Source organism: Anolis sagrei, chromosome 6 (genome assembly GCF_037176765.1).
Source record: "Anolis sagrei isolate rAnoSag1 chromosome 6, rAnoSag1.mat, whole genome shotgun sequence".
NCBI lineage: Eukaryota > Metazoa > Chordata > Lepidosauria > Squamata > Dactyloidae > Anolis > Anolis sagrei.
The window spans coordinates 34,270,190-34,342,278 of NC_090026.1; the positions used below are offsets into that span (position 1 = coordinate 34,270,190).

Sequence of the window (72,089 nt, forward strand, 5' to 3'; positions counted from 1 at the left end):
ATTGTCTTCTCTAAGCTTTCTTGTCTTCTCAGTATGTGGCCAAAGTGTCATAAACTTGGGGTTGTTTATGTTTAACTGCAACCTGGCTTTTGTACTTTCTTTTTTCACCTTGGTTAGAAGGCTCCTCAGCTCCTCCTTGCATTAAGCCATCAAAGTGGTATCATCTGTATATTTAAGGTTGTTATTGTTTCTACCAGCAATTTTAACTCCAACCTTGGATTCGTCAAGCCCTACACATCACATGACGTGTTCTGCATACAAGTTGAATAGGTTGGGTGAGAGTGTGCAACCCTGCTGTACTCCTGACCAAACTGCATTAATTCTACAATTTAGATGTACCCCCTAGCCAAACTGGGACAGTTGGAAAAAGGTTTGAGGATCAGACTTGGTTAGTACATACTTAGATGGGGAGCTTCTGAGAAATACAAAGTGTTGTAGAGGAATGGTGAGGAATCACCTTTGAGTATTCCTTGCTTAAGAAAAATTGTTCTGATTAGGTTCTCAGGTGGCTTGGTATCCATATAAAGGATCAGACACCATGTTTGTCTTGCAGATGATGACTTGCACCAAAACTCCCGAGTGAAACTGTTTTCTATTCAGCCCTTCAGGAGAAAGGATAAAAACATGAGTGAATTGAGACTTGAAGGAGGAGGAAGAGAAGGAAGTATCTTTTGTCTCTAATTATCCTGTGTTTGTGCATCTGACAGAAGGAACCCTTCTAATGACTATGCTTGCCACTGGTGCAAGTCGAGATGTCTGCCTGCCTGCCTGCCTGTTTCTCCACTTGCCAGCCACTTATTTATTAATTCTCTGGTGTGTGTGTTTCTCTGTATGCATGCTGTCTTATCCAGGAGGCCCTCTGCCAAGACACTTGTCCATGCCTGGAAGGGTTAAACTCAGCAGGTAGTGGGTGGTGCTGAGAGGTGGGGCTGGGATCTATCCCTGGCTCCTTCCCTGCTGTCAGGGCTTGAACCAGTCACTCCTGGAGTAGCTCTTCTTGCAAATACTTGCCTAACTTGCCTCTGACACACTCCCTCTCTCAGTGCTCCGCCGGGCACTGCCTTCCCATCATCAGATTCTGGATTTAGCCTTTGGAGCCTTGGACAAAAGTTGCCTGGCAAGCCAATGTGGAAACATCTACTGGAGGATCGCTGCTCTCATCAGCATCGCTAAACAAGTAAGTAACTACATTTCTTTCTCTTTTGGCTACCCCCTCTATTTCAACTCCAATAGATGCTCAAGTCACAGTTGCGGCGGAAAGGGTGCTACATCAACACATCCAAAATTTAGTGATCATCTCTGCCAAAGGTGACAGATAAGCGTGTGAGTGCATGTGTCCGTACATTTTAAAAATTGTCATTCCCATCCCTCCACGAGGAAATGAAAATGATTTGTTATTGTGTTATTATAAGTCTTCCTAGGCAATTTAAACATCACACTTGACTATCCACACTTCATCCCATAATTCTGTGTTATGAAAGTTCCCTCTCCTATGGACCATCCAAAGTGACACGTTTCTTAGCTGTGTTTCTAAAAAGTGAAATAGTATTCAAACAACATACAAACAAAATCAAGGCTGCATTCATATACACTCTTGTTTAGAAATAGGTTCCAGTAAACTGTGCAAAACACCATCCCACACAGGATCAGACTGTGGAAAAGAAAACAATGATTGGGCTTGAATGGACAAATAACAGAGGGAAAGCGGGTTTAGTGCAATTCAATATTATTAGGAAACTGATACTGTATCACCACATTTGTCAGATTTCAAATTTTGTTATACAAAAGTGGATACAATTTATTGTTGAAGGTTTTATTGTGGATACAATTTGTAGCACAGCCCCATATGTGTCTTCATGTGTGTTTTTAATTGATAGTTCATGTTGTATTGTAATAAGTTGCTGTTGCTTGCCACAATTCATGGGGACAGGCAGGTAAGAAATTACTATTACTACTACTGCTACTACACAGAATTATGCCATTTAATTTGGTGGAACTTTGTCCCAGGAAAAATTGATAGTATTATAACTCTACTTGCTTATTGATTGAACATTGATAGAAAAATTCCCAAGATGTTCCATGTGTGCATATTTCTGAAGCAAACATCAAATAGTAATATTATAGGTTAATGTAATATGTATGGTAGACTTGTATTGTTTTCAAAATGTTGTGAGCCACTTTGGGTCCCGTTTATTTATTTTTTTATTTATTTACCTTACTTATATACCGCTGTTCTCTGCCTGACTCACAGCGGTTCAGGGTGAAAAGTGGTATACAAATTAATAATAATAATAATAATATTTATTATTATTATTATTATTATTATTATTATTATTATTTTACTGACACAAAAGCACAGTATATCACAGCAAACGAGATCTATATGCTGGATTTCGTATCAAAAAATCACAAATCGAACACTTCCCAAGCATCTAGGACTGTGTGATGTCTTTTCGAATGATGCGTGCAGATCCAAGTAAGGTGGCCTTTTGCAGTTGACAGATGGTAATTTTGTCAATGTTTATTGGCAAAATCAATAAACATTGACATTGATTTTGTCAATTGATTTTTGTCAATGATTTTGACAATGCCGGCTGATATGATGATGATGATGATGATTATTATTATTATTATTTGAAACACAATAAAATTAGTACACAGAAAACAAGATCACTATGCTGGCTGTTCTATTGGATCACACGTCGGACACTTCCCAAGTATCTCGGACCGTGTGATGTATCAGCGAATAATGAGTGCAGATCCCAGTAGAGTGGCCTTTTGCAGCTGAAAGATGGTAATTTTGTCAGTGTCGATTGTGTTTAAGTGCAGACCAAGGTCTTTAGGCACTGCACCGAGTGTACCGATCACCACTGGGACTACCTTTACTGGCTTGTGCCAGAGTCTTTGAAGTTCGATCTTTAAATCCTCATATCGTGTCAGCTTTTCCATTTGTTTCTCTTCAATCCTGCTGGGATTGCAACATCAACGATTCATACTGTTTTTTAACACGATCATGAGATCAGGATTATTATTATTATTATTATTATTATTATTATTATTATTATCATGTCTACAATTATGCAGCCACACAGTTATCAATCAGATCATGTAGAAAGCTGGGTGGTTGTGGGTGTGTTTTCTTTCTTTCTTTCTTTCTTTTTAAGAAAAAGGGATCTTATTTCAAAAGTTAGATTTCTCGAAAGGTGTGGGTGGTACTGAAGTTAGTTTGATCTGGATATCAAAAGATTATAGTGCTTGCATTTTGAAACCAATCCCATTTTAAAGATTATTGCTCGTATGGAAAAGCAGGAATAACTCAACGGGATGTTTTCCTGAAAAATAAAGCAAAAATTATAGCCTTTGGGGAGAAATAATTGCAAAAAATCAGTTTAGAGGTTTTTTAAAAAAATAAAAAAGATCAGAAATGAACTTAGGGATGTCTCACTGAAGTTGACTAGTTTGACAGAATTAAAAGAAAACAACAGCCAACATTTAAAATTAAGTTTGAATTATAATGTTAAAAAAAATCAAGGCCCAGGTTGTTTGCTGTCTTGATGTCATTTCTTGGCTTCATAAATGAGTAGCGGATGGAGTAATTGTATTTTATTATAGCAAAATTAGTGGGAAATCTTTGTCACCTTAAGGCGAATCATAATGCAATCTAAAGATAAATGATTTGGCAGTGACTTTCTCATAAATGATCAGTCTTTTGTTCAGAGAAAATGATGCCAAGCTGCAGGTGGTTTGCTTCCATTAGGTTAAGCATGGCGACATTCTCTGATGCACCAAACAAAATTAGGCCGGTTCTTCAATTTTGGGGATGTGGAGTATGGAAACAAGTTTCTGAAGGCATGTCTGTGGTTGGACGGGGGAGAAATTATCAAACAGTATGATGAAAACATTTCTGTGACGCTCTCGTTCACTTGCTGTAAAACATCAAGATCTCTTCTATGCCGTTTAAAGGTGTACACTTAGGATTTGTCTCCCACCCGCCATAATGTGTGAACGTGACAGAGAGATCTCATTGGTGTGCAAAGAGTGCTCATCAAAGTTCAAGAAATATCTAAGTTTGCACACACTGGCAAATCATGATTTGTAGTTGCATATTGTGTGAAAACATGTATCATACAGGTACATGCATCAGAATGTGAAGAAGACTGACATTGAGTTGCTGTGAGTTTTCCAGGCTGTATGGCCATGTTCCAGAAGCATTTTCTCCTGATGTTTCACCCACATCTATGACAAGCATCCTCAGGGGTTGTGCAGTCTGTTGGAAACTAAGCAAGTGAGGTTTATATATCTGGAATGCAACCTTCACACTTGCCTCAAACAGACAAGCTTTCTTTCTCCCAACCTTGACATTCCACAGATATATAAAACCCACTTGCCTTGTTTCCAACAGACCTCACAACCTCTGAGGATGCCTGCCATAGATGTGGGCAAAACATCAGGAGAGAATGCTTCTGGAGCATGGCCATACAGTGCAGAAAGCCAGGGGCAGCTCAACCCATTACGCAAAGTAAGCATTTGCAGTATAGTTGGTTTTGCCCAGGGGTGCTCTTGAGGCGCTCTTGGGGGAAAATAGACCTTGACATATGTGAATTGTAGTTACTGGGATGTATAGTTCGCCTACAATCAAAGAGCATTCTGAACTCCACCAATGATGGAATTGAACCAAATATGGCACACAGAACTCCCATGAGAAACAGAAAATATATATCAGTCATTGGTTTGGGGGGGGGGGGCAAAATACAATTTGCTTACTGTTGAAAATTACCTAGGGCCACCTCTGTGGAAAGCTCACAGCAACCCAGTGATTCTGACCATGAATGTCTTTGACAACACAAAGATTGACCTAGGCAAACCCAAGTTTTTTTTTTAGGTGCCTTCAAAGTCAGTATCGACTAATGGCCTCCTCGTAAAGTTTTCTTAGCAAGATGTATTCAGAGGAAGTTTACCATTGCCTTCCTCTCAGAGTGCTTTTTTTGTCCAAGGTCACCCAATGGATTGACAAGGATGAGTGGGGATTCAAACTCTAGGATTCAAACGCCCTAGTCCTACATTCTAGCCTTTATACCACATATGCTCTCTGTTGTATGATCTGAGTTTTCTATGGTATTTCATACAATAGAAAGGGATAAAAAATGCACCAAGCCCTTCTATCACAGCTGTCTTTCTATTGCTTTTGAAATCCTTGTTTTAGATCTAATAACACGCAAGGATTCCATTCTTTCTTATTGTACACCAGGACTAAAAAGGAGGCAGGAATAAGGCTGAGAAATGACGGAAAAGAGATAAATCAGGGAGGTCTTTTTTGATCATTGGACTGGGCCAAACCAACTTGAGAACTGACCTTGCAATCTCAGTGGAAGTTGGATCAAGGTGGATCGATCGGGAATCTAAACATTTTGGCAGTGTCCGAAAGTCAAATATAATTATGAATGACTCTTGGCTTTTGTCTTGACTGTAAGATAAAAGTAGGATACAAATAACAACAGCAACAACAGCTGCATTCTTGTGTAAGTCCTGTTTATATCAACTAGCTATGACTATAGGACCTTCCATTAGATTGTGCTCCACGGGGCCAAATCCAGAACTTGAAAACACTAACTTTTTGGATGACATTTCCCAGAAGTCAACCTATTGCCAATTTGCCATGCATTCTGAGAGCTGTAGTCCCTCAAAAGTTATTTTTCCAATAGTGAGAACTTTCTGTATTTTGTGCCTTAAACCTGAAATTGTTTCTTTATTTTTTCTTTGGGAGCCAGTCCATTTGCAGCAAGTAGACAGGGCAGTTGTGTTGCAAATTAAGAGTTGCTTTGCACATTTTAAAACAGGTGTGTGTAATATGCTTCACATGCTTTATGAACATGAGAAATGTACAAGTTCAACAACATATGATACACTGGTGATGGTTCAGTGTGATAGTTGCCGAATTATTATATATACCGATTGGCAGAGTTGTTTGCTTGTAATGGGCAAAATACACCAGTTGGATTAATTTTGAAAGCTGGCCTATTGATTTTATTCTTCTCCTCCACTTTATAATTTTAAGGACACTTTATTGCACAGCAGACCACAACACATAGACATGTATTTATTTGCCCAGTGCTGTCATGTGTCTTTGATTTGACCCTGACTTATGGTTTTGGTTTGTTTGTTTGTTGTTGTTGTTGTTGTTTGGCATGTCAGGAGTGACTTGAAAAACTGCAAGTCGCTTCTGGTGTAAGAGAATTGGCCATCTGCAAGGACGTTGCCCAGGAGATGTCCAGATGTTTGTGATGTTCTATCATCTTTGTGGGAGTCTTCTCTCATGTCCCCACATGGGAAGCTGGAGCTGACAGAGGGAGCTTATCCACACTCTCCCTGGATTTGAACCTATAACCTGTCGGACTTTGGTCCTGCTGGCACAAGCTTTTGATGTATGGTGACTCTATACAAGGATTTTCTGAACAAAACATGTTCAGAAGACTTTTGCCATTGTCTTCTTCTGAGGCTGAGAGCATGTGTCCTGCCCATGGCTGAGCAAGGATGTGAACCTTGGCTTCCTAAAGTCATTGTTTAAGACACAAGCCATTACACCACACTGGCTGTCACGCTACAGTGGCCTTACTCCAAGGTCAGAGTTCAAAAAATACTATATTTTCTACCAATTTCAATAAATGTCATTTACAACATTTAACATGTAAATAATGTATACTTTAATTACTGTAATAACCTTTGAATATTTTATAGAGCACATATGCTTTGTACACTTTGTACATATCCTCTTTTTGAAATGCACACTAAAGCTGATGGAAGAATGACTTGCCAAAGGCTCATCTGAATTAGGGACTTCTTTACCCGCTGTCCCGGTTCATAAGCCCCAGGTCAATTCACCTCCTTGATGTCTAAAGAGGAACAGAAAAACACATTAAAAACATAAATGAAGATGTATGGATCATATGTGGATGTATATAAATATATACACTTTCCTTTACTTGAGATAGAAAATAATCAGGTTTCTCAACAAGGAGATCAGTCTCCACTTTTCTATATGGCGGAAATACAAGGTGACTTTTAAACTAATTTTAATCCATCAAAAGGAATAAATAAAGTTGAATATTTTTTTAAAAAAAATAGCACTCATTTATTTAAGACCACTTTCTGTTACCAGGTAGTTTGTTACGGATAGTGTACCTGAATAGGACAGTAATGTAAATAGAAATATTTCATGAAGAAGCATAGAGAATTTTATGTTTAGACTGCCACTGCCAGAAGCCCCCATCCAGACCATCTTGTGGCCATGCTTGACTAGAAAAACATCATTTTATGATTTGGAATTTAGGAGGGTTTTTCAATTCATTCATCTTTTTGACAAATGCAACTCCTCCCACTCCATGCCCGGCTGGAAATATTGTCCTAACAAACACCCCTTTCTGAATACAGTAGAGTCTCACTTATGCAACATAAACGGGCCAGTAGAATGTTGGATAAGCAAAAATGTTGCATAATAATGAGGGATTAAGGAAAAGCCTATTAAACAACAAATTACGTTATGATATTACAAATTATCATAACTAAAAAATTATCAAATTATCATAACTAAAACATCATGTTTTACAACAAATCGCCAGAAAAGGCAGTTCAATACGCCATAACATTATGTAGTAATTACGACTTTAACACCAAAATATCGCAATGTACATATTGTAACAGCTGTGGGTCCAGGCGGGAGGCAGACTGTGTTGTATAATACAGAACGTTGGATGAGCAAAGGTTGGATGAGCAAGACTCTACTGTATCTAAAAATTGAAACTATCAGCCCAGTTTTCTTTTTTATTATTATTTAAAGTATTTTTTTAATTACATCCCCGTCCACAAGAGATCCTGGGACAATGATCTTTATACCCAGCTGGAATGGATGAATCCCAATCACCTTTCATAAGATTTCATAGAAGCCAGTTTGACTTCTATATAGTCTAATGCTGTAATCTTATTAGAGTGGAGCCCCCGGTGGCACAATGGGTTAAACTCTTGTGCCAGCAGGACTGCTGACCGAAAGGCTGGCAGTTTGAATTTGGGAAGTGGGGTGAGCTCCCGTTGGTCAGCTCCAACTTCTCATGTGAGGACATAAGAGAAGCCTCCCACAGGATGGTAAAACGTCAGAGTGTCCCCTGGGCAACATCCTTGCAGATGGCCAATTCTCTCACACCAGAAGCGACTTGCAGCTTCTTAAGTTGCTCCTGACACACACACACACACACAGAGAGAGAGAGAAATCTTATTCATAATTGAGAGATCATCCAAACTAAAATCAACACATTTAAGACTTTGTTCTGTGAATGGTTTAAGTAGATATTTAGAAAAGGATTCAATCATTTACTTATAAATTACATCCAATCTTTCCCTAAAAGAGGACACAGGGAACATGGCTGAACTTTTACTATGCAGCCTTGGGGATGCTGTATTCTAGAGCCACCTGTAAAACAGGATTAATTGTCATTTCAAGGGGGTAAACACACACACACAGACACACAGACACACAATGAGCAAACTATTCTGCATTTTTTTTAAAAAATTAATCATTAGCATGGAGTCAGAATAGTGTAGTAGTTTGAGCACTGAATCATGATTCTGGAGATCAGGGTTTGAATTCCCACTAGGCCATAGAAACCCACTGGATGATCTTGGCCAAATTACGCTCTTTCAGCCTTGAAAGGAGGCAAACCCAAATCCCTTATGAACCAATCTTGCCAAGAAGATAGGTTTGATAGGTTTGCTTTACTGTTGATATCAGTTGGAAATGACTTGAAGGCACAAAAGAACAATTATTAGCACCACTTTATTCTGTCTTTCAAAAGACAATTGCAGCTTAGGAATAATAATATAACAGGAATTCTGTAATGTGCTTTATATGTTCGCAAAACTTCACCAACAGGATCACAATGTTTTGGCATCAACTCTGCAGGGTAGACAGATATCATTATCCCCATATTGCCGATACAGAGCTAAGGTAAAAGAGTGAAAGTAGTTCGCTTAAAGTTTAACTAGTGAGATTTCCTAATTTCACAATCTTAGCCATTGCATGACACCATCTCAGGATCTTAGTGCCAAGCTATATATGACACAGAAAGCTTGTTCTTATTTTCTGGACTCTATATTTTTGCTTTGTCTTATTTCTTAAAATGCAGCTATAGAAACAAATATGATCAGGATACTGACTTAGAAGAAAGAGACGTGTAAAACCTCTCACCCATGTCATTTGCCCAGTCAAAACAGAAAACCTCAGTACTGGGGTGATGTGTGGTCTCCAGGCTGTATGGTTGTGTTCTAGCAGCATTTCCTTTTGATGTTTCGTAGGCATCAGACCGTGAAAGCTTTTGACAATACAGTTTATTCTTAGGTCCCTTCTGCACTGCCATATAAAATTCAAATTATCTGCTTTGAACTGGATTATATGGCAGTGTTGACTCATATAATCCAATTCAAAGCGGATAATGTGGATTATCTGTTTTGATAATATGGATTATATGGCAGTGTAGAAAGGGCCTCTATACTGTTGGAGACCATTACAGGCCGTTCCACACAGCCCTATATCCCAGTATATCAGGGCAGAAAATTCCACAATATCTGCTTTGAACTGGGTTATCTGAGTCCACACTCAGATAATGTGGGATTTTCTGCCTTGATATTCTGGGATATAGGGCTGTGTGGAAGGGCCCAAAATGTTTACATATTCTGGCCATGGAGGACAAAATGCCATGTGTTGCAAAAGCATCCCGAAATGATATTTTTCTCATGCTATATTGAGCAGAAAAATTATTACTTCTGTCTTTTCCCAATTCACTAAAAGTGTGCACGTACCTGTTGACTTTAAACAATTTCATTAAATTCTCAGGATTTTTTTTTAACATGAAGGATGCTCAGAGATGATTTGCCATTGGCTTCCTCTGAAAATATAATATCTGATCTTCCTTATTGGTCATCAACCCAAATAGTTATCAATGAAAAAAGAGTTGTTAATAATATGAGTCATGCATTCCCCCCTATTCTGTAATATGTTCAAAAGCAAAAACTGAATTGCATGGCTCACTGAAATTCCAGGCATTCCAATCCATAAAATAGAGGGGCCAATTTTCTATAAATATGTTGTCTGCTGGTCTGCTTCCTTAGATCCTGATATATTTACTTGACAGGGCTGGTCCAGGAAGTTTTGCTGCCTGGGGCAAAAGGGAAGGCGAGCTCCCTCCTTGTTTCACCCATAAAAGTGAAATGGATCAGCACCTGAGTTTTACTTCAATGTTGTCAATTGGTCAGTGTCTTCCACCTGAGGCCAAAAGGGCATTTGAAAGGAAACAGGACGAACTGTGCTATGGAGATAACTTTCCCCTGCAACAACTGAAGATGGTCACGGGTTTGGGAGAAACCGCCTGAAGCCTACCACTAGTGCTCCATAGCAACTGCTGCCTGAGGAAATAGTTCACTCTTCCTAATGGTAGAGCCAGTTCTGGTAGTTTTTGTGCCACATCATTCCTGGTAAACATTCCTTTCCCAACCCATCAATGAGCTACAACATACACCAGACCTTTCCAGACATTTCATGTTGATGATACTCATTTTAGACATTCATCATTTCGCAACACAGTAATTCAGTTTGACTAGCAAACCAGAGATTAAGCCAACACCATATAAGAAATACAGACACATACAGAAATTGTGGTAGTAAAATGTATGAGGACATATCGTATCTCATGAAAACCTTCCATTTATATTTTGTAAAATATATGATTCATTGCTTATTTCCCATATACTTAGACTGGATCAACACTGCCATATAATGCAGTTTTGGAATGCAGGTTAACTGTGCTGAACTGGATTATATAGCAGTGTAGACTCATATAATCCAGTTCAATGCAGTTAAACCATATTCTAAAATTGCATTATATGACAGTGTAGCTCCAACAGAGGTTTCTCCTTATATTGTCGAAGGCTTTCATGGCCGGAATCACTGGGTTGCTGTAGGTTTTTTCGGGCTATATGGCCATGGTCTAGAGAGGCATTCTCTCCTGACGTTTCGCCTGCATCTATGGCAAGCATCCTCAGAGGTAGTGAGGTCTGTTGGAACTAGGAAAAGGGTTTATATATCTGTGGAATGATCAGGGTGAGACAAAGGACTCTTGTCTGCTGGAGCTAAGTGTGAATGTTTCAACTGACCACCTTGATTAGCATATAATGGCCTGACAGTTTGCCTGGAGCAAACTTTTGTTGAGAGGTGATTAGATATCCTTTTTTGTTTCCTCTCTGTTGTTGTGCTGTTGCAATTTTAGAGTTTTTTAATGCTGGTAGTTCCAACAGGCCTCACTACCTCTGAGGATGCTTACCATAGATGCAGGCGAAACGTCAGGAGAGAATGCCTGTAGACCATGGCCATATAGCCCGAAAAAAGCCTACAACAACCTAGGTTTCTCCTTAGATTCAGATGACACACCTATACAGTGTTTCCTCACTTATTGCGGGTGTTACATTCCAGGACAACCTGCGAAAAGTGAAAATCCACAAAGTAGGAACGCTATATATGTATATCATATTCTAAGGGTGAGGGAGAAGTGAGAAGAGATTTAAAGGCACTGCGCACCTTTTTATTGGCTAGCTATAAGGAAGGGGCTATAAGGCTGTGATTTACATACTGCTTTGTATCTCTTCTCTCTCTTGATTGGCTGCCTCTCTCTTGAGGGGGAGGATGAAACCCCCTTCCACACTCCATCATTGTCAGGAGGAGGGATTAGAACGCCGCTCTGGGCAATGGCAACCATTCATAAACTGGGAGGCAAAAACCCGTGAAACAGCAAGTCCGCGAAAAGCGAACTGTGAAGTAGCAAGGGAACAATGTACACTGCAGCTGACACACTAATGTGCAACAATACACAGTTTGGAGAGGCTCTGATATATACTTATAACCAGCAAGGAAATAAAATGGGAAGGGTTTTTGGGTTACATCATCCAGAATCCACATGCTGGGTGGGAGATTCTGGGAGAAGTGTAGTCTCCAAGCTATGCAAAGAGAACTCTTGAAAATGCACACCGTGTTGAGTTGATTCATCATGCATAAAACTTGTAATTTTACCCAACTTTATTGGCCAGCCATAAAGTTGCAAAAAAAAAAAACTATTTGAGGAATGAGATAATACCAGGGACACAGACAGATTTTTAAGGCCGATTTTGGCCAAATACTTTGAATGCACACACTCATCTTGCCAATTTAGTCATAGTAATGGCTCTTTGGGTGCATATCACTATTATTTAGAGAACCATGATCAATGTTCATCGTGATTTTGAGGGCAGGGGAACTCAGCAGGATCTTGTCCCAAGAAGCTTACATTCTGGTTTGGGATGATAACACCACAGAAGGGATTCATATGCTTCTGTTTTTGTTTAGTCATTTTATTTCCACCTTGAAATTATTGGTCTTCTCCAAATCAGTTCATGATAAAGGAAAGGAAAAACAGCATGGCTTTCACTTATGTAGATTTGATTTTTCACCCCTTTTTTAGGCTGAAAAAGTCCCTCTCGGCTTATACTTGAGTCAAGATTATTTATTATTGAATTCTGATGTTGTTGTTGTTGTTGTTGTTGTTGTTGTTATATTTATCATTTTACTCTTATTATTATTTCATTTATTATTTTACTTCATTATTGTTATTATTACATTTATTATTTTACAGTTATTACAGTTATTATTACATTTATTATTTAGCTCTCTTTATTATTATTGAAAGGAGACATAAGCACATTTCCATTGGTTAGAATTACGGTTTAATCAGAATTGGACAGTCTTCTCTTAAATTACAGTTTTATGTAAATATTCCAAAACATTTAACATTCTGATGTCCCAATTAATGTAATTGTATTGGTATCTATTTATATTTTGAAACTGACCACATTAGCTGCTACATTTCCCACCCCTCAGCTTATACTTGAGTCAATCCATTTTCCCAGTTTTTTGTGGTAAAATTAGGTGCCGCAGCTTATATTTGGGTCAGCTTATACTCGAGTATATATGGTAGTTTGAAGACACTGAATTGGATCCAGACTAAATTAAATGCGCAAAGGCTGCAATATCATGCCCTTTAATGCAAGAATAAGCCCCATTGAAATAAATGAGTCGTGTGTGTGTATGCAGGCCTGTAGCGAGGGGGTGGTTTTAGGGGTTCAAACCCCCCCCCCCCGAAATGTTTCTGATTTTTTTTTAAAACCTGGTTTACTCATGAATTTTAACTGGTTAACCAAATCCCCATGCTGCTAAGTCTATGAGATGCAAAAAATTAAGAGTCCCTCCAGAACTGCAAGCACTCTCTCAAGCAAATACCGACAATTTATTCACACTGTCATTACTTGCAGCAATAGCCGATGTAGTGAAGCAACCAAGTTGGGTGTGTGTGTGTTGAATGCTCTCATTAAGGAGGCCATACTTGATGGAGGTGGTTGACGGGGGTGGAGCTGCAGGCTATTGAAGGTTGCTCTGCCCCCTGCTGTGCTCTTTGCTTCAGCATGAACTAAGAGGCAGGTTTCAACCCCCCCCCCCAAATTTTCAACCCCGAAATTTTCAAACCCCCCCCCCCCCCCCAATTGTCAACCCTCCCTGAAAATTTTTTCTGGCTACGGCCCTGTGTGTATGTATCTTAGAATCGGAGAAATACAGAAGTTTTTAGGGTGGCATATGACCCCATAAATGCAGTTCATCTGTTCCTGTTCTAGAAGGACAAGCCGGTTCTCAGGCCTTAGGATTGCCTTCTGGATGTAGGGCACCCGGGCCTCTACCTGCAGAGAGTCGCCAATTTTGTGACTGTTATCATACTAAGTGGTCATTACCTATTGTTAACTACTAACTCAAATATATTTTACATAGAAAACCAAGACAAAATGCTTTTGGGATTTACTTGAAGGAATACCTGTACCAAATCTATGAATGAGGTCAAAAGGAGGAAATTGAAAAGCATACTCTCTAATTGTCCCAATTTGGCAAGGACAGTCCCAATTAACTCTCCTTTTGGGTGGCTGTGAGTTTTCCAGGCTGTATGGTAATGTTCCAGAAGCATTCTCTCTTGACGTTTTGCCCAGATCTATGGCAGGCACCCACAGAGGTTGTGAAGTCTCAGAACCTCAGAGGACTTGCAACCTCTGGGGTGCCTGCCATACATGTGGGCGAAACATCAAGAGAGAATGCTTCTGGAACATGGCCATATAGCCTGGAAAACTTACAGCAACCCAGTCATTCTGGCCATGAATTCCTTCAACAACACAGCTCTCCCTTTGTCTGGGTTTCTTTCTTCATCCTGGTCTATTTCAGTCACTGCAAACATTCAAAGTGTAACATTATACTCAGCCCACCTCATTTGCTGGGGTTAGTGGCACTGGACTGGACCCCGTGAAAGTGAAAAACTATTATGAAAGAAATTGCTATTTGTTTAAAATGGGAAAACAAAACACCTATTAAGGGATTTCTAGGTCTCCCAGCATGACACTTTGGTCAATTTCCATTGGATGCTGAACACAGAATCACATTGGAGGGTCAAAAGATTCCTAGGGAGGTATTCTCTCTAGAAATCCCTAGGCGAGTTTTTCTCAACCTTTGGGTCCCCAGGTGTTTTGGCCTACAACTCCCAGAAATCCCAACCAGTTTATCAGCTATTAGGATTTCTGGGAGTTGAAGGCTAAAACATCTGGGGACCCACAGGTTGAGAACCACTGCTCTAGGTCCTCCAGCATCATCAGAGGAAGTTGGCCTTAAAGTCACATTGGAAAACTTAGAATAGGGCTCCCCAAACTAAGGATCAGGGGCTGGATACGGCCCTCCAAGGTCATTTACCAGGCCCTCGCTCAGGGCCAACGTAAGTCTGAAATGACTTGAGAGCACACAACAACAACAACAACAACAACAACAACAATAACAACAACAATCCTAACTCATCAGCCAAAAGCAGGCCCACGCTTCCCATTGAAAAACTAATAAGTTTATATTTGTTAAAATTGTTCATCATTTTAATTATTGTATTTTTAAGCGCTTTTTGCACTACAAATAAGATATGTGCAGTGTGGATAGAAATTCATTCAAGGGTTTGTTTGTTTTTTTCAAATTATAATCCAGCCCTCCAATAGTTTGAGAGGCTGTGATCTGGCCCTCTGTTCAAAAAGTTTGAGGACCCCTGACCTAGAGATTCTTAGAAGATTTTAGTCAAATCTGTGAATAATTGAGTCAGCAAAAATCAAAACCACAAATGTGGAGGGAGATTCGTGGCTTGTATGCTATTAACTCAGCAATGAGGGAAAAGAGAGGAAGGCTCCTTCCCAGTAGGCTCAACAAAGAGCAAAATGCTGCATCCTCTCTCACCTTGTGCATTTTTCATTAATAACATTTCCCATCTTGACCTCAATCTGATGTTGCCAGACCACAAGCGTCTCAATTTTCAACTGACAAATCTTGAAGGCTATGGGAAAGCTTGAAAGATATTTCCATTATCTCTGGGAAATACTTTCTTGTGTTCATGCTCCATCTCCAAACAATTAGAATGCTCTTATACATTCTTTAGCAAGTTTCTCCAGGCAGTTCAGCTCTCAGTTAGTGGTTGTGGTTCAGTTTTTCATTAGAAGACATTTTCAATTAGGGTTGTGAACAGACAGAGAGACTGAGGATTTGTTTTAAAGTTATTAGTGCCAGGCTTTGAAGTGCTTAATTAATTGATGAAACATAAATGTTGCAAAACCTCAGGTACTGGTTGGGAGGATTTTGACAGACAGGGACAATTTCTCTTTTAAGTGTGTAACTGCCACTGCTGTGTGTTGTTGGCTTTATTAATTAACGGGAAAGAAAATTTATTCAAGTTCTAGTCCAGTGGTTCTCAACCTGTGGGTCCCCAGGTGTTTTGGTCTACAACTCCCAGAAATCCCAGCCAGTTTACCAGCTGTTGGGATTTTTTGGGGTTGAAGACCAAAACATCTGGGGACTCACCGGTTTAGAACAACTGTTCTAGTCAGTCTCACAGACTTCTGGTGGTAACATAAGAAACAGGACCTTCTTGGTAGCTACTTCCAGGCTCTGGAACTCATTATTCGATAGGCCTCCTTTTTATCTTTCTGTGGCAAAGTGAAGACCGATTGGTTTTGGCAAGACTTTGATGATAGACTGCTCACGGAAAAGGGCCTATAGTAATGTCCTGGATTGCCTACATGTGGTATTTTTCTTTTTAAAAGGCATGTTTTTCATTGTATTTGAAAAATTTTGTGTTCCTGGTTTGAAAGTGCCATTCTTGTTTAATTGTGTGGTAGTTATTTTGAAGATGGTTGTTTTACTCCAGAAACTTCATTTTTGTGGCTGCCAGAAATTACATTGAATTGGGTTGTTGTGTTGTCCAGCCTATATGGCCATGTTCTAGAAACATTCTCTTTTGACGTTGGGATCCACTGATACAGTGTCACCAGATGTCGGAAATGACTTGAAGGCACAAGACAACCATTTAGTCCAGTCATGGGCAAACTTTGGACTTACTCTAGGTGTTTTGGACTCAAACTCCACAATTCCTAACAGCCTCAGTCCCTTTCCTTTTTCCCCTTAGCTACTTAACCACCCAGAGCAGTGGTTCTCAACCTGTGGGTCCCCAGATGTTTTGGCCTTCAACTCCCAGAAATCCTAACAGCTGGTAAACTGGGTGGGATTTCTGGGAGTTGTAGGTCAAAACACTTGGGGACCCACAGGTTGAAAACCACTGCTATATATGGAAGGATGATTCAGGCTGTAAGTCCATGTTCCAGAAGCATTCTCTCCTGATGTTTCACCCACATCTATGGCAGGCATCCTCAGAGGTTGTGAGGTCTGTTGGAAACTAGCAAAATGAGGTTTAAATATCTGTGGAATGTCCAGGGTGGGAGAAAAAGCTCTTGCCTGTTTGAGATAGATGTGAATGTTTCCATCGGCCACCTTGATTAGCATTGATTAGCCTAGCAGTATGTTGAATTGATTAAGACTCGATGAGATATTCATTGAGAAACTATAGCAAAATATGCTGCAAGATATCCCGCAAGAAAAAGTTTAATAAACTTTTTCTATGTTTTTACGATAGAACTATTAGGAAATGACATTTATAACCCAGGAACAAAAAATGTGTTACATAGTGTATACTTTTATTTTGCTATGAGGTTCACTTTTAGTTGTATCCATTTTAACTATTGTTAAGTCACTTTGAGTTCCAGAGCTGGTGAAAAGGAAGACTATAGTTGTCCCTCCACATTTGCATTTTGACTTTTGAGGATTTGATAATTATTCATGAATTTGATTAAAAGTGCTCACTCTAGGAAATCCTCCACTCTGACTCTTATGGTCACCTTTCTCAAATCATGCAGGGAGACAACGATGTCTAAAGGGAATACCTCTCCATATTCTCTGGGTCCTTCCGTGTAATTTTCTGTTCAGCTTCCAGCAGAAATTGACCACAGAGTCGTACAGGAAGAATTTCAAATTTTGAGGGGGGTATTCTCACAGGTAAAGAATGGCCAGTAATTTCTCCATTTGCAATTTTTCATGTTCATTGGGGTTTTGTGATCCTAACCCTAGTTAACTTGGAGGGCTGAGCTTATATTTATATAAAACAAAATAATCTATGGAGTGCAACCCTAATTTCAGTATAGTCTCCGTCCCTCTCTTTCTCTCTCTCTCTCTTTTACTTACTCACACACATCCCTATGTCTTTAATAGTTCAGCAATAACAAATATGCTGCTTTTAGAGTTCTTCTTTCAGTTGTTCTGTCAGCATGTTTTGGGTTTTTGTGTGTTTCAGGAGTGACTTGAGAAACTGCCAGTTGCTTCTGGTATCAGAGAATTGGCTGTCTGCAAGGATGTTGCCCAGGGCATGGTAGATGTTTGATGTTTTACCATCCTGTGAGAGACTTCTCTCATGTCCCCGCATGGGAAACTAGAGCTGAGACAGGAGCTCACCCCACTCCCTGGATTTGAACCTGTCGGTCAGCAGTTCTGCTGGCACAAGGGGGCTTCTGACAGCATATTAAAGGCTGAAGAATATTTAAGGCTGATCTTACTCATGACAACTATAGTGGACTAGACAAAGGCAAACAAACTGAAGCATCACCCTAACAGAAGTGCTCCTGTTTAGTTGAAAACTACTGTAGATCTCAAAATAGGATTTCAGTCTATGTTAGTTGGGGTTATCCTCCAGAAACATCAACAACAACACAGGTTTGCAGTTTGAAATACCTTCTGAATCAGGCCTGAGCCTTGAGGCCCAGGTTTCCGTACTGATCAGGAGTGCTTTCTTACTATTCAAGCTAGTTTGTCAGCTACTCCCGTTCCTGGAGAAGTCAGTTCTGACAGAACTGACCACATATTTTCATCACCTCCTATTTGTATTATATGTGGCTCCTTTGAAAAGTGTTCTGAAACTTCAGTTATCCCAAAGAGCTGCAATTGTTTGTTAATTTGGAGTGGCTACAGGGAGCAAGGAGCCGGTGGCGCAGTGAGTTAAATTGCTAAGCTGCTAAACTTGTTGACCAAAAGTTCACAGGTTCGAATCCGGGGGGGGGGGGGGTGGCGTGAGCTCCCACTGTTAGCCCCAGCTTCTGTCAACCTAGCAGTTTGAAAACATGCAAATGTGAGGAGATCAATAGGTACCGCCCCGGCAGGAAGCTAATGGTGCTCCATGCAGTCATGCCGGCCATATGACCTTGGGGGCAACGCTGGCTCTTCAGCTTAGAAATGGAGAGCAGCACCAACACACAGAGTCGGACACCACTGGATTTAATGTCAGGGGAAAACCTTTACCTTTTTTACATGGAGCATACAATACCTTTATTGTAATAGCTGCTTGATCATTATAATAGCTACTGGTCCATTTCCGAGCACAATTCAAAGTGCTAGTTTTGAACTATAAAAGCAGCCTTATTTTTTCCACATAAGCCTTATGTTTTTCTTCAAAGGGCCATTGAACCCATGAATGAGAATCCGTGGAGACAGACAGCCAACTGTAATTTTTTTACACAGTGATTGGTGCTCTTTAGTTTTTACTCAGTTTAGGTCCCAAGATGTTATTGGACGACAGCTCCTTTTTTTTTTTTTTTTTTTTTTTTAAAGATATTTTTATTATATTATACACACAGATCAGTAAGCCAAATTCCAAGTGTTACACATATAAAACCTAAATAATTTGACAAATATTAAAGATATTATACTAATTTACACTGGTGTATATTACCTTATCTCCACCTTCCCTCCCTCTCCCTCCCTCCCTCCCACCCTCCCTCCCTCTTCAACCACAGTGTATTTCTAGCTAATCTTGCAGATCCAGCCACTGGTAGAGTCTTTGTGTTTTTTCTTTGATGTGATCGTTGGCTCCTCCATTTTTCACCCAGTTGAAGTAGACCTTCCATCTATTTGTAATGATCTTTTCTTTGTCCATTCTTGGTGTTTGCTTGGTCATAATTCCCGTAATGTCTAACAGCACTTGGTCGTACATATAATCATTCCAATTAGTTAACGTCCATTTCGATTTGTCTTTCCATCCTCTGGCAATCACTGCATGGGCTGCTCTTATTGTTACCTTAAATAACTCCTGGCAATTAATTATTATACTCGGATGATCCAACACTCCCCAAAGTAGCAAATCATTATTAATTTGAATTCTTATCTGGAATATCTCCTGAATTTTTACTTGTATGATTTGCCAGAATTTTTTTATTTCAGAACACTCCCACCACATGTGTGAATAGGTACCTTTTTCTTTATTACAATGCCAACACTTCGAATTCTTTCCTTTTAACATATAAGCCAATTGTTCAGGAGTTCTATACCATCTTAATATCATCTTTTTTTCTAATTCATTATATTTTTCTATTTTTATTTTATTTATGTTCCTAATTATTTCCTCTATTTCTCTTGTCTGTAATGATTTAACTCCAATCCATTTATTACTTATTGCTCTAATCATAAACTCTTTATCTTCTACCATTAAATTATATATTTTTGCCACTGTTCCTTTACTTGTCTTTTCTCTTGCATTTAGCAATTTATCTACCTTTAGTTCTTCAGTGGGTTTTGCACCCTCTTTTTTTACTTTTTCCCAAATCCCTCTTAATTTTAACCAATTTTCTTTCCCCCCCTTTTCCAAAAATTCTGGCCAATTAATTATCTCTCCATCTTGTTTCCACATATCTTGTACCCTCCTTAATCCCTTTTCTTCTAAGTTATTTGCTAACCTTTCGGGGAGTCCCATGCTCTTAATAGGGGTCTTTCCTGATATTTTATATGCCCATAGTTTTTGCCATTTTTGCCAACAGTCATATGCTACCTTTCTCGGCCCTGTTAGATTTTCCTTTATTTTGTTAATATCTCTGGTGTATAGCCCGTATTTTCCCCATCCTAGATTTATTTCATTCTCTACTTTTATCCATTTATCTTCTCCCTTTAAACTTATTTCTAGTAGTGCTCTTAATTGGAAAGCCTCATAATAACATTGTAGGTTTGGAAACCCCCATCCAAGAATTCTCTTTGGGGTATATTGAATCTTTTTCATTATTCTGTTTCTCTTTTTCCCATATATCCATTCTCTCAAAGTGTTGTCCCATTCTTTTAATTGTTTATATTCTATTTTTATTGATAAAGTTTGGAAAAGATAAAGTAATTTGGGAATTATGCACATTTTCAGAGCTTGTATTTTCCGTGGGATACTTAATTGCTTATCCCTCCAGGCTTTTATTTTTTCCTGAATTTTTTTCCATATTGCCCCATAGTTGGCCACTTTTAACTTGGTTATTTCTTTTGTAATAGTAATGCCTAAATATTTTATTCTATTTCTTATTATTTTTATTTCTCCCATTTTTGTCTGCAGCGCCTTCTGCTCCTTTTTCCCCATATTATATATAAGCATTTCTGATTTGCTCATGTTGACTTTCAATCCTGAGTATCTTTCAAAATCTTTTAGAATTATTTGTATTTCCCTTATTGCTTCTATTGGGTTTTCCATTATTAATAAAATGTCATCCGCATAAAGATTTATCTTCAGTTCTTCGTTCTTAATCTGATAACCCTTTATCCTGCCATTGTTTCGTATTCTGTCTGCCAGAGGTTCCATTGCTAATGCAAATAACAGCGGAGATAGAGGGCAGCCTTGTTTTACTCCTCTTTCTATTTTCAAGAATTTTGTTAGTCCTTCATTTACTCTTATTCTTGCTCTCATATTACTATATAACTCTTTTATTATTTTAGTAAATGAAATGTCAAATCCGTAGTTACCCATTAATTGCAACAGATAATCATGGTTTAGTGAATCGAAAGCTTTGTATATGTCTAACTTTAAGAGTGCAAATTTTCTTTTTTTGTTATGATTAAGAATGTTTAATACATTTCTTATAGGATGTGTGATGTTTCTACCTTTTATAAATCCGTATTGATCGTCCTTTACTATTTTACTTATAATCCCTTCTATTCTGTTGACTAATATTTTCGTGAATATTTTGTAATCCTGATTTAGGAGGCTAATGGGTCTATATGAATTAGGGTCTTCTGGATCTTTCCCGCTCTTTCTCACTGTTATTATCTCTGATTCTCTCCATGTGTCTGGGGGCTTTCCTCCTATCATTATACTATTAAATAAATCCTTCAATTCTGGGATTATTATTTCTTTTGTTTCTTTGTAAAACTCTGCAGTGTACCCATCGTATCCCGGGGATTTTGCATTTTTCAGTGTATCAATCACCTGCTCTATTTCTTGATATGTTATTTCTGCTCCTAGTTTCCTATTGTCCTCTCTATCTAATATCTTTGGTATATTTTCATTAAACTTTTCTCCATGTATTTGTTTTCTATATAGGCCTTGGTAGAAATCTTCAAATACTTCTCTTATTTCCTTATTTGAATTTACCTTTTTATTATATTTATTCTTTAACTGGGTGACTCTTCCTTTCTCTTTCGCATTTTTCAAATAGTTAGCCAATTTTTTCATTGTATTTGTATTTTGTCTTTGAAAATTATTTTTAAGAAATATCTCCTTTCTCCACAAATCCAAATTATCCATTTCTTCTAATTGTTTCTTTAATTTTTCTAACTTTAGTTTCACCTGCACTTGGTATTTACTTTGCAATAGCTTTTGTGTTTCCTCTATTTCTTTAACCATTATTTTTCTTTCTTTATCTTGCCGTTTCTTTACTGCCACTTCTTTTGCTATGCAATAACCCCTAATAACTGCTTTTGCAGCATCCCAGACTACTTCTATACTTGCTGATCCTCTATTTTCCTTGAAATAGTTTTTTATCTCTTCTAATAGTTCTTTTTTAAGTTTTTCTGTCTTGATTATCAAATTTTTATATCTCCAAGTTTTTATTACCTCTGTTTCATCTGGCTCATCTAGCTTTAACTCCACTATAATAGGCGCATGGTCTGAAATCCAGATTGGTTGTGTTTCTGTATTTAGAATTCTAGACCTGTTAGTGTTTTTTATTAATATGTAGTCTATCCATGTGAAACATTTATGACTATTTGAGAAGTATGTTGGCTTTTGATTTATAGAATTTCCTTCAAATACATCCTCCAACTTCCATTCTTTTAAAAGTTTTTTATTATTTCTAAGGTCCATGTTAAAGTCTCCTCCAACTATTAGCTCCCCTTGATAGATTTCTTGTACTTTCTTGAACCACTTTCTAAAGTATTTCTTTTGTCCTTTATTTGGACCATATACATTACCTATTGTATATTTCCTGCCATTTATTTTACATATCAACACTATATATCTCCCTTCTTTATCTATTGTTGTTTCTAATATTTCCAAATTTAATGAGTTTTTCATTGCTATTGCTACTCCTCTGGCTTTATTTGTACCCCTCGCTTCTGCTATCACCCTCCAACCTGGTATATTTATTAATTGTTTGCTATCTTTTTTATGTTTGTGGGTTTCCTGTAAACAGAGGACGTTGCAATGCAATTTCCTTACTAACTGTGCTATTCTTGAACGCTTCAAATCCGAAGCCATTCCGTTTGTATTAAAAAAACACATTTTCAGATTATCACCCATTATCTTTGTCTATTTGTGGCTTTTCATCTGCTATTATCCCTTGTCTTATAACTGTGGTTGCCCCTTCCCCCTTCTCAAATGTTTTTTTAAGGAAATCTATCTTTCCTTTCATTTGAGATTTCTTGGAGTACTACGCCCCCTGTTCCATCTCCTGTTTATTTATTATTAGTATTATTATTCCAGTCCGTCCCATTACTTCATTGTTTTTTACCCTTTGTATGACCCCGCCTTCAACCCCCTTCCCTCCATATATGCTAGTTTTCTTATACCAATATTACAACCCATCAACCCTACAATCATCTTATGAAAAGGTTCCAAAAACAACTTCCGATAGGAATCTTTATCTTTTTCTCCAGATAAGAAAAAAGCAAAAGTTACTTTCACCCTTACTTCCCCCCATACTTAGTCCCAAGGCAGAGTTAATACTTATAATAATGTTGTAGTCCATGTTCATTTGAAGTTCTTGTTAATCCAGTTACTAGTTATCCTTCTGTAACAGTTTGATCTTCATCTTCATCTTCCTCTCCTTCTTCTGACTTGCTTACTTCTCCTTTTTTCTCTATAAAGATAAGGAAAAATATATTGCAAGAACTCCAGAGCAAGCCCAGAGAATGCTGGAAAAATTGGGTATTCCCTCAATACCAGAAACTGGACGACAGCTCCTGTCCCTTTTTATTATCCACCATGTGGACTGGGGATAATGGGAATTGCAAACCCACAGCACTTAAGGTTGGGGAAAAGTTACAGGGCATTTTAACATCCGATATCATAATTATCTACAAGTATTGTATCTAAATTCAAACCCCACTATCCTTGCTAAACAGAGCAAACCACAGCATTTCAGATGTTACTGTATCATAACTTCCATGACAACTTATAGTAAGGAATACAGCAGTTGCAGTCCAGCATCTGGAAGATCACATAAAATGACATGGTAGGCCGGATTTGACCTGTGGGCCTTGAGTTTGACAGATGTGGTCTAGGGTATTTGAAGTATCATCATCATATGCTATCACTTGTGCATGAGTAGTATTATCTCCTAAGGGTAGAAGCTTGGTGGTAGGTCCATAACAGCCTGTGGAAACCTATTCTGGAGGTCCATGGTCTTTCGCAGTGAGGATGTACATTTCCAGATGGAATGTGGTCCCGACAAGGACCGTAAGTCTCTTTCTGAGAGTTAGAACTCTAAGATCATCTGGAGAGGGCCTTCTCTCTGTCTTGCCACCTCACAGGCTTTTTGGTGAGAACAAGAGAGAGGACTTTCTCATCGACTGCTCCTAGACTTTGGAATTGTTTCACTGGGGAGGCTAAAATAGCCCAATTCTCGCCCTCCTCCTGTCAGCAGGTCAAAACACCTTTATACCATCAGACTTTTGCAAACTGACTGGGGTTGCATTTTAAGCTATGTGATGTGGTTTTTAAGACTTATGTATAATCCTTTAATGGTTATTTAATATTTTAATGTTTAATTGTTTTGATGTTGTAAAATGCTAGCTGCCTTGAGTCCCATTACTAGGGGAAAGACAAGATATCAGTGAATAAAATAAAAAAAATTAAAATAGCCAGCATAACATGGAAAAAAATTAAAATAGCCATCGTAACTAATAGAGGATGATAGTGCAATCCAACAAAATCTTGAGGGCCACGTTTTCCCCAGTCAGATGTAGGCTTAGCATGAGAGAGATGAACTATTGGAGCAATGAAACTGGGGAAAAGATGAAAATATTGGGGATGGAAAGGGAAAATTCAACACAGTAAAATTACAGAGCTTGGAAAATTTACTTTTTGGGATTACATTGCTCAGAATCTTCCAGGCAACATTACCAGTGGCTTTATTGAATTAGAGTTTTAATCTCATTTTGCTTTGATTTGTAGTTTCCAAGATGGGAAATGGGTTGGAAATGTTAGCCAAGGGAATGGAAAGGAAGGCTGCATTTTTGTGGAATTGTAAGAAAAGAATACATGCCAGAGAGGGAAGACTAAGAGATGAGGACTTCATATTTTGGAGTAGATTTATGATTTAATTCTTCTTATTTTCCTTTGAAATCACTGGGAATTTTGTAGAATCTTAGCAAATGTGTGCAATTGATTCTAGTTGGACCTACAACTTTATCAGATGGGCTGATTTGCCTGTTGTATGTTGCTCCCTCGCCCCTTTCTCTGTGGATCCCATTACACGATGCTCATCTACTTCTGCTTGGGCTCCACAGTGAAAGGGGTAAAGACGTGGTGCACACCACCATCGCAGAAACACAGGAGACTTCCTGTGTTGCCTTTGAAACAATGGGAGGAAACAGCGTGGCAAATGCTTCCCCTAGTGGGATGGGTCCAGTGGTGAGTTGGGTGATGGTGGGAACAAGAGTGAGGACTTTCTCACCGATCACTCCTAGACTTTGGAATTGTTTCTGTGGAGCAACAGTTTTTCCACACACCCCGCCAGGACCCCACAGATTGGCTGCGAAGCATGGCAAATGAACCCCTTTCTCTGAGGAGCCCATTAAACGTTGTACACCTACTTCTGGTTGGGCTCCATAGTAAAAGGAGTGAAGGCGTATGGCGGGTGCTTCCCCCAGTGAGATGGGTTCAGTGGGGAGTCAGGCGATGCAGGGCGTGGGGCAACAGGTTCTCCATGCCCCCACCAGGACCTCACAGATTCACCACGATGGATGGCAAATCCAATACGCAATGTGATAAGGTCCCTAAACAGAGATCTGGGTTTCATTGTGTTTAAGGGTTGAACTGAAAACAACGCAAGTTGTGTGTAAAGAGCCCTTCCTTGCAAATGTGTTTCTTGAACCTCCTTGTTTAAATGCATTTAGCTGTGTTTGTAGTCTGCCAGCCCAAACATGCACAGTGTTAGCATACTGGCTGCATTTCCACTCAGGTCATAGGTTTCTGGTAAGGTAACACCAAATGTGCATGGATCAGCACATGCAATATATGCAACTAAATACAGCGCCAAAAAAAATCTGACACATGTTAAGTGCTTTAGTTGTGACCCTCTGTATTGGACTTGGCCCTGAGGTTATGAGAAGACATTATGGAAGAAATAGCAGGAACATCGATCTCTTTCATACTAGATATTTATGCCACTATGGGGCCGGTTTTATTGCTGTGGTTCCATCCAGTGGAATCCAAGTGGTTGCCTTTTAGGGCGGGACATTTAGAATTCTCTACCTGTTATCCCACCAAACTACAAACCCTGTGGATACCAAAATTCATGGATGTTTGTGTCCCATTATATGCAATGGTGTAGTAAAATGGTGTTCCTTATTTAAAATAGCAACATTGAAATTTGCTTTTGGAATTGGATTTGTTTTTAAATGGCAAGCCATGGATTGTTAAATCCATGGATGCTGAATCCATGGATATAGAGGGCTGACTGTAAATGTATATGTTTATAACTTATTAATTTATCCTGGCTTTAACAATGTGGAGAAAAGTATATAAATGAGGATTCTCCTCCTCTTCTGAGCTTTTACTGGCTTCATATGGGGTGTAGCAGGATTTATATTGAATACGGCTTGTTAGATTGCTATCGTCTCACTATCTGAGATGCCCGCAGCAAGTAATTATACTATTAAAATTAATGTGCATGACAATGGAATGATATTTTTATTTTTATTTGTGCTATTTAGATTTTTAATGTTTTGTTACAGTAGATTGGGACATGGGAAGATTAAAGCTACTACTCCATAACACCCCTAGGTAATTTTGTTTTAATTTACTATGGAAAGCTTTCACAAAACAGGAACAACTACGAATATGTTTTAAGCTGAGGCTTGGAACAATTCTGCTTCTTGCTTTTAATATAAGCAATATTCATCTCAAATTACAGGCAGCCCCCAAGTTACAAACATCCGACTTACAAATGACTCATAGTTAAGCACGGGGGCAAGACCACTGAAAGTGAGAGGAATCTACTCCTCAGAAAGGAAAGTCACTCTTGAAAGAGTTATTAATATTATCATGGGGAAAAGGTGGAACTGATCCTTGCTTCCACAACAAGCCATTCTTTCAAAATCCAATTTTTACAGGGACAGAAAGTGAGGTGAAATCTTCTGAACAAGGGCACAGACAAAAAAAGAAGCATTACAGGGGTGTTAACCCTTCCCTAAACGACCCAATGCTAATATATATATATTTGGCTGGAGTTACACTTAGAAAATGTACCTGTTCTGACTTACATACAAATTCAACTTAAGAACAAACCTACAAGAACCTGTCTTGTTCGTAACTTGGGGACTGCACATATAGCAAGTAATTATACAATTAATCACAGTCTTAACTGCTTATATAGAGATGGACCCGCATTTAACTATACACACTTCTCCATGCTTTACCCACTTCCCTGGGTCTGTGTTTTCCCCGTTGGCCCAGTCCTCTTTGGAAATAAATAGCTCCAGGTCCCACCCTGACCATTAGGTAGGCCATGCTTGCACTTTACTCACTCCCTGGGCCCTAGTCTACTTCATTATACTGGCCCACCTTCTCATAATTGTCGAGGCCCACTTTGGGAATCTTGGCCATTGGAAGCTGAGCTGCCCGATGTAATTAGTACTCAAAGGGCGTTTTAATTTTAAATATGTACGATTGTTATATAGTACTATACTTTTTATAATTACTTTTTGCTAGTTTTTATGTTTGCAATTGCAATGTTTTACCATGCTGGAATCTGCCCAGAGTCCCCTCGAGAAGATAGAGTGGTAAAAGGCAAAAAATTTATATGATCTGAAGAGAAACCAGAGGAGATAGAGTGGTATACAAATAAAGGATTATTATTATTATTATTATTATTATTAATAATAATGTTTGGGAGTTCCACTGAAATCAATAGCATTTTCATAGCTAAAAATTACTTTGGTATATCTGAAACTAACCCTATATTTTCAGTTACTTTATTCAAATTTAAAATTGCTTCCATGCAAATGAAAGGCTCTTAATATTACCAGTTTAGAAACAGCATTTAGAACTCAGAGCCAGAGTGCTCTAGTGATTCTCTGAAACTACAAAGCCCATTTCCATAGGAAGTTAAAGTAGAATCATATTGCTATAATTGGGTTGTATTAAAGGGCCTCTAGTGTAAATATTCTATATTTCTCTCCTTATAGTGAAAAGTGATGGAAGAAACAGGAAAATACAGGACAGTTGCAAATGTTAGACTATGCGTCCTTAGCACCACTTACATAAAATTCTTTGAAGGAAACAGGCCAATTGAATGATCAAAGCTTCATTTCTAACTTTCTGACCCAATTAATTGGGGAATTAATCCAGAATAAGCCTAGATCCAATTTTAGTGAAATAATAATGCAAATAAAAGAGACCTAGCATGGTATGATGTAAGGGTTGAACTCCTTTCTCCCTTCTCCTCACTTTCATCCTTGTCTGATCATCTGAGAAGGCAACTCAGAACACCTTTATGGCAATGCTCTGGCCATCCTAGAGTATTTCCCTGATGATGTTCAAGCCCTCTTCCGTTTTCATTTCACCCTCTGATTTAGCCTTTCTATCTATATACTGCCCTCTTGTGGTTGCATCTGGGTTTAACATAAATACATGCATACCTATTTATTTGTTTTTGGCATTACCCCCCAAAAACCGTTGATTATGTTAGTTAAAACCCTGTCAGTATTTTAAGTTGGACCATGAAGGATATTTGCACCAAGTCTGGCCCAGATCCATCAAGCCATGTAGGAGCCTTTGTGGAACATACATACACACATATATTCGGATAGATCCGTGGTTCTCAACCTGTGGGTCCCCAGGTGTTTTGGCCTACAACTCCCAGAAATCCCAGCCAGTTTACCAGCTGTTAGGATTGCTGGGAGTTGAAGGCCAAAACATCTGGGTACCCACAGGTTGAGAACTACTGAGATAGATAGATAGATGATAGATAGATAGATAGACAGACAGACAGATTAACAGATTGATGTGACTAATAATTCTTAAACCAAAATTGAACTATTGAGGGAATCCACATGTGTGAATAACTTCCTTTACAGTCATAACTCCTCCAACAATTAGGTGATGTAGATTTTGTAATTCTAGCTATATTTTTAAGAGTAGTATACCAGTTTTAAATTTAGTTTTGACATCTCTTCTATTAATGCGGCAGATTTTTAGCCGATCAGGGAATGAGAGTTGTAAGTCCATCTCCCATACTCCTTAATGCTTAGACCTTTGCGTAATGTATCTTCAACAACTACAGCAATTCGTCCTTTAAAGGTGTGCTCAGATATAACATACTCAGCCTCATGTGGAATTAATGGATGTGGGGTTTCTTCTCTTTTGCAATTTTGACACAAAAGTGAAAATTTGAAGAAAAAAAAACACCCCTGTGTATTGACTAATTATTCTACCTTATTTCTGGAAGTTTTGCAAAGGGTCCAAATGGTGTCTGGTGTGTTCCCATTTTTCTTCCATCGGTCAAGTAGACGGGTGGAGTAGATTCACAATTCATTTTGATTTGTAGCTTTAGGAGTCCTGCAAATGAAAGTTCTTCTTAATCTTGCAGGCTGATCTCAAGGTCACAATAGGATGTAGGGAAAGATTTGGGGAATTCGGTCGCACCCTGGCTCGAAGGTTCTGGGCAGGTTGAAACAAACCTTGAACTCCAAAAATAGAACTCTGGCAATGTAACAGAAGGGAGACACAGAATAGAAGTTTTAAATAGCCTAACAAACCAGATTTAATCATGTCTTGGGTAGAATCTCTGTGATCTTGAACAAACAAACAAACAAAACCAAAAACGGTGAATGTTATAACCCATGTTGAACTGTAAAATTTGGGTGAGTTATCCACTTTGAACATGTGACTGGGAAATAGTTCATTAATGATCACAGTGTGCTAACAATTTATATAGTAAATATCAATGGAAATGTGACCTGTTCATATGTGTATGTATGCCTTAAAATTCCTTGTTAACTTCTGCCGACCCCATGAATTTCATAGGTTTTTTAAAGGCAAGGAATGCTTACAGGTAAATAGCAACAGATTGTGTTTGTCTTCTCACATGATGTAGTGAGCTTGTGGATGTCGGTCAAATAAACATCTGCCTACAGATCGAAGCAGCATTGGTAGCTACCAGTGATTTCGGTTACCTTTTTTAATATTATATATAGCTCCCAGACTCCTTCATCTAGCTTGTCTACAATTCTTCACCTGTCTAGTCTAGGAGCTGTTTTTCAAACAAGATAACTTTCCCAAGCTCTGATGCTTTGTTTGGTCATCTGCAGGACAATTTGTGTACCATCACCAATGTAGAGGACAGGTTGGATTGCACATATCTGTACAATAGATTTAAAGTACATCCACCGTCATTGTTGTACTGTCCTAAAATAAGATCAGTGTAAAGGTATACAGTGTCTCAGGGATAAGAGAGTGAAGGAGGGAATGGGGCAACCAGAGAAGGAGTTTGTCACGCTCTGGTTTGCTTCTTGGTTGGAAAAGAAAAGGAGCTTTGTTTGGGTTAGAACATTCCAAGGGAGCCTGGGATATCTTTAGTAAATAAAATTGAAATTTGAATCGTTTTGCTGGGAGAGGGCAGCAAAAATACTAACTCCATGCTGGATACTCAAAAACAGCGTTGTAGACTCATTGGCAAAAACTTCTAGGTCAGTGGTTCTCAACCCGTGGGTCCCCAGATGTTTTGGCCTTCAACTCCCAAAAATCCTAACAGCTGGTAAACTGGTGTGATTTCTGGGAGTTGTAGGCCAAAACACCTGGGGACCCACAGGTTGAGAACCACTGTTCTAGATTGTTCATGTAGAGGAGAGTGATGTTTCTTGCTTGTTACAATATGGGTTCCTGTGAGTTTTCCAGGCTGTATGGCCATGTTCCAGAAGCATTCTCTCCCGGCGTTTCACCCACACCAATGGCAGGCATCCTCAGAGGTTCTGGGGTGACCTCACAACCTCTGAGGATGCCTACCATAGATGTGGGTGAAACATCAAGAGAGAATACATCTGGAACATGGCCATGCATTCCAGAAAACTCACAGCAACCCAGTGATTCTGGGCATGAAAGCCTTTGACAACACGTTATTACAATATGCTTTGCTCTATTTCCTGACATCAGTAACATATTCAGTCTGCTGAAAAAAACTGATAATTAAAAATAAATGAGTCAGTTTGCTGCTGTTCATCCCGTCTGTTTTATCCAGCTGTGACATATTGTTAAGGGGAGGAGACCATGTCTGATGATGTGTGCAGTGACGAATTGTCTGTGAGTGCCTACACCCTTCACTATCGTCTTTCTCCTTTCCATCTTCATTCACCATTGCAATTCCTTGAAACCAAATAGGCACAATATGCCCTGGCAAAACAATCTATGTGCTTCAAATTCTACAAAGAAATGAAATTTCCAACTCTGTTCACTCTTTGTTAAAGAAGATAATTTTACCAGTCTCCATGTGGTGTGGGAGGGGGGAGAAGTGGGGTGGGATGAGTCAGGTGAATACGACAGTGGTGCTGTGCTACCTTTGTGCTATGGCAACATGGTGTATAGTCTAGCTTTGTGGGTTTCTCTTTCCACTGCAAACCAGTCATCCTAATTATGGTCTCCAGAATCCATGTGATCCAAATTGTAGTATTTTGGGGGAAGTGGGGCAGGATGGGATTGGATTAATGGGAAAATGGTATGACACCATGGCAGAATAGCAAGTATTCAGCTCTATCAATGGTTCTATTTTGTTTGTGTGTAGGAAAGTAATTGCGAGCAATGCTTTCTATACCATAGCACTCAGTTGCAATTATTTCTACTCCTACTTAATTGATATCTTTCTTTTTCCTTCTTTTAAGAATACAGGTTAGGATGCAAGAAAGTGGTGGGGAGAGGGTGAAATAATGTCTTTTGGGGTTGAGTAGTAGAAGAAGGGTGGAAACAAAGCAAAGCACATTTTTCAGGGGAAACATAATCAACAAGAAGTATTGCAGATTATCAATGGCAGGGCATCACAGAATTTCCATTTGGATTGTTATTGTGAATGAGAAGATGTTGAATCTTCTGGTAAATTATGGCCAACATTGCACACTTTTACTGGTTTCTCCAAGAGAGACATCAAATATTAAGTCAAGGAGCACTTGAATATAGATAATTTCCAGAACCACAGCCCAGTCCTAGAACATGTTAAAACTGTAATTTTTTTTAACAAATGGTCAAAAGTATTTCCCTTCCACCACAGCTACACAACAATCCACAGTTCTTCTGACTGCAGTAACTGGCTCCATCATTTGAACTTCATATACTAGGAATGAGTACTATGTGTGAAAACTGTCACTTTCTCAAAGGAAAGGATCAAAATTGAGTCCCCAAAAGGGAGATTAATAGATGCAGAGGATTTGCCAATCTTTCTTCTACCTGCTTTTTTCATACCTGTAACAAGACAGAAGACCTTGGCTTGAGCCGTGGGAATTGTAATCCAATGTGGGTACATGAAAGTATTGTCCGTTAGAACAGGCATAGGCAAACTTCGGACCCTACATGTGTTTTGGACTTCAACTCCCACTATTCCTAACAGCCAGTAAACTGTTAGGAATTGTGGGAGTTGAAGTTCAAAACACATGGAGGGCTAGAGTTTGCCCATGTCTGGTCTAGAAAGTGCTAAGTTGGGTAAGGCTGATTTTGAACTGATTGTTAATTTGGAGAAAATGATTAATTTCCCTTCAGTATCTTAAAGAGCTTGCAGCTTTAGTGTTACACTATGTGGAATTTACCTTTTCCATAAACAGCTGCCCTGTAGTAGGGTAATATTTCAGTTTCCCAGACACATGATCTTTTGCGCAGGTCTTCCTATCCTTCCCCCACATTATTAGTTCTGTGATTGAAACCTGGCCATGGAATATTTTCTTGGTCATTAATATTGTTGCCCTTCAGCTATTTGAGAGCTGGTAGTTTTCATGTCCGTGTGATGGTGAATCCAATTTGCATTTCATCCAGAATTTTAAAGGAGCTGTCCAAGGTCCTGAATGGGGAGGATTCAGCACCTTGGCTAGGTCCATTAAAGTTGGAAGTAAATTTAGGAATGGAGTCACTGTCTTCTGGGCATAGAATGTTCCAGCCACCATACCTATAGATTTCGTTTTGTTGTTAGAACCAAATCTGTTTCTGTTCTTACTCTTTGATTTTTATACAATAACATGATGAAGAGGTCTTCAAAATGTAGGAGGAACACCTTGGATATAAAAATCTGTGGATGTTTAAGTACTATTATATCCAACTGTATAGTAATTTGGCATCTCCAATATAACATGGCAAAATCACAATTTGTTTTTTGGATACGGAGGAAGGAGTGTATTTTCAATTCATGAATAATTGAATCTGTGGATACAGAATCTATGGCTATGGAGGGTCAATGTATATATCTTAGTTGGAACTACCTCATTTGTTTTCTCACCGCACATCCACAGTAATAAACACCAGAATATTAGGTGACCCCTGAAAAAAAGTCTAAGTTTGCCTTTTGGGACAGGAAGTTTGCTGTAATTGATGTGATGGGAAGAGTAGGGAGGCAAGATAATGAAGTCCTGCCAGGTTAATTTCAAAATCCAGGGTGGAGTTTCTTCTCCTTTTCACGGCTGAATGGATCCATGTCATGAATCAGTGTGTGGAATTCTGGAGAATGGCAAAGGCCTTCCGTGGGATGCTGTGATGTTATCTCACATGCAAGGAGTAGTTGATCAGAAGCTCAAAGGGTGTTTGCCTTTTGTGTAAAACTGCTGTTTCCAACTTTCTACACTTTCTTGGTTTGCCAGACTTTTTTTTTGCCTTGTCTTCTTTCAAGAAAAAAGGAAGACCACTAGGACAGTGGTAGTTGTTTTCAAACTGTGATTGACACTTGGATATAGAAATTTCTTCCTCCTCTTTGGAAAAGTTATCTTTTAGACTGTGATGCACATGTTGGGTAGGGCTGGAATGTTAGCCCTTCTGCAGAAAGATAAACAGATAGCAAAAAAATAGCAAAACTCCAGCACTTGTTTCAGTCAAATCTATTAACATCATAGATATTTTTCCAAGTAATATCTAATGCACATATGGTAATCTTTATCTGAGGCCAATGTGACTTACAGAGAATTTATATAGAGTTTATTGTTTCGAAAGACGTTCAAAAGGTTTGGCACCATATATAATCACAATATCTGACTGTTGGCCATGGGCACATAATATTGCAGTTACAGCATTTATTTGTTTATTTACTTTATTTATATCCCGCCCTTCTCACCCCATAGGGGACTCAGAGCAGCCTTGCAAACTACAGCAAAACCTCAATGCCGCATCGTGCACATAACAATGCCATACATATTAAATTATAAAACAGTTAAACATATGAACAATTAAAACATAAAACAGTGAAACAGATTAAAAACAGTAAAACAGATCAAAACCATACAAAGTGCCGAGTCATAGTTTCAAGTTTGTTCAATTCCTCATAGTCATTATCTGCTAGGTTTCTGTGTTAACTTTACTCCACAAATGTCTGTGTACAGAGCCAGGTCTTTAGGTTTTTCTCTGAACACCAGGAGGAATGGGGCAACCTAATGTCACTGGGGAGAGAGTTCCACAGCTGAGGGGCCACCACTGAGAAAGCCCTATCTTTTGCCCCCACTAGCCGCAGTTGCGAAGGGGGTGGAACCAAGGGTAGGGCCTCCCCTGCAGATCTTAAAGCTCTAGATGGCTCATAAAGGGAGATGCATTTGGACAGGTAAGTTGGACCAGAACTGTTTAGGGCTTTATAGGCCAAAGTCAGCATTTTAAATTGGGCCTGGTAGCAAACTGGCATCCAGTGGAGCTGACATAACAGGGGGGTTGTATGCTCCCTGTATACCACTCCAGTGAGGAATCTGGCTGCTGCTCATTGGACTACTTCAATTTTAGCATAACAGAAATGCCAGAGCTTGGCAAACAATACAGGCCATGGAGAGACATCAGCAATTGTCAAAATGGCTCACTAAAACAGATAAGCATACAGCTGAATCTTTAATTTTTAAATTAGACCAACATCCAGACATCTCCCCTCCCACACAGCATGACCTCTGGCCAAGCTGGCTAGGGAAACACGGATCTAGGAGGTATAACTGAAATAATAGATTTGTTGATTCATCCTTCGCCATGATGGTGAAGATAGATAATTTTCCTCTTTTTTCTACTCCTTAATTCCTTGTAGATTTATCGTGTGTTCTGCTTACTGTTGGGAAAGAATTACTTTCAACCATGATCTGGAACTGGCCAAGAATCCATTTTGAGGGTAAACCTGGCAACGATAATGCACAGGGATCTGTGAAACAAGCAGGACCAGCAACTAAATGTGAACACTGTGCAGTGTTCTGTTTTTGGTGCTACACAACTATCCATGTCCTCTTCCAGAATGCCTCATTCTGTTCTCTCCCTCCTTCCCAATTTTCCATGGCTATACGGAGCATATTCAGAGTCACTCCTTACTGAGCTGCTTTTGAAGTCCCTTACCATCAATCTCCCTCCCCAAAGACAATTTTGTACAACCAGGATGCCCCCTCAAGTGTATTAAAATTTTATCTTCAGCCTGGATTGATACATAAGGATACATGGTCTAAGGTTAGGATTTTTTTAAATACAAGATGGACTGGTTGTGCGGCAATTTCAGATCTTGTTGTCACCTTTAAAATCCCCACTAGCACGCAATACATTAATGCAGCTACTTTGAATGGCCGATTTCTTAATTATTATATTATATTATATTATGTATTTATTTCTATCCCGCCTTTCTCCCAGATTGAGACTCAAAGCGGAGAACAACATGTAAACAAAACATTGCATAACATAAAAATAAACATAATCATCAGACCAAAACATATCTAATAAAAATTATAAAACCCTGACATATATAGTACAAAACTAGCAAAAATGCAATTTAAACATTCAATAGATTAAAAACCCGAATTAATGTCCATTCCTTTAGGCCAGTGGTTCTCATCCTGTGGTCTATGGACCACCAGTGGTCCACAAGAACTAAAATATGGTCCGCAACCTCACCGTTACTACACCATTCCCTCGAAACCACATTACAACGAGAGTGACTGGTCTCGCAAAACCCTCTTATAATGCTGAGGCTTATTAAATATGGTTTTCTGTGGGCAAGCAGATGGCAACTACTGGGCTGCATATGTTTTGTATCAGAAACTAGAGCTGATGTGGTCTTTCCAATGCAATTTTCTGAATCAGCACCCCAAATAACCAAAGTGAATCTAAAGTTGACCAAAAACTGATCTGTAACCCTTTTGGTACTAATGTTGGAGAGTGGTCCCTGATCAAAGTGGTCCTCGATCAAGTGCATTGAGTCGCCGATTTAGGCTGAGAAATAGTGGTATACAAGCGCAGTAATAATAAATAAATAAATAAATAAATAAATAAAGTGGTCCCTGGTTAAAAAAAAAAAGGTTGGAAACCACTGTTTTAGGCTGTTGTCAGGTCCATTGCCAGGAACCTATTATAATTCGTACATTATGCACATAAATCCGGCATTTGCAATACCTTCAGGGAAGGCCAGTTTCCATAGGAAAGTTTTAACTTGGTTCCTGAATGAGAGCAAGGAGGGAGCCATTCTAACCTCTTTAGGAAGAGAGTTCCAAAGCTGCAGGGCAACCACTGAAAAGGCCCTCTCTCTCATTCTCACCAATTGCACTTGAGATGGTCGCGGGACCAAGAGTAGGGCCTCTCCTGAAGACCCCAGGGCTTGCATGGATTCATAGGAGATGCGGTCAACTAAATAGGCCGGGCCCAAACCATTTAGGGCTTTGTAGGCTAAAGCCAGTACTTTGAATTGCTCCTGGAAACAAACCGGTAGCCAGTACAGTTATTTTAACAGGGAAGTGGTTCTCTCCCTGTACCCAGCTCCTCTAAGCAATCTGGCAGCTGATCTTTGATCCAGTTGCAGTTTCTGAATGCTCTTCTGGGGCAGCCCCACAAAGAACATGTTAAAGTAGTGTAATATGGATGTGACCAAGGCATGCACCACCATTGCCAGATCAGGCTTTTCAAGGTACAGGCACAGCTGGTGCACAGCATGAGTAAAATACCATATATACTCAAGTATAAGCTGGCCCAAATGTAAGCTGAGACACCTAATTTTACCACACACAAAAAACAGGAAACCATATTGACTTGAGTATAAGCCAAGGGTGGGAAATGCAGCAGCTACTGGCAAATTTCAAAATAAAAATAGCTACCAATAAAATTACATTAATTGAAGCATCACCAGGTTAAATGTTTTTGAATATTTACATAAAACTGTAATTTAAGAGAAGACTGTCCATCTCTGATAGCCCATTATTCTAACCTCCTTCAATGTATGCATATGTATCCTTCCAATAATAATGAGACTAAAATAAGAAATGTAATAAAAATAATAATAGAATAAAATAATGGAAATGTAATAATAATAATAATAATAATAATAATAATAATAATAGATTAAAACAATAAATGTTATAAAATAATAGGGTAAAATAATTTAATAATAATAATAAATAGAGTAAAATAATAAATGTAATAAAAATAATAACAATAACAGAGTAAAAAACTCGGCTTATACTCAAGTTTGGGCTTTGGAACACCCTCCCCATAGAGGTAAGATCAGCCCCCTCGCTGATGGTGTTTCGGAAAAGATTGAAGACATGGATGTTTAAACAAGCATTCGGTTAATCCGTTGCAACGAATTATGATGACTAAAGGACTGGTAATCATGGACGATGAATTTGGATTGCGACTCCAGTTACGAGATGCATTGGATGGTTATTGGTGGCCCAATAATTTGTATTGTATATGTGTTTTATGCTTTTAAACTGAATATTGTTGTTTTTTAAGTGTTGTAAACCGCAATGAGTCACCGATTTAGGCTGAGATATTAGCGGTATACAAGCGCATTAATAAATAAATAAATAAATAAGTTTTCAGTTAATCATTTGACACATCTGTAGCAGTTTCATTTTTGTGTGTCATAGTGGTCTCTGATGTTCTTCAAATCATAATACATCCCTTAATGTTGCTTGGCGGCTCTTAGATCTTCATTTTCTTCCCTTATAAGAGGAAAACTCAGCAAGTCTTCTTTTCTTCCACCAAGGAAGAGGCAAGCCTTGTGCCATCACAGCTAAATGAGATGATATAATTATTGTTATCTGCGTTTTGGAGGCTGACGATTAGAGGGTCTGCTTCTAAGGAAGGCTTTTGAAGAAGAAAAAGAGAATAAGCTGTATTTAAACCTCTTCCCCAGCCAAAACCATCACAAAATCTTCACCACAATGCTTGATTTTTTAAAGAAAGGAGAACTAAATATTACACATAAATACCACAATTGATAGAAAAATAGCATGGCACCTAAACACAAGATTTAGAATTCTTATGCAGAACAATCCCAGGATCCCATTGGATAGGGCCATGGCAGTTCTATCTTATGGCATCCTAGGCATCATCTTACCACTGATCAGCAATGGATGGCTTTAGCATAGCGTTATGTTTATTCATGTGAAAATAATTTTCTAAATTCTCTGTGGTGCAATTTCCATTAGTCTCCCCATATTATCATTCCCAAAATTATTTGGTGACAGCCAAGACAGTTTAACTGTGTGTAGGCTTGAAGTTTTCTTGTGCACTGTAATTAAAGTCTGGTCCCTGTTCTACTAGTGATATTGCCATTTTATGCAAGATGGAGACAAATAATTCTGTGATATTAACACAGTCTGTCTAAGAAACTCACCAGTGATTTGATAGCTAAAATGGGATTGGAACTCAAGATTTTATGTTTCATCTCTGAGAATGTTAATCCTACTTTTCTATATTCGTTATTCACATTGCTTTTGTGTCTTTTGAACAATAATGTGCTTACAAGGCTCTTCACTTCTTCAAATGTGTCAAGCAGGATACCTATCTCTGGATAACAGACCATCTGCAAGGACAATCTCAGAATGGGGTAACCCAACATTTATTGGAAACTTCATGGAATCTTAATGCATTTTGAATTCAAAAACTATTCTTGGGGAAATAATTTTGGACAAGAAACATAGACATATGTTGCTTTTAAAAAAATCTTGCTGAGGAGAAGTTTGTTTTAGACTGGGGGTGGCAAGGATTTCCAATAAATATTGGTTTGCATTTTATTCTGTTTTTTCCCCAATGCCAAAATGAAATGGAACATGGCTTCAAGCCCAAGTCTCAGTGTTAGTTTACAAATGACTTTAAAGGACGATTTTCTTCATTTTTCTGCTCTCTCACACCCATTTTTCTCTCCCTCCCCTTCTCCTGTCCAGGTGTGTCTGAGAACCCACCCACCACGCGAGTTCTGCAATGCTCACAGCCGTCTGTGGTTCTCTTGGCAACCAGTGCTCAGAAACACCCTGCTCCTCTCCAACCCACCTGGAACTGCAACCTCTGCAGAACTACCAGCCCCACACCAGTCCAGAGAGCGGGGGAGATTTCCCATCCCCTCTGCAGCCCACAGAACTCCAGCATCTGCCTTTGCCTGGGCCCGACACAGAGTATTCATCCAACTCCGGTTACGAGCTGCATGGGTCTTCGCGGTTAGACCTGGACTGCGAAAGCCAGCTGCCTCCAGGATCCTACTCTAAGCTCCTACAGGCAGCACCTGATATGGCTCACCACTATGAACCTTGGTTCAGACCTACACATCCAAGCAATGCTACTGATGATGGTAGTGTTAATCCGTGGTGGGATCTCCATGCTGGTTCCAGCTGGATGGATCTTCAAAGTGGTCTCCAACCTGCAGGCCACACAAGTGGACTTCAGCCAGCACTGGGTGGCTATGGCTCTGCAGAACACCAACTCTGTGGGCCTCCTCATCACTTGTTGCCTTCAGCATCCCATCTCATGGGCCAGGAAGTTATTAAGTCTCTGGAGTCTACTCAGGAGCCTCACCCAATGGAGCAGGCTGGAGAAGGTAATGGTAGGCCAAAAAGCTCAAGGCGTTCAGTGACCCGGAGCTCTGGCCAGACTGCCTGCCGGTGCCCCAACTGCCAGGAGGCTGAAAGAGTAGGTCAGTGCCCTGACAACTCAAAGAAGAAGCATCTTCACAACTGCCATATCCCTGGTTGTGGAAAGGCCTATGCCAAGACCTCCCACTTGAAGGCCCACCTGCGATGGCACAGTGGAGATCGCCCCTTCGTTTGCAACTGGCTGTTCTGTGGGAAGCGTTTCACCCGCTCTGATGAATTGCAGAGGCACCTTCAAACCCACACAGGAACCAAGAAATTCACCTGCCCAGTTTGCAGCCGGGTCTTCATGAGAAGTGACCACCTCAGCAAGCACATGAAGACACATGAAGGTGTCAAGGAGGAAGCAGAGGGAGAAACAAAAGCTGGGACAGAACCTGCTGCCAAGGTCAAACGGGAGCCTGATGGAAGCTCTTCAAGCACTGCGTCCCAACCCAACTGAGCCTTCCTTTCTCATCAAGGATGTCCCCTCCCTATCTCTTCATAATGGCCCCTCTTGGACTACTGACTTGTCTTCTTTGTTCAAGGCTCTGGGATTACTGCACTCTCTGAGCCAGAACATTATTCTGTCTTCAGAGTGAGAGGTTATTTATTCTGTTGGAGGAAAGGACAATATTGTTGGGACATGTTGGGGAAGGGCCTTGCCCTTGAGCAGTTTTGGGGTGGGTCTTCACATTGAGTGTTTGTTTGGGAAGTATGGGAGAAGAGCTTTCAAAGGTTGGTTTCTGAGGCGGGATGGGCTGAACGGGCAGTTACCAATGGAAGAATGTGGAACTAACTTGTTTCAACCTTGAGATTGCTATACCCAGAGATCACAGCTGTGTATTAACAGTTCAGAGGTGGACCTAATTATTTAGTTTAACCTTGTAGAAATTTAGGGGTTTAGGTATAACCATCCTATGGTCGGCCCCTATCCAACAAGTCTGTAGTGTAGTAAGCAATATGGCTAGTCCCCTGTTTGGTAGACCATATCTCCCTTTTACTAGTCAGATGTCTTTGCATTGGTCACATGGACAGAATTGACAGCTTGTGTCCTGAGCTGCTACATGCTCTAATCTCAAAGTATCTGGCAGCCCAGGCTTCATTCTTAACTATAGTGTTTCATAAGCAGCTCTAAAATTCTTATTTAATTTTCCAGATGGTAGTTTGTGGCCTCTGTGAATCACTGTAATCTGAGATATTATGTGCTACAGAGAGATTTTATTATTTCTTGAGAAACCAGCTTGAATGTGGTTTATACAGGCCACTCAGTCCTAGGTGCATTGGTTAGATCACCTGTGAAAAGATAAGTAGTTCCAAACTGTGGTTGTGCCACTGCATGAAACATCTCCCCAAAAAACCTGGCCATTCCTGATCTTAAAACAAGCAACCAAAATGCTTACAAAAATAGAAATAGAGAAACATGTCTCTGGTACGACTTTTTAAAAAGTCTTGCAGGACATTTACAAAAGAGTTTTCCATATTAATTTGTAAAGACACTTTTAGGATATACAAAATCAAAATCAAATAAAAGGAAACGTATATTGCTAACCAACTAGGCATTTCATGTATAATGGCTGTCCCTTATTCATTTATTTCAAGAGTCTGAATGACTTTGACTGTGTCTGAATATCCAAATAGGTCATGGCTTGTTTAAATCTGGCTTCCTGTAATGTATGAATCTGCCTCTGATAATAAGCCAAACTTTGTTAACCAGTACAGAACACAATTTAAAACCATGGTTTCTGGTTGGCTAACGAACTCTGAGAAGTTATGGTGTTTTTTGTCTGTTTTTTTTTTCTTGGCTTCATATTATGGCAACATAAATAGGAGAAAAACAGACTAAAACGCATCAGGATTGCAGAAAGCTAGATTTGGTTTGCTTGAGGATTTATTATGCAGTTCACCAAGCAATGGCCTGTGGTTAATACAGACTGTGGTTCAATCTGATATGCAGATGCAGACATTGGCATTTATTTGTGATCCTCCCATGATTTCACAGTGTATTTTCAATTTTTTTCTTATCATAAACTGGCTTTTTTCAGAAGGATAGAAGAGCATTTAGTCCCCAGAAGCATAGAAGGATAAGCTACTAATTCATCATTTTCTTTTTTCATAAGAATTTGGGTTTCAGTGTGAACATTAATCTATTTATTGTTGAAGGCTTTCATGGATGGAATTACTGGGTTGTTGTGTGTTTTCCAGGCTGTATGGCCATATTCCAGAAGCATTCTCTCCTGACATTTCGCCTGCATCTAGGGCAAGCATCCTCAGAGGTTGTGAGGTCTGTTGGAAACATTTTTCCTAGTTTCTAACAGACCTCGCAACTTCTAAGGATACCTGCCCTAAATGCAGACAAAATGTCAGGAGAGAATGCTCCTGGAACATGGCCATACAGTCCGGAAAACACACAACAACCCATTAATCTACTGTTTATGTGAATTTGTCATGTCTTAGTGTACATTCAGTACAATGTTTGTGTGTGGGCACCATTTTTTAACCATGTTAATGTTTCCAGTCAACCTTTAATTAGGGCTACAACAATTTTCCTGTTTGAAGAATGAAAGTGTAAACTAGTCACTACCATATTAGCAATATTTTATCCCATCTTTCTTTCTATTTTTTAAAAATACACTGAAATTTAATTAATAATACATTTTAATAATAGTAAAATGTATTTTAAATAAATTACTATTTTATTAAAAAGAATTAAATGCAATATAAATCTGATAATTTATTGTAAAGTTAACACCACAGTGCCTATTTTAACAAATAAGGTTTAAAAAAAACACCCCACTACTGCACAATTTCACCCTTAATTAAACACTTCAGGCTTACAATTTTGATCCAAAACCAATATGAAAGACTTCGTTTTGTGTGCTTTAAAAAAAATAATAAGCAGCAGTGCATAATCTTTAAATTATTAAGGTTTTAGCACTAAATAAATAATGGATTCATTTTGAGGTTTGCTTGTTTTACCATCTCTTCCATGCCTGTCGAATAAAATTCAGAACTTGGAAAAGTTATTGTTTTAGGTGAAAGTTCCCAGAAAATTCCTTCAGTCAACCTTCAGCCATTACTTGGACTGAATTGGACATTCTCTATGCATAGCTTCTATGTCACATTACCTTGTACAGATGGGGCATGGTAAGATAAACATGACGGCGCTTCATGCAGTCATATTGGCCACATGACCTTGGAGGTGTCTATGGACAACGCCGGCTCTTTGGCTTAGAAATGGAAATGAGCACCAACCCCCAGAGTTGGACACGACTAGACTTAATGTCAAAGGGAAACCTTTACCTTTACTTTAAGATAAACATACAGTAAAAGTGCAAAAGAGCATGAAAACTAGTGATTAATGAGCACTGGCCCCATCTACATTGCCATATAATACAGTTTTAGCCTGCTTCATATGGCAGTGCAGATGGGTCTATAGTTCAATGCAGTTTCACATTACATTATATGGCTGTGTAGTTGAGGCCACTGTGAACCCCCATCTCAAAACCATTCTCCAGGCAGAATTATTTTGCTGGAACTATGTTTTGGTTCTGTTCAACAGCTGTTTGAAAGAGACGCCAAATAACAAACAAGAGTTCCTAAACCTGTTTGCTATTAGAATACAGGAACCATTATCGCAAGATCTAGCCATCCCATGAAGCTTCCTACAGGATCTTCTCAAGGTGGGTGGTGGGAAGGCTGTTTTTCTTCAGAGAACTTTGCATGGATTTTTTTTTACTTATCTCACAAACCCTTCTGTTAATATTTTCCATTTGAACGTTTGAGTTGCTGATATGAAGGACAGAATAAACCATTAGAGATAATAAAATATGTATTTGGAAATCGGGGATGCGAGGGAATGAAAATAAACATATTCTTTTCTCACAGTTAACATCCTCCTATGTTAATTTCCCAGTCAGTTCCTTACAACTGAGAATTTCGTCTGTCTCTGCATGAGAATGAGAACATCTAATTATTTCTTAGTGCAAGGGGTAGAACGAAGTTTGACACTGATGATGAAGTAGTTAATGGCAAGTTATTTTTCAAACTCTACACCCACTTAGTAGACCTTATTTCCCACATTTGTTCTACCTTAAGCCTATAGTCTGACTCCCATATCGACAGAACCAGGAATGTTCTACAAAACATGTCCTCTCTAGGTACTTTATGGCCCTCCAGCGTGATTCTATGTTATGAGAGTTGAATGAAAAGTAATGCCTCCAATTTCATTACTTGGTTTGGATGGGAATATTTTAATAAATCAAACGCAGAAGTAATCCTTAGAATGTGCTCTTTAACTACCACTATTCACTTTCCCACATAATCACCAGACAATTGGATACATTTCTGCCAACAAGTTTTCTGAAGCCGTCACGGAAGGAGTCGACACTCTGTTTCTGCGACCCATTGTGCACAGATCTTTTGATAATAATAATAATAATAATAATAATAATAATAATAATAATATTCTTTATTTGTACCCTGCTACCATCTCCCCAAGGGACTAGGTGCGACTTACATGAGGCCGAGCCCACAATACATCAATACAAGCAATAACAACAACAATAAAACAATTAAAATAAAACTCATAAATAGAAAAACAATAAAAATGACAGTAATACAACACACATTTAAAATCTATGGCTGGGCCAAATGTAATTATAGTTAAAAAATAATGCTAGGCAAAGCAATACTGTGACCTACACGTTCTTGTGAAATGCCAATTATTCTTGAAATTTCTCTCTGAGTGAGACAACGATCGTCCTGAATCAATCTGTCAACCTTTTGCTTGTGAAACTCGGTGGTTGCTGTCACAGGATGTCCGACTCTTTGTTTGTCACGCAAGTCAGATGTTCCCACCTCAAAATCTTTAAACTTACTCGCCCAACGACGCACAGTTCTCACATCAACACAATCACCATAAACAGCTTACATTCTCTGATGAATCTCCTTTGGGGTGACACCTTCTGCTGTCAAGAATTCAATGACTGCACGTTGCTTAAGTCGCATTGACCAACCTTCTGTGCAGGGTTCCATACGTCACACTTTAACAACACAACAGCTCAATGCTAAGGCTTCCTGTCAAAATGGAACTGTAGAGGAGAGTCTACTGAACAAGCTAGTACCTGCCGCATACTAGTACTGCTATCTGTTGAGGAGTTATGAAAGTGGAGGCATTATTTTTCATTTAACCCTCGTATTTCTTGGACCAAAAGTCTTTCATTTCAGTAGGGTTGACTATGACCCACAGTTTTGCATATCCATGTGAAGTCCAGGGAGCTGTACTGTATATGGGAATGCACAACTAAAGATGGGATTCTGTCATCTAGAATGCCACATTATATTATTGTTGGTAGACCTTGAGCCAAGTGTGTCTTTAGGGGATTGCCTTGCTGTTCTCTCTGTTCTGGCCCATGAAACCTAATCTGATTGGTGGAAATTCCCTCTTTGGCTGGTAGAAAAGCACTTTTTCTCCCAAACCCCTACTATCTAGTATAGTCCTGACCTATGTTCTCCTGGCCCTGCCATTTCAGAGAGCACCTCTGATCACTCCAATTACTAGAATCTGCTCAAAGTTGCAGAAGCTGCAGAAGCTGATGAGCTTCATATGTGCTATTCAGTATGAATTCTGGTTTGTTTGTTTTTTAAATACCATTTCCAGCCCTCATTGTTGCAAAGCAAAGCGTGCAAGCATCTCACTGACCCAAATACAAACTTGTGGGAATGCTGGAAGCTTGGTTCTGTACATATGGTTGTCTCTAGCTGAGGCCATGGGAACACTAATGATGTGTTCAATTGCCTCATTGATTTTGTGTAATTGCGCCACAGATTACTTAGGTAGATCTGTTCTTGCACAGGGTTTGGGCCATATATCCTTTTCTTCGCTCAGTTGGAATCTTAGCCCTCTTAGCCCGGGATTCTCAAATGGTTTAAAAAATGGAATTGTGGATAAAAAATTGATTCTCAAACACCATCACTAAAGTTCTCTCTCTGATAAGATTCACATCCAAATATGCACAACAACAACAATGCACATACACATATGTAAGTAAAGTAAAGATTTCCCCTGACATTAAGTCTAGTCATGTCCAACTCTGGGGGGTGCTGCTCATCTCCATTTCTAAGCCAAAGAGCCAGCATTGTCCATAGACACCTCCAAGGTCATGTTGCCGGCATGACTGCATGGAGTGCTGTTATCTTCCCGCCCGAGCGGTACCTATTGGTCTACTCACATTTGCATGTTTTCGAACTGCGAGGTTGGCAGAAGCTGGGGCTAACAGCGGGAGCTCACCCCGCTCCTCAGATTCAAACCGCTGACCTTTTGGTCAGCAAGTTCAGCAACTCAGTGGTTTAACCTGCTGCGCCACCTGGGGCTCCATCACATATATATACATCTTGTATTATTAAAAGAGCAGAATGCTTCTCACAAAAGCTGGATTGTGGAGGGTGGATAACAGAATGCAAACTAAATGACAAAATGTTCCAGATACATTTTGTGCCCTGATAAAAGGATTACTTCAATTGTCTTCCTACTTACCTTGCTTGTCCCAAATTCAGAGTTACCAAAAGCTAAGCTGAAATGCAGTTTCGTGTGTCTTTTAAAATCTGGCAACTTCTTAGATTATTTCTTAAAATTAAATTATACATGACTGCCTTTAAAAAATAACAAACCTAGATAATAGGTCTTTATAATAAATATTGGAAGACAGTCATGTTAATAATTCTCATGTCAAAATCCAGTCTTTAAAATGTGGATTTGGATAGGGGACTTGTCAAGGGTGGGAAAAGAAACTCCAACAGCCTTCCAACCACAATTATAACACAATCTACTCATAATTACACCTGCTAATTTCACATAATATAACATGGATGTTTTTCAGGCAAGTCTGATTTAAGGGAATATAGTTGAGTATCTCCCCCATCCCCATTTGGCTCTTCAAATCTTTGCATGCCCAGAAACTCTGAACATTTTTCCTCCTCATTGCTGACCCCACTTGGGAAGTTCAACCATCCTTTTACCTGCTGGGGGTTTCACTCTTCCTGTTTCTGGCTTGTGGCTATATTATGAGCTGTTTTCTACCAGCACCCCTTATGCTATACCAGGCATGGACAAACTTTGGCTCTCCAGGTGTTTTGGATTTAAATTCCCACAATTCCTAAACACCTGGAGGACCAAAGTTTGCCTATGCCTGTGCTATACACTTGGCTACAAACCTTGGAGAAAGGAACAAAATTGTGCGAGATGTCTTGCAGCCTCCCAACGAGAAAGTGTCCAGACATGTCCAGGCCAGAAAAAGAGAGAGGAAAGGACTATATAACAACAATTGCTTGGGAAATGCTTGTTAAAAACATAACTCAGCCCAAAGGAAGAATCCTTTCATTTTTTTTAAAGAGGAGGGGAGTTGGTAATGGCTCTTTCTCTTTTCATGTGTACTCTTCTCTGTCTCTGTTTTTTCTCTCTCTATCCCCTAGCAGGCATAGCAACAAAGAGCCTCGCAGTTATTATCTTTTACAAGCTTGGATTGGCTTCAGCCATAAAACCGAACCTGGCAATGGTATGGCAGCTATAGAGTCTAAAATATGATTGTTTGCATCAAGACTTCCCAGTCTTCTCCTCCTTTTAGGTGGGTAGCAGATCCCCTTCAATGCTGATTTGGGTGACCAGTTTAAAAATGTACCTTCGTTCTCAAAATAGAAGGAGTTGGGATCGACTTTGAACCTTTTAGGATGATCGGACAAGCAACCTCTCCTTCTTCCTCATCCCACATATGCATGGAGTTTGTGCTGTGAGGACAAAGGCACTTTGTGTCTCTTTAGAAGCATCTTCAGAAACAAAACAAACAATAAAGCAAAGCAAAATGCATAGTATGACAGTCAAGGAATGATTAAAATTAAGATTAAGCTTCAAACCTACTTTATAGCCCTGTAGTTTCTTAATCCGGAATGTTTGCAAAGAGACTCAGTTTATTCAGTGATGGGGAAAATGTTTGAAGGCAGGCTATTCTTCTTACTCAGTGATGAGTAAAATGCACAGAGAGCAGTATTTTCTTTACTCTCACTTTCTACATTCTTATAGCTCTGTTTAGCAGAGACAATTCCCCGTTGATCCTCTGTCATCCCACTTTTCCAGCTGCTTTAAAATATCCCAGTTTCTCTCTCTTCCTCTCACTTCTCCAGTTTTTCTCAAAGTACTTCAATTGTTTTAAAGGATGGATTGTCGAAGGCTTTCATGGCTGGAATCACTAGGTTATTGTAGGTTTTTGCCAGGCTATATGGCCATGTTCTAGAAGCATTCTCTCCTGATGTTTTGCCTGCATCTATGGCAAGCCTCCTCAGAGGTTGTGAGGTCCTCACAACCTCTGAGGATGCTTGCCATAAATGCAAGCGAAACGTCAGGAGAGAATGCTTCTAGAACATGGCCATATAGCCCAAAAAACCTATAAGAACCCACCGTTTTAAAGGAATTCAAAGTGAAAAAGTAGTTTGCACTCAATGAGTACTGCAGGAGAAAGTGGACTCAAGACCACTAACAATAAAGAGAAAACAATATAAATGCATCTAAAATTTTAAATATCTCTGGGTCAATTCCGGTTTCAAGATTAACCAGAAGATTGGAGAACTGCAGGAAGAGGGGACCTCAAAACATTCTTCTTAAGGTTGCCCTAAGACAGAAATAGCTTGGAGGCACACAACAGAAACTGGATAGTACTACAGCTCCCGCAATCCCCAGCAAAGGTGGATTCATAGGGCCCTTCCACACAGCCCTATATCCCAGAATATCAAGGCAGAAAATCCCACAATATCTGCTTTGAACGGGGTTATCTGAGTCCACACTCAGATAAATGTGGAATTTTCTCCCTTAATATTCTGGGATATAGGGCTGTGTAGAAAGGCCCATAGAATCATAGAGTTGGAAGAGACCTTGTGGGCCTTCTACTCCAACCTCCTGCCAAGAAGCAGGAAAATCATCTTCAGAGCACCCCCAACAGATGGCCATCCAGCCTCTGGTTTATTTATTTATTTATTTATTGTGTCACGGGCAACCAGACAATTGTATTACATTTCTAACAGAACAAAACAAACAAACAAACAGACAAAAAACAAAGTTTGCAAGCTTGATTAAATGTCCTTTGACCAGTATCTGGCCACTTGGAGTGCCTCTGGTGTTGCCGCAAGGAGGTCCTCCATTGTGCATGTGGCAGGGCTCAGGTTGCATTGCAGCAGGTGGTCTGTGGTTTGCTGTTCTCCACACTCGCATGTCGTGGACTCCACCTTGTAGCCCCATTTCTTAAGATTGGCTGTTCAGCCTTCCAAGTCACCCAGTCTTCTGTGTGCCCAGAGGGGAGTCTCTCATTTGGTATCAGCCATTGGTTGAGGTTCTGGGTTTGGACTCTCGCTTGCTGAGGTGTTCCAGAAGCAACCCTCAGCCTCTGCTTGAAAGCTTCCAAAGAAGGAGCCTGCACCACACTCTGGGGCAGAGAGTTCCACTGCTCAACAGCTCTCACAGTTAGGAAGTTCTTCCTCATGTTCAGGTGGAATCTCCTTTCCTGTAGTTTGATTCTGGGGGTTGCAGTCCCCTATAAATGACATTTTTCCCAAACTCTGAAGAGAGCAAAGGTCTTAGGAACAAACCTGAATGTGGGTGGCCTTTTTTTAAACTGGTAGAGGTGGAGAAGGAAATTTCCACACACAAAAAGTCAGTCGAGCAACTTTTATTATGTTATGAATGGAGTAGAATGCGGGTGGGTGGTAGGAGGCACTCAATTCTGCCTCGTGGAGATGCAATCAGAATAAATCTGGCTCGTGGCTGTGGCTACATCTACACTGTAGAATTAATGCAGTTCGACATCACTTTCATTGTCGTGGCTATGGAATTCTTAGAGTTGTAGTTTTACCAAGTCTTTAGCTTTCCCTTCCAAAAAGTGCTAGCAACTCATCACACAAAAACTCAAGGGATTCCATCGGACTGAGCCGTGGCAGTTAAAGTGGTGTTAGACTGCATCAATTCCAGAGTGTAGACGCAGCTTGCACCTTATTGCCACATGCTGAAGACACCTGCAGCTTTCCCACGCCCACTGCTCTCTCGTGGCTCGCCACTCTCTTGGCCTCAGGGAAGCTCAGAGAGAAGGGCGAAGGCAGGGAGGGAGGGAGAGAGGCGGGAAAGGCTCCCACAAGCCAGAGAATCAGGCCCAGCCGGGATGCCAATGAGGTGGCCCAATCTGTGTGGGGCAGAGCCAAGGGTGTGCGCGCACCTGTCTCCTTTATTGCAACCTGGGCCGTGTGTGCCTTTGTAATCGTAGCTTTATCTCTTGTGGCGAGCCTAAGACCGTCAAGCTCATTCTGCCTCTGAGTGGGTTGGGATAGTGGGGAATGGAGTGCGAGATAGAAGGGCTTTTCCAAAAATGGAGACATTTCTCATTAAGCCTAAGCCTTTCATAGCCTCTTGATTCCGAGTGGATTGGGATATTGCGGAATAGGGTGTGTGTCTCAATTTTTTCCAAAAATTGAGACATTTCTTATCGAGTCTAAAGCCTTTCTTAGCATTCTGGTTCTCAGTGGCTTGGGATATTGGGAGTGGAGTGCATGAGAGAAGGGCTTTTTCAAAAAGTGTAGACCAGCGTTTCTCAACCTGGGGGTCAGGACCCCGGGGAGGGGTGCGTGAGGGGGGTGTCAGAGGAGTCGTCCAAGACCAGGCCGTAGCCAGGATTTTGTTTCTGGGGGAGCTGAGTTTGATTTGGAGGGGGGGGGCTGAGTCTGAGTGAAAGAGGGTCTACCTTAGCAAACTTTTTGTATCGTTACCCCAATACCCCCATGCATATGGGATATATTGAGTATAGTGATCAGATCATGATATGAATAAACATAACTGTTTAAATAATGTACCAGTAAGGTCTTCTTGCGGACCATCATGGGAATTTTGGGGGGGGGGGCTGAAGCCCCCCAAGCCCCCCCCTCCCGGCTACATACCTGTCCAAGACCATCAGAAAACACAATATTTTCTGTGGGTAATGGGGGTTCTGTGTGGGAAATTTGCCCCAATTCTACCGGTGAGGTTCAGAATGCTGTTTGATTGTAGGTAAACTATAAATCCCAGCAACTACAATTCCCAAATGTCAAGGTCTATTTTCCCTAAACCCCACCAATGTTCACATTTGAGCATATTGAGTATTCATGTCAAGTTTGGGTTAGATCCATCATTATTTGAGTCCACAGTGCTCTCTGAATGTAGGTGAACTACAACTCCCAAACTCAAGGTCAATGCCCACCAAACCCTTCCAGTATTTTCTGTTGGTCATGGAGTTCTGTGTGCCAAATTTGGTTCAATTCCAACCCCACCAGTTTCAAATTTGGGCGTATTGGGTATTTGTGCCAAATTTGGTCCAGTGAATGAAAATACATCCTGCATATTAGATATTTACATTACGATTCATAACAATAGCAAAATTACAGTTATGATGTAAGGTAAAGGTTTTCCCCTGACATGAAGTCCAGTCGTGTCCGATTCTGGGGTGTGGTGCTCATCTCCATTTCTAAGCCAAAGAGCCGGTGTTGTCTGTAGACACCCCCAAGGTCATGTGGCCAGCATGACTGCATGGAGCGCCGTTATAATCAACAAGCTCAGCAGCTCAGCGCTTTAACCCACTGCGCCACCGGGGGCTCCTAGTTATGAAGTAGCAACAAAAATAATTGTATGGTTGGGGGTCACCACAACATGAGAAAATGTATTAAGGGGTCATGGCATTAGGAAGATTGAGAACACTGGTGTAGACATTTCTTAGGAAGACTAAAACTGTTTTAGCATTTTGGTTCTGAGTGAATTTTCCAAAAACTGAGGTGTTTCTTATTAAGCCTAAGTCTTTCTTAACAACCTGATTCTGAGTGGATTGGGATATTGGAGTGTGCGAGAGAAGGGCTTTTCCAAGAAGATGAAGACATATCTTATTGGGGGGAAACTTTGTATTTCCCATGTTCTTCCTCACAGGATGAGGTTGATGCTTGCTTTTAAACCAAGTGTCAACCGCAAAGAAAGCAGGTGGCTTGCTTTATTTTCCTTCCTTCTTCAACCAAATCCCTTATACAGGTTGAGCATCCTTGTCTTGGGACCAGAAATGTTTTGGATTTGAGTTGGGTTTTTTTTTACTTTTGAATATCTGTACTTGCATATAAATACATAATGAGATATCCAGAAGATGAGATCCAAGTCTAAACATGAAATACATGCATGTTTCATGTACACATAGCCCGAAGGGAGTTTTGCACAATGTTTTTAAATAATATCATGCACAAAACAACATTTGCATACAATGAAGATCAGAAAACACTGGCGTCACCACATCAACTCTGGAGCCCCCGGTGGCACAGTGGATTAAACCCTTGTGCCGGCAGGACTGAAGACCAACGGGTCAGAGGTTCAAATCTGGGGAGAGCATGGATGAGCTCCCTCTGTTAGCTCCAGCTCCCCATGCGGGGACATGAGAGAAGCCTCCCACAAGGATGATAAAACATCAAAACACCCGGGCATCCCTTGGGCAACATCCTTGTAGACAGCCTATGCTTTCACACCAGAAGCGACTTGCAGTTTCTCAAGTCGCTTGTGACACGAAACAAAAAACATACAACGACATATATGGAGTTGGGGGGGGGGGGTTGGAGTTCTGAATTCTGGATAAGGAGATGCTCCGCCTGTATTAAAACGAATTAGCCTGTTTTTGTGTATTGAAAGCTATTGCAATTACTTCCCCACCCAACTTAGACATCTGTAAAGCCCTTGAGCAAATAGCAGCAAAAAAAAACTGGATTTCCCCGCTAGCTGAATGGTAATGAAATTAAAAAAGAAAGAGGGAATTAAATAGAAAGTATGCAGGCTGAAAAGAGTTGCATCAGGTTCCTTAAACAAGTTTCTAGTCATCAGTAATGAGATAATATAGTGGTTGTCACACTGTTGCTTTACCTTTGGAATGTTAATGCATCCAGGGTTTCAGCCTTTGAAGAGCAGAAATAACCTGCTGGAATAAAGTTCTCCACATCCCAGGCTGGATCTACACTGCCCTATACTGAAATCCAGTATCGGATCCCAGATTATCTACTTTGAACTGGATTATATTAATCTACATTGCTATATAATCCAGTTCAAAACAGATAATCTGGGATCAGAAACTGAATTATATGGCAGTGTAGAAGGGGCTGTTCTCTTCCTAATCTCAGCACTTAATTTTTGAAAATCAATTCAAGGTTCTTTTAGAAACCTATTCTTTTTCAATGCTAAATGTGTGGTTACTGCATGGTAACAGGAAAATATTTCACACCTGCTCCTATGGATAGTCTTGATTTTGATACTTGTGTTAGAAATAGTGAAAGGAAATTTCAGAGATGAGTGCTGGCACAAATTAAAACCTGTCTTTCCCCCACAAACACAGTCCCACTACACACCTGCCTAGATTGGGACCACTTATTCCCCAAATTTCTGTTTCTGTATTCAGAATTGAGATTTAAAGCTCAGCTGTCACTCTTCTCTTTCTGTCACTATTTTTTGCAAAAGAAAAAAAATGTTAGGGATGTTTTTGTTTATTTCGTTGTCATACGATTCCTATCAATCCACACCAACATACTTAATGGTGACAGATCAAGGGAGTTACAGTTCAACATCATTGTGAAAATCACTTTTTCCTTATCCAAAGTTCTTTAAAAATAGTTAAAGTGTGTACATGTGGCCCTAATCTAAATAAGAATAAGGATGTGTGGGTAGTGGATGTTTAAACCCTCTCCTCTATTTTGTTTTTGTTTTTTTAGAATATAACTATGCCTAATCTTCTATATTGTGTTTTTTTTTTAAAAGGAAAGTAATTGATGGAAACAAAAAGTTTACGACTGACTAATCTGATGTTGATTTATTTCCTTTCAAGGAAAATTTCCCATGCAGTTAGAAACTTGTTTCCAACCTCTCCCACCTCAAATGTGCAGAGCAACACACCATTTTGTTGGTTTCTCTCTCTCTTTTTGTCGTGTCAGGAGTGACTTGAGAAACTACAAGTCACTTCTGGTGTGAGAGAATTGGCCGTCTGCAAGGACGTTGCCCAGGGGACGCCTGGATGTTTTGATGTTTTATCATCCTTGTGGGAGGCTTCTCTCATGTCCCCACATGAGGAGCTGGAGCTGATAGAGGGAGCTCATCCACGCTCTCCCCGGATTTGAACCTGCGACCTGTCAGTCTTCAGTCATGCTGGTGCAGGGGTTTAACCCATTGCGCCACCGGGGGCTCCTATTAATATTCTCATAATTTGTATATATATTGCACTGAATGCAACTTGCAAAGGGGCTCAGGCCCCTTCTACACTGCCATATAATCCAGATCAAAGCAGAAAATCTGAATTTTATATAATAGTATAGAAGTTGTCTCATTCCCAAAAGATAGTGGTAAATGTTACAATCCTTAATGTGCATCCATATTCTTTATTGTGCCCTTTAAAAAATGCGTTATGATGCTTCAAAGAAAAAATTAAACAGCAAGCCCTTATATCCTTTACAGCTACTTCTGGTTCCTTCGTGGTTCTTCGTGTTGTTACTTTCAATTTCTAAAGAGCTATCTTTTTTATATTTTATTTTTCTGATGATGTCATCATCTAGAGGCAGACCACTGTTGTCAATACCTTCAGCATTTTCCTGTAGGTCTAACCTATTAAGACTTTGACTTTCAATATGTTTTAGCCTCGAATTCCAACATATCCCAACCATGACTGCCAATGACAACTGTTCTAGCCCAAATTATCTGGAAAGCCTATTTTCTGTTATACCAGTGTTTCTCTACCTGGGGGCCGGGACCCCTGGGGGAATCATGAGGGGGGTGTCAGAGGGGGTCATCCAAGACCATCAGAAAACACAGTCTTTTCTGTTGATCATGGGGATCTATGTGGGAAGTTTGTCCCAATTCTATCGGTGAGGTTCAGAATGCTCTTTGATTGTAGGTGAACTATAAATCCCAACAAATACAACTCCCAAATGTCAAGGTCTATTTTCCCCAAACCCCACCAGTGTTCACATTTGGGCATATTGATTATTATTATTATTATTATTATTATTATTATTATTGCCAAGTTTGACCCAGATCCATCATTGTTTGAGTCCACAGTGCTCTCTGGATGTAGATGATCTACAACTCCAAAACTCAAGGTCAATGCCCATCAAATCTTTCCAGTACTTTCTTTTGGTCATGGGAGTTCTGTGTGGAAAGTTTGGCCCAATTCTATCGTTGGTGGGGTTCAGAATACTCTTTGATTGTAGGTGAACTATAACTCCCAGTAACTACACCTCCCAAATGACAAAATCAATGATCCCCAACCCCACCAGTATTGGGCATATCAGGTATTTGTGCCAAAATTGGTCCAGTGAATGAAAACACATCCTCCATATCAGATATTTACATTTTGATTCATAACAGTAGCAAAATTACACTTATGAAATAGCAACAAAACTAATTTTATGGCTGTGGGTCACCACAACATGAGGAACTGTAGTAAGGGGTCAGGGCATTAGGAAGGTTGAGAAAGCAATATGACTTATGAGTTTAATAGTGGAGTAGACTATTTTGTCGGACTCCCCATTCTGTCACTCTGCCATTGATCAATGCGAGTGTGAAACATAGAAGTACATTTGGCATTTTAATAATAATTGAAAAAAATGTTTTTATTTTAGAAAATATTTTGTTTAGTAGATTTTTAAAAAGAAATATGGGATTATGTAGAAATGGCAGCAGTTGCATAAGCAGATATGACCTCCACCCAACTTGTTCCAGCTCATTGTTTGTTTATGACATGATCTGACTTGGTCAGTACTAAATAGGGACAAAATGGCAGCACCGGGTTTTGGGGGGGGGGGGCAGTAGAGGTATGTAGCATCAAGTAATGAAGCTGTGCCATTAAATTATAATTAGAGGACGTCTTTTTTTAATGAGGGCTAGAAATTGCCTTTTAAAAAAATATCAAAGCTCTTAAATCTTGGGATTTGTAGCTCTGGAATGGTAGGAACCGCAACATCCTCCCTGACTGTCCCTGCCTAGGTCTTGACTTGAATGGGCCAAAAGACAGGGAATGAAAAATGTACCATTAATAAATCTTCCTTGGCAAAGATGTGCATAAAGGTGTGTTAGAATGGCATGCATGGACCTTACCAAATAGCTTCAGTTTGTGCCAATGATGCTTGCAAAGCATTCCCAGCAAATAAAGGTATTTATTCTGAGTTCAGAATAATCTTAGAAATAGATTGGGGAGAATTTTGTATATTGGGGTTGCTTTCTATTGAATTTAATGTTCACTCTTCCTAAGATCAAGAGTAGAAAGCCATATACTGTTGAGCTACCAAAGTCTTGTGATCCTTCAGTGTTGGCTATGATGCCTGGGTGATGTCAGAAAATCTGGAGAACCATGTGATGTTCCCTAAATGGAGTAGGGTTGCAGCTTAGCGGTTTAACCCAGTGGCACAGCTGGTTAAACTGCTGAGCTGCAGAACTTGCTGACCAGAAGGTTGGTGGTTTGAATCCATGGGAGAGGATGAGCTGCCGTTGATAGCCCTAGCTTCTGCCAACCTAGCAGTTTGAAAACATGCAAATGTGAGTGGATCAATAGGGACTGCTTTGGTGGGAAAGTAACAGTGCTTCATGCAGTCTAGGAGGTGTCTATGAATGACGCCGGCTCTTTGGTTTAGAAATGGAGATGAGCACCACCACCCCAGAGTTGGACTCAACTAGACTTAGTGTCAGGGAAAATATTTACCTTTACTAAGATCCTGCACAAAAGAAAAATCTGGATGTTGAATCTCCTAGAATTCTCCTTGGTGGCTAAGTAATTCTGGAATTTCTACTCCAAAAAGTAACTTTGCCAAACTCTAAGTTAGAACTTATCTCACTTCTCATGTTTTGAGATGGCTTTTAACCCACCCTCTCTTGATCCTATTCTGTACTATATCCTACAATGGAATTAGGAATAATTAAATTTGGGAACTATAACTTCCACATTCTTCAGCCATTGTGACCACTACAAATTCTGTCTGGGAGATTCTGGGAGTGCCCCATGATTATTTATTCCAAGTTGTGCATTTGTTTTGATGTTTCATATTTTTCACAGATCCTCTCAAATCTAAAGGGACTCCTGAAATTTTATAATCATTATTTCTGAAAAATAGGAAAGAGAGTTGAAGACACCGAGGAAAGTAAAGGAAACAACAAAGCTTCTGCTATATTAAGAGTCTCGTTTGTAACCTAGCTTGTGAGACTGCAGAATTTTCAGAATACAGGTAGAACATAAAGGAATATCCGCCAATATGTTTTTCCCCACCTGTAAATCCATCCTAACCTGTTGGGCCTGTCTCCCCAGACCAGTATTTGAGGAGAGGCTTTGCTGAGTTATTTTCTAGCTGAAGTGGTTCCAACAAAAGGGTGAAGGAGAGTAAGGAAGAAAGAAAAAGAGAGAGATCACAACACAAGCCAAGACACTCCACTTTATTCTGTAGATGATGGTCAAGTAGCAATCACCATCATAGTTTCTCTAACAATTCCTCTCTTTATCCAAATCCTTCCTCTTCTTGACAACCAAGGGCATGATTTTGATCCAACTTGGGGGAAGCATTGATAGGCCAACCCCTCAGAGAGTTAGCTTTAGATCATCATGTAACCAAAACTGAAACACTACCATCAAGTGAGGACTGCATGCATTTTTGCATGAAGCAATAAGAATTAGAACTGCATAAGTGTTAAGAACTACATAAATATTAGAAGCAAAGATGAAGTATTTTGGCCACATAATGAGAAGACAGGAAAGCTTAGAGAAGACAATTATGCTGGGGAAAATGGAAGGAAAAAGGAAGAGGGGCCGACCAAGGGCAAGATGGGTGGATGGTATCCTTGAAGTGACTGGCTTGACCTTGAAGGAGGTGGGGGTGGGGACGGCCGACAGGGAGCTCTGCAGTGGTCTGGTCCAGGAGGTCACGAAGAGTCGGAAGCGACTGAACGAATGACCAACAACAAATGTTAAGTAGGTCCTTTCACTCTCTATGATTTTTGCACTGATTTGGATATGATTATTCCACTTTGGCTGCCTTGGTAATAGTCTATGGAATCCCTGGATTTGTAGTTCAGGGAGGTATGCATATCATTCCATGGTATGCAGTAAATAAAGTGGAATCATAGAGCTACAACTGTGTAGTGCCAAATGGTCCACCTATTTAGAAAGGGATAAGAGGTGCTTCCCTTCAAAAGGTGGAGGCTCCTTCTTTGGAGGCTTTTAAATAGAGGCAGGATGGCCATCTGTCGGGAGTGTTTTGAATACAATTTTCCTGTTTTTTGGCAGGGGGTTGGATTGGAGGGCACATAAGGCCTCTTCCAACTCTATGGTTCTGATTACTATTGTTCCTTGGTGCCTTCTATGGCAAAGTGATGGGATTGCAACCAGCAACAATGAGGATGGGATTAACGACAAGAAGGATAGCAGGCGAGGAAAGAAAGAAACTTCCCCAAATGCCCCATCAAACTCCCTGACTCATATCCCATGTATGCACAAGTATATTGTATGTAGCTTTGTATGAAATAAAATACTGTATCTTTAACTGGAGCTGTGATCTTCTGGAATAAGGAACTATCATTTCGAATAAGAATAGTTTGTTATTTCTGCTGGCATTGGAGATGAAACAAATATCTGCATCAACTGTATATTGTAATAAGCTGCATGGAAGCAGCTAGATTGCTGGTTCCTCGATTGGTTTGACTTCTTGGGTGTTGCTGGACTCCCAGAAACCTCATCTGGAATAGCTAGTGGTTGGGGATTCTGGAAACTGTCATCCAGCAACTGCTGATGTAGATTGTGTAGAGTAGTTTGAGAAGTAGACCGTTTTTGCAAGGCTCTTACGGTCTGGTAGTTGTGGCATCAGTTCTAAAGATAATGAAGAATTGCAGGTAATGGCAAAGAGAAATGTGTTCGTGGTTGGTGGGTGTGGTGTGCTGTTAGTTCCTTAGTTTAACCACCTAGATTCAAGTTTCCTATTTGGGAGAGAGTTGTGCATCTCTGAGAAGCGGTCTAAGGCACAATGACTGCAAAGGTCTATCCTCAGCAATCAGTGGGTTGTATGCAGCCTGAAGACCTCTCAACTCCCATCTAATTCTAGAGCAGTGGGTTTCCAAACTTGTGTCTTTCCAGAATCCCTGCTGGAGTCAGGGCAGGTGAGGCTTCTGGAAGTTGAATTCCAAAACTTCTGGAGAACTAGAGTTAGGGAATCACTGTTGTAGAGTCTCACATTCAATAAAGCAAATGTACGAATATAAACAAAAGAATTATTTTGATACAAGAACCTGAATAGGAGTGGGTATTGGTCAAGCAGGCGGGGATAGAAAACCTGTCAGTTTCATTCTTGTTATGTTTCTCAATGGGCTTGGTTCTTCATTCAATTCTTAGATTTTTCTTCCTGCATTTCTGAATTTCTCTCTCATTATGTATTAATTTTGACTACATTTTCCCATGTACATATGTCCGCATTGACTAAAGTTTTTAGTTGTGAACATTTAAAAAATGCATGTGTAATATTTTTCGCTCCAAAATCTACTGTGAAAATGAGGCAGGACACACTCTATTCTGTTGGGAGGTTCAGGAGAAGCTTGGGGGATTGTGCATCAAATCAGTTGGCAAACATTTCTAAATCTAAATTATTTCATCTTTGATGAGGAGTTCTAAATACAACAAACTACAGATCTGGGGAGGAGAATCAAAATGTTTGTTTCTCCTTCAATTGCCTCATTAGTATTGGGGTGTTGTGTGGTTTTTGAGCTGTATGGCGATGTCCTAACAGCATTTTCTCCTGATGTTTCTCTTGCACCTGTGGCTGGCATCTTCAGAGGCTGGCTATCAGTCTGCATTTAAATACAGACTGATAGCTTGCCATAATTGAACATTTGCTAACTGTTAAGTTGGTCTTCAGTTAGATCCAGTTGGATCGACCTTGTTGGACTGCAGCTCTCAGCAACCATTGCCAACATAGCCAATTAGAGGATCATATTATTACTACTTTTGAGCTACATATTGATATCCAGGCAAAAAAAAATAGACTTAGCAAGAGTGACTGGAAACTTCCTGCTGCTGCTTGGTGTCTATTGGGATATTAACCTGAACTCTCCCACCTCTCTCCATCATTTCTGAAAGAAACTAATCCTGTGGTTAAGGAGAAGCCATGCGATTAAAGTAGTACGTAGTTTGCCTGTTGCTACATGCACAGTGTAGTAATTTACTACCACCATCCTGTCTGAGAGCTAAAGCCCACTTCTACAAAGGAATAGGGACCTCAGGCATGCTCCTTGGTTCTGTGTATGTTTAGTCTCAACAAAAACTCACTAACGGTGTTTCAGACAAGACTAGGACATCGTCAAATTTGTTGCATTACTCAGGACAAATGTTATACAGGCATCAGGAGACATCCCCATCTCTTCCCAACTCATTCTCGGGCCCTTCCACACAGTCCTATGTCCCAGAATATCAAGGCAGGAAATCCCACATTATCTGAGTGTGGACTCAGATAACCCAGTTCAAAGCAGATATTGTGCCTTGATATTCTGGGATAAAGGGCTGTGTGGAAGGGCCCTTAGTTTTTCCACTACTTCTGTATTTTCCTTGAATATGGAATGCCAGTTGAGGAGAACACAATGGAATAGCTGTGCACAGTGCCTTTTAATTGCTACTTGGGAGTTCAGTGGAGCTTTCTCCCAAGTACATAAATACATGTTGAACTGTGACATCCAAAGTCAAATATTCCAGTTCTGAAATGCTTGATTTTCAATATTCTAACTGTGGGGTTGGGCTTTTGACAAACAGGTGGTATGGGTTTCTGGGGGCGAATTCATTTGTCCAAATTTATTCTGTATTTGAAGGACTGCAGGAAACAAGAAGGACCTTCATTTTGATGCCACCCTTTGGTGTTTTTCTTCAGAATGGGACAAGTCAGGTTGCCCAGCTTTAATAGCTGAAAACGACAGGTATGGGCAACTTGTTGCAATTCACCAATGAACTGACTGTATAAATGCTATTTTGGAAAAATGCAGGAAGAACTCCATACTACATGATTATAGCACTTAGATTCCACTTTACTTGTTATAGTTGCATGCTATGGAATCTTGGAATTTGCGGCTTATTGACAGAATAGAGCTCTGGCCAACAATTCTGAATACTTCTTTCCAAGCTGTGAATTCAGGATTGTGTGGGACGTTACCATGGCAGTAAGTGGAATAGTAGTGCTAGAATTGGGTAGCATAACAGAGTCCCTGTTGTGACTTTATTTTAGGCAATTGTTTTTCTCAGATGTTGAGAAACGATTGTCCCTTGTGATGTCAAAAGAGCAATGTACCTCTCCTCCTCTCCTGTTTGATATTCTCCTTTTCACTTCCTGTAGGATTTTTCTAGCTGTGAAATAAATTGTGGTGAAGACTTATGAGCTGTATGGCTGTGTTCTATGATTTTTGCATTTGGTAGCCTAATAAAATTGTGTGTTTTCCATGCTGCCTCTGTCTGTATCCTTCTGCCTCAGTAAAAAGGTCAACAAAAGAGGAGTACAAAGGCAAAGGGTGAATGGTCAGAGTTCTGGGGTTGGGGGAAGCAAATACATGGAAGCCCCAGCTCTGTTATGATTGTTTTCATATTACTAAATTCTAAGCTACTTGATAATGATGGGGAAAACACTCTGCTGTGCTGAAAGCAGGGATGAGAATTAAATCCCAGTTTTCCACACAATTGGCTGTTTTGACTTAGTCCATACCATCTAGAGGACCATATGATTTCCAATCCTGGTTTAAAGGCACCTCTCTTATTATTAGTGCTTCATGAATCATCTGTTCCAACTCCGACTGGTATAGAAATCATGAAGCTAAACTCTGTTGTGCAGTGAATGCCAGCTTGAAAGAAAATTCAGGCCACTTGACCACTTGGTGTCTAAAAACCCTGATCAGTATTTTATTCATAAAGCACCACAACCGATCTTTTTTACATTCATGTTAACCAATGTTCATTCATTCACTTTAGGAGCTGACTTCAGGCAAGGGTATCATTTATACAAAGGACTGGTGACTTGTGGCCCCTCTTGTGTCCTTGGCAGGTTATTTCAGCTGGGGGCTGATTAGAGTTGTAATCCAATGAAATATGGAGAGCTACAAATTCCCTGTTTCCAATTTACACAGGTTGTAAATAACATTATTTAAGAAAGCTTTAATGGAGATGAATCATAGAATCATAGAGTTGGAATAGACCTTGTGGACCATCCAGTCCAACCCCCTACCAAGAAGCAAGAACATTGCTTTCAAAGCACCCCCAACAGATGGCCATCCAGCCAGAGAGTTCCACTGTTGAACAGTTCTTACAGTTAGGAAGTTCTTCCTAATGTTCAGGTGGAATCTCCTTTTCTGTAGTTTGAGCCATTGCTCCACACCCTAGTCTCCAGGGGAGCAGAGAAAAAGCCTGGTCTCTCCTCCCTATGGCTTCTCCTCACATTTTTATACATGGCTCTCATCATGTCTCCTCTCTTTAGCCTTCTCTTCTACAGGCTAAACATGCCCAGCTCTTTAAGCTGCTCATCATAGGGCTTGTTCTCCAGACCCTTGATCATGTTAGTCACCCTCCTCTGGACACATCCAACTTGTCAACATCTCCCTTAAATTGCGTTGCCCAGAATTGAACACAGTGTGATTCCAGGTGTGGTCTGATCAAGGTAGAATAGAGGAGTAGCATGACTTCCCTGGATCTAGGCACTATACTACTATTTATGCAGGCCAAAATCCCATTGGCTTTTTTTGCTGCCGCATGACATTGGCTCATGTCTTTGTGACACATTGAATAAAACAGATCCAAGTAAAGGTAAACAGAGAGGAATGAAAAATAGTACAAAGCTGTGCCTGAAACAGGTATAAAATCCCACATTATCTGCTTTGAACCGGGTTATATGGCAGTGAGGACCCAAATTATTGTGGATTATTTGCCTTGATATTACAGGTTATATGGCTGTGTGGAAGGGCCCTAACTTTCACATGGATGGTAGGTGAGTGGGTAGCTGCTTACTCTTTCTACTAAGAGTAAGTTATTAGTAGAATTTACTACTCTGAAGAAGTGCCAATGGCCCTCAAGAGGGATGTTTTTAAAGACATGTGTGTTTGAATTTTAACTTTTGTAAAAATTTAGTATTCTTTGCCAGAGAGCTTTAATGCTGAAGTTCAGGAATTTTTCTTAGAGTTGGCAACAAATGGTCCAAAAGACAATTTCCTATTTTTGTAGGTGACACGAAACTTCTGTAACTGTGTGCTGTAGAAATATCGATTAGTTTTTATGGTGCAATTGCACAGATACATTCCTGAAAGTATATGAAAGACAAAACTGCCTTTAGTTTACAGCTCTTCTGTGGGTCTTCCCATGTTGCTTCTGTCTTTCTCACCAGAGAAACATAAGGAAGTCTTCCCACTGCTTCAGCTATCTTCTTTCACACTAGAGAGGGAGAAAACGTGGACCATTCTTGAAAATGCACATTGGGTGATTTTTTGCTCTTGGCTGTGATTTTTATTTGAATTCTTACTGTGTTCTTAATGGCAAATCAAACACATTCTTCACATGCTGAGGAAGTCTTCAATGAGCTTTTGTGGAAGAAAAAAAGGATTTTTGGGGTGCTAACATCCTTTTCTCTTTGACGACTTCCTGCTTCCTGAACATTATTACGATCCCGAGTAGCTAAAGGCTATGCCAAGGTCTTCTGCCTGCTGAACCCCTTTTGCAAGAGCAGACATGGCGGAACGGCTCCCAGCCATTTTCCTGGGGACACCTTGCATCATTTATCATCCGCGTTGACAGGAGGGAGGTAACTGCTCAGTCAGCCACTCTAAACTGGTCTGTTTTCATACCACTGTGGCAGCTCATGACAAGAAGTACCTTCTGATGTGTGGTGTACTCTGAATTAATTTCTCTCCCCCACCCCAATTGTAAAGATAATTGATTAAGAAGAAAACTAGTTAAGTGGGAGGAAAATAACTGCTGGTAAAAGTGAGACTAAGGACATTATCCCACGCACCCTCCCCACAGTTTCTAAACTTAATACACAAAGGAAACAATGTATAACGGAGCCCATCAGACAATGCAGGAGGATTCCTACCTGCGTCCATCATACTTCAGCAGGGAAGTGTTTCTGAAGTGTCTGGAAACAGGTGGGAAGTGAGGAGAAGATGGTCATAGATGATCTTCTGAGTACCAGGAATTGGTATACAGTGTTCCCTCAGTACTTCACGGTTCGCATTTTGCAGACTCGCTGTTTTGTAGTTTTTTTTAAAAAAAAATTATTTAAAATATACAGTACAAGTAGCAAGGGAATACTGGAGAAGGAAGGAGGGAGGGATGGATGGGTCCCCATGTGGCCTGGATTTGGCCCGAGGAAAAACACCCCGCCAATGCACTCTGGATGCAGATCTGGGAGACCTCGCAAGGCCGGGCCACTGATGGTGGCGTAGGCTCAGCCTCCTTGCCCTCTTTACCTTCCTCCTCCTCCTCCTCCTCCTCCTCCTCCTCCTAGGCGCTTCCCTTCCCACCAACAGGCCCTGCACGTTATTCCTTCTGCCACTTTGGCACCGCAACACCTCCACCACCTCCTCACTTGGAGGAGAGGTGGGCGCAGTGGCTGCTGCTGCTTCAGAAGTCTCCAGAGTCCGGAGGGAATAGTCCCAGTGAAAGAGGTTCCTCATTGCTGTCAGGCTTCTGCCGCCTCCGCCACCCGCCAAAGGGAACTCCCGGAGGGAAGAAGAGCCACCCAGTGAAGGTGGGCTGTGGCCTTCAGGAGCCCTCCCTCTTGGCATTACTACCACCATGACCACCACATTTGAGTGAGAGAGGGGGGGCAGTACATATATAGCATCCCCAAGTCATGGATTTTCACTTATCGCGTGTGGTCCTGGAACATAACACTCACGATAAGTGAGGGAACACTGTACAACTAGAGAAAATGGGGGATAAACACGTGAGATGGGATCTGTCAAATTTGCCCATGTTGAATTGCTTCTGTGATGTGGAGCTATGGATGTTCCTATGTGTGGTTTTCTACCAAGCATTGACATTTATCTCCCAAAATCCTGCTTCGCAAGCCTACCATTGTAATTTTTTAAAATTAATTTGATCATTAAAATATGGAAATTTCAAAATATCACCACTTTGTTTTTCCTGTCATTTCTCCTTCTCAGGCTTTTGAAATTGCGCTATGGCTAGATTGGGAGATTGGGAGAAAGGAGAGGAGCCCAGAGAAGCGGGGTGCAGATCAATGCTTCCAGTCTCCTTGGGAGTCGCAGTATTGGAAGGGATAATCTATATCCCCAAAGTAGTGTCCCTCTTCTCAGATCAATGTCTCCTCAGGAGTTGCAGAATTGGAGGAAAAAGTCTAGTATCCACCAAGTCCCCCACCCCCACCCCCAAAGTTTTTTTTTTAATTGAGTGGGCAGGAACTGCACCCGCTCATGTGATAAGTCTGAAAATTGATGATTTTGGGAGAAAAGGCAAGGAAGAACAATTTGTGATGGGATCTGAGAAATGATACTATTTGCTTTCTAACGCAACAGGACATAATGCTATGGATATATGTTGCTTTTGGTGGAGCATGTAAAAATCATTTGGTGAGTGTATTAACTGAAAAAGCAAGGCATGAAGCGAATTGGTTGGGCCACACTTGTGGAGCTAGCTGAGCCTGGGAGTTTTGGCAACAGTTACATTTTTAGGCTTGTGCTGTGCAAGAGCGCACACACACACAGACAATTCTTGCTTCCCAAGCTGCTGGAATGAGATTTTCCACATGGATACCAAAAGACCATTTGAATCTCTATCAAAAGACACTGTATGAGTCAATGCAACTGTTCACATGATTGTATATATGTTGCTCTGCATTACAAAGAGTAAACTTCTTGTACTTTACTGATCATCTGTGTGGCATATTTTCTTTCTCTGGGAAGACTGTGTGAACGGATAAAACATGAACAACGCATGATTTTCATTACATCACAGCTCCCCCCCCTTCCCGTGGGATAATGTCCTAATTCATGCATTGAATACCAGCTATTGGGAAAGATGAGCAAAGGAGCACTCTTGTAGGTGTCCCCATGTCTTGCTTATGGGCTTTCTTTCAGCAACTGGTTGGCCACTGTCTCCATAGAATATTGGACAAGAAAGTCTGGTCCAGAAGGACACTTCTTATGTTCTTAAACTGATAGCTGTGTCATCAAGTGATAGATGTTGTTGTGAGAATTCCTTGGATGTCAACATTAAACAGTGGTAGAATATCTATTGCTACATATAAGGTAGTTCTGATAACGAAGGGTGCATATTCTGTACCAATGCAGAGCTATGCTCTTCTTGCTACTAATCCTAGTTACTTGGATCTTCTTCTTTTTTTTTTGAGTTTAGGAAAAATTATTTGTCTTCTATTAAAGCTCCCTCTCTTGAAAAGAATTGTTTTTAAACTATTTCCAGGCCAACAATCTACTCTAAGTATAAACCCAATACTTATCTCTCCCTGAACAATTCATCTGACTTTCCAAGACACTTTCCAGGGAAATCCATTTATTACAGATCTTTTCCAGATTGGAAGATTTTCAGAGTTCTAAAGAATGTAGGTTGAAAACTCCTGTTTTAGGATAACCAACTAAAAAGTCCTGATCCAAAACATTAATGGTGCCTGTTGCTGAAAAACTAAACAGCACTCCTTTCAATTAATTACCTTGGGGATTTGACCCACCCAAGATATTCTCCTATACCAAGTCTTACTGAAATTACTGGAAATATTGCTATATTCTATTTTGCACAAACTACATACTTGCAAGTTTCTTTCAGACCATTCCTTACAGGGAAGATGGGAATAAATATAAAATAGATAACAGAGACAACAAAATCTATATTTTCTAATGGAGCAGGATTTGAATGATGCCGTGTGTGTTTGAAAATTTGGCCAGATACAGATGCATTTTGAACGCTGTGTTAAGCATGCCAACCCCGCTAAAATTCCCTCTTTTACACAATTGTTAAAGTTCCCAGGTGCCCTGATCTCTTTTAAATTTGACAGTCCTACTGGTTGAGTATGGAGCTCCCGGTGGTGCAGTGGGTTAAAGTGCTGAGCTGCTGAACTTGCTGACTGAAAGGTTGCAGGTTCGAGTCCGGGGAAGCTGGGGCTCCTGTGGTTAGCCCCAGCTTCTGCCAACCTAGCAAATCCAAAACATGCAAATATGAGTAGATCATTAGGTACTGCTCTGGTGGGAAGGTAACGACACTCCATGCAGTCATGCCAGCCACATGACCTTGGAGGTGTCTACGGACAACGCCGGCTTTAAAATCAAGATGAGTGCCAACCCCCAAAGTCAGACATGATTGGACTTAATGTCAGAGGGAAACCTTTACCTATACCTTTTATTGGTTGAAATCCATGTTTTCCCTGGGAGTGTTGTTAGTTTGTGCTACCCAAAAGGGAAAGGAGGCATTCACAAAGCACATTAAAGACAACGACAGTCCTGTGACCTTGTGTTTGAAGGAGTATGTGGTTTGAACATTGGAAAAGTTTCTACCTTCAGGTGTAGATTCTCAGGGCCCTTCCACATAGACAGATAACCCAGAATATCAAGAAAGATAATCCACAATATCTGCTTTGGACTGGGTTATCTGAGTCCATGCTGCCATATAATTCAGTTCAATGTGGATTTCTTACAACTGTGTGGAAGGGGCCTCAGTGAGTTGAAATGTGGGCCAATTTCAGATTTTCAGCCTGACTTCACAGGTTTATTCTAGGGATAAAAGAGATGGCCCTGAACTTGTTGTAGGAAAAGTGGGACAGAAATGGAACAAATACAATTAAATAAAGAAGTGAAAAATATAATTACGCTGCTACATCCGATCAGACCAGCTGGCCTACTGTACTTTTTGTCTTTGCAAACAGTCAGATGCCTACAGATATTCACAATATAGGATGTGAAGGAGACAGCCATGCATTCCTGTTTGACCTAGCACCTGGTTTTTTGCCTTTTGGGCATCATGCCTAATGGCTGTTAAGAGATCTGTCCTCTCTTAATTAGTTACATCCTTTTTTACAGCCACCCAGGCCAGGGGCTTTTGCCATATATTGTGTGGCACTGAACTGCACATGTTAATTATGCATTTATATGAAAAAGGACTTTTCTTTTGTTTACCCTGAACTCACTGCCAACTCAAGGGCACGCCAGTCGCAAGCTACACTTCAATTTACCTCCACCTTGTATTATACAAGTCTCATGAACTGACCCAAGATGACCTAGTGAGCTTAGTTGAGTGGACATTTGAGTCTCTGCCCTATTTGAAAACTAATATAGTGGAGAGAAAAGGGACTTCTCTGTTGTGAAACATTCTCCCTTCAAAGACATAGCCGTAGTCTCAATCAGCATGCAAAAAGATCTTCAAAGAAAGAAGTTGGTAGCCTTATTTATTTAATGACAAAAGCATTGCATAAATAAATTAAACTGATAAAATAGAGGGAACACAAGCGGCTAAATATCTTTAGACCAAAAATGGGCAACAGCAACCAAATTGTCTGTAGCTTTAAACAATTCTCTGTGCATGAGGCAGGGCATTGCGGGCAAGCATACAAATGCTGAGTTGTTTGTTCTGCTCCACAGTCACACAAAGTAGAAGATTCTTCTAGGTTAGTAGTTCTCAACCTGTGGGTCCCCAGATGTTTTGGCTTTCAACTCCCAGAAATCCTAACAGCTGATAAACTGGCTGGGATTTCTGGGAGTTGTAGACCAAAACACCTGGGGACCCACAGATTGAGAGCCACTGTCCTAGATAGGGCCAGGTTGTCTTTTGATCTGCCAACTCTGCTTTTGAGTCTGTTCAGGAACTTCCAAGTTGCCCATTCTTGGTTTGCCCCTGAAGGCAGACCCTTATGGGCGCGGGGGGGGGGGGGTACATCCAGTTGAGATTTCCTGGTTTAGTTGCCCAGAGAGATACTCTTGCTGTTGCTGGAGGGACGTTAAAAGGAGTGTTGGTTCTTATGAAAATTTTCCTTGATTTGAGTCTACTGGGAAGAGGCCGATGGCCATGCAGTGGATGGTTTTCACAGTGTTCAACCTTATTTCTCTCACAATTGGCAGCAGCTCTCCATGGTATATGGGGGGGAGGCAATGTCAGCTACCTTATAGAGTCTATCAACAGGTGTAGGTCTGAAACATCCTGTGATTATTCTACATGCTTCATTCAGTGTTATATTGGTGGCCTAAGATTTTATAGACTTAAGTTTGTTTAATCAGATACAATAGGCACTTCACTCCATGCACCTGATGAAATAAACAACTTGACAACCGTATCCATAGAGAATATGTTCCCAGTCTTCATGAAACCATGGATAAGAGCCAGCCCTATTATTTCCAATGGGACAGGGGTACCTAAAAAGAAGCTTGTAAAGGAGTTATTCAAGTGAATAAGTGCAACTATGGGTAAATAAAACCATGTATATCGGTTAGGGATACAGTCATAATGTATTTCTGGTTTCTCTTGGACCCAAAGGACAAGATCCTTTCCATTCTTCAGATGTATTATTTGTGTCAACGTTGACTTCATTTTCATGCCAACTTAAAAAATGATTTTTAATTAAAGACTTCAGGGTCTACGAATTGTATCCAGTTTGTACATGGCTTGAACTGTTTTAATGTGCCTTAATGGACTGTATGATTTAAGTAGCTTGTTTCTATGTACTAGCAATACCTTGCCAGTACAGGATATTGTCTCTGTTTAAAAGGTTTTATCATTTGATGTAAGTTTTTATCACTAAATATAAATATTTAATACTAATGTTAATGTTTATATTTAATATAGTTTCTTAAGCCTGTTTTAAAATGGTATTTTAATGACTCATGTTTTATTTACTCTACATTATTTATTGTATTGCTGGTCATTGACCTCTATCTATCTATCTATCTATCTATCTATCTAATCTATCTATCTATGTGTCTATCCATCCATCTGCACGAGCACACACACATGGTTTAATAAATTCTTAGGCTGTAAATGACTATTATTTTTACTATTCTCACTATGTGTTTTTTTAATGATATCCTTGTGAGCCACTCTGTGATCTTTAGATAGAAGCTGGGATATATAAATATTTTGGAAAGTCTTGGAAAGTCTTTAAGATTCTCAAAAAGGAATGATGTGCAAATCAAATCCATCTTGCCTCCAGTGTCATCAGATGGGACCACCACCACCCCCTCCCTTCAGCACCAACCGCTGCTCTGAGATCAGAGTGAAGGGAGGGGCCAGGAAGGCAGTTCCATCTTGTCTCCTGCACTCTGCTTATAATATAATATAATATAATATAATATAATATAATATAATATAATATAATATATTGTATATACATATAATGTTGATAATATTATAATGTAATACAATATAATACTAATAATAATAATATGATATTATAATTATATATTTTATATTAAATGTAATATTACTAATAATATTACAGTATAATGTTATAGTACAGTGTTTCTCAACCTGGGGGTCGGGACCCCTGAGGGGGTCGTGAGGGGGTGTCAGAGGGGTCGCCAAAGACGATCAGAAAACGCAATATTTTCTATTGGGTATCAGGATTCTGTGTGGGAAGTTTGGCCCAATTCTATCATTTGTGGGGTTCAGAATGCTCTTTGATTGTAGGTTAACTATAAATCCCAGCAACTACAACTCCCAAATGTCAAGGTTTGTTTTCCCCAAACTCCACCAGTGCTCACATTTGGGTATATTGAGTATTTGTGCCAAGTTTGGTTCAAATCCATCATTGTTTGAGTCCACAGTACTCTCTGGATGTGGGTGAACTACAACTCCAAAACCCAAGGTCCGTGCTCATCAAATCCTTCCAGTATTTTCTGTTGGTCATGGGAATTCTGAGTGCCTAGTTTGGTTCAATTCCATCATTGGTGGAGTTCAGAATGCTTTTTGATTGCAGGTTAACTATAAATCCCAGCAACTATACCTCCAAAATGATAAAAATCAATCCAGCCCCGACCCCACCAGTATTCAAATTTGGACGTATCAGGTATTTGTGCCAAATTTGGTCCGGTGAATGAAAATACATTCTGAATATCAGATATTTACATTACATTTTAAACACAGGCTGGATGGCCATCTGCCAGGGGTGCTTTGAATGCAGTATTTCTGCTTCTTGGCAGGGGGTTGGACTGGATGGCCCATGAGGTCTCTTCCAACTCTATGATTCTATAATTCATAACAGTAGCCAAAATTACAGTTATGAAGTAGCAACAAAAATAATTTTATGGTTGAGGGTCACCACAAAATGGGGGGCTGTATTAAGGGGTCAAGGCATTAAAAAGGTTGAGAACCACCGTTATAGTACAATGTAATATATAATATTAATACTATGCTATGGTTGTTGTTTTTGTTCATTCGTTCAGTCGTCTCCGACTCTTCGTGACCTCATGGACCAGCCCACGCCAGAGCTCCCTGTCAGCCGTCACCACCCCCAGCTCCTTCAAGGTCAGTCCAGTCACTTCAAGGATGCCATCCATCCATCTTGCCCTTGGTCGGCCCCTCTTCCTTTTGCCTTCCACTTTCCCCAGCATAATTGTCTTCTCTAGGCTTTGCTGTCTCCTCATGATGTGGTCAAAGTACTTCAACTTTGTCTCTAGTATCCTTCCCTCCAATGAGCAGTCGGGCTTTATTTCCTGGAGGATGGACTGGTTGGATCTTCTCGCAGTCCATGGCACTCTCAGAACTTTCCTCCAACACCACAGTTCAAAAGCATCTATCTTCCTTCGCTCAGCCTTCCCTAAGGTCCAGCTCTCACATCTGTAGGTTACTACAGGGAATACCATGGCTTTGACTATGCGGATCTTTGTTGTCAGTGTAATGTCTCTACTCTTTACTATTTTATTGAGACTGGACATTGCTCTCCTCCCAAGAAGTAAGCGTCTTCTGATTTCCTGGCCACAGTCTGCATCTGCAGTAATCTTTGCACCTAGAAATACAAAGTCTGTCACGGCCTCCACATTTTCTCCCTCTATTTCCCAGTTGTCAATCATTCT

The 72,089-nt window shown here is 40.0% G+C and overlaps 1 protein-coding gene across 1 annotated transcript; it reads left to right on the top strand.

Moving 5' to 3' along the window:
- The first annotated feature begins 967 nt into the window (after positions 1–967).
- On the top strand, positions 968–42,266 carry SP6 (Sp6 transcription factor). Its single transcript, XM_060780892.2, has 2 exons — positions 968–1,177; positions 39,323–42,266. Exon 2 carries the CDS (start codon positions 39,360–39,362, stop codon positions 40,461–40,463), a length of 1,104 nt encoding a protein of 367 aa, XP_060636875.1. The 5' UTR covers positions 968–1,177; positions 39,323–39,359; the 3' UTR covers positions 40,464–42,266.
- Positions 42,267–72,089: the final 29,823 nt, after the last annotated feature.

Coding starts and splice junctions, on each gene's coding strand:
- SP6 (XM_060780892.2), top strand. CDS start 39,360: ATGCTCACAGCCGTCTGTGGTTCTCTTGGCAACCAGTGCTCAGAAACA.